The following is a 72,089-nucleotide window of genomic DNA, read 5'->3' as shown; positions in this document are numbered from 1 at the left end:
CTCATCCTTGGGGCATGCCTTGTTAAGATCTCTGTAATCCACGCACATCCTCACTTTGCCATCCTTTTTCGCAATGGGCACTACATTTGCGACCCAAGGGGGATAGTCGATCACTTCGATGAATCCTGCTTCTAACTGCTGCTTCACCTCCTCTCTGATCTTATCTGCCCATTCGGGTCTCATACGTCGGAGCTTCTGCTTTACGGGCCTCGCCTCGGGATATGTTGGAATACGGTGAGTTACGATTGATTGATCGATTCCAGGCATGTCTTCGTATGTCCACGCGAATACAATTTCGTATTTTTTAATTATTCTCTCAAATTCTTTTCTCTCTTCAATAGTTAGTTCTTGAGCAATTTGTATAAGTTTAGGATTTTCATCCGTACCAAGATTGAAAGTTGACATTTCTATTGTATTGATTTCAAATGTAGGCATGTTATATGAATGAGAATGCATGGAATGATCATGATCAACATCAAGCAAGTAAGCAAAATCAGAATTCATTTCATTGATAGCGTGGGTGATTACATCATCGGACTCAAACAAAGCAGTAATACAATTTTCATCCTCAATATCTTCGGACTTCTCATATACTCTCGAGGTACTAGGCTCAATTTCAGCTCCTGTAGTCGCTTCAATGGTAATGACCTGCTCCTCAGCATTTGAATCCAGCATCATGATCTCCTCGACAAAGCAGCTTGCCTTTCCTTTGCCCCAGTCGGCGACATCATTGAAGATTTCAAACCCTGGCAGAATCTTTCCTTCCGTGCTAGTCCACGACTCGGAGGTTCCCGAATATGGCTTTCCATGCCCCTCGCTTACAAAATGCTTCCTCAAGCCTATTTTTCCTTCTGCACTCATGTTGGATGGACTCCCCTGCTCATATCCCAAACCCCTCCGGGTTTTCTGACTTTTAAAATCCGGAAACTCCGACAACCCTTGATGGTGTGCTCCTAATCCCATTCCCGGGATGAAACCTCCCTTCATCATCTTCACCACATCGGTGGTCATGCTCGACTCGTAAATCCCAGAGACTTGGAATCCGGAGAAAAGTTGAGGCTCAATTCCCAATGCTGCCACCGAGCTCAGTTTCTCAGCTCTAATTGTAACTATCTCCTCCCCGAAGGGGAACTTAATCATTTGGTGGAGCGTGGAGGGTACACCTCCCAGCTTGTGGAACCAAGGGCGTCCCAACAACACAGCAAAAGTTACCGGGATGTCCAATACTGTGAACTCAGTCTCCTCCTCATGCGGCCCTACCTTCAATTTGGCCTTGAAAACTCATTCAATATGCCTACGGCTGTCATCGTATGCTCTGATCACTGTTTCAGAAGCTGTCAAATCTCCTCTCTCCACTCCCAACTTGGACAAGAGCTTCAAAGGACAAACATTAATGGCCGATCCATCATCGACCATAACACAGCTAGTCTTCTTCCCATTGATTTCCGCTCGGATATACAATGGCTTATTGTGAGCCTTCCCCTCTTCTGGGAGATCCTCGTCGGTAAATGTGATCTCAGTCCTCTTTCGGGCCATAATTGCCCCTACTAGCGCTGTCGGCTCGGTATCGGTGGAAATAACCAAATTCTGCAACTCTTTCATCAGATTTTCACGATGGTACCTAAAATGGCATAAAACTTCCCAGACCGTAGACTTAGCTTGCGTCTTCTTCAACTGTTCAAGAACTTGGTCATCGGTCTTAGGAGCTGACCCTTCTCCAATCTCAGTCTCTGCCATTGGTGCCTTTCCTTCGGCCACACGACCTGATCTCGTCATTACCGCAATTTCCGGCTCATCATCCGACTCGTCCCAAATGTTGATAGGGATCTTCCGATTGGCATCCTCCTCGTCCGAGGAACTCGCCCAAATGTCTACGACCATCAAATCCATGACGTGAGGAACACTCGGATTCAGGAAAAAGGGATCCGCTTATCCATACAAGGCCCAACCTATCAACTCGTCATAGTCACGGAGGGACACCCGGCTCATCCTCCTTGCGGCCAACGGAATAGCGCCTCGTTGTATGCACATAAGCTGCACCTTATCGCTCATTGTCTCATTACACTGCTCATAACGGTGCCTCCACCTCCTAGCATAATCCACAAAATGTTCCTCGGGGAATTGCCTAATCCTGTCCAAATCATCCAGGGATCCCATCCACGGAATGTACATTTCGTATCTCGCCACAAAGGCATTTCTGAGTGGTACCCAATGACACATCTCTTCCTCCGACAGACCCTGATGCCAGAATAAGGCTTCTCCCATCAAGGTTTCCGGAAAATGTTCATGCAACTCACACTGTGGGAATCCAGCGTTATATATATGATCGCGGAATATCCTCGCATGCTCTACAGGATCCCGGTATCCACCATACCTAGGCATTGCTAACACCACATCAGGTGTTTGGTAAGACGGGGAATCAGGAGTTTGCTCTGCTAGCATCCATACCGTATGTTCCTTGATAAATCTCTTCGTCATAGCTGCCCAATCGGTCTTAACATACATCGGCAGCGACATGTACCACATCAGCGGTTCACCCATCAATGAATTACAAAACAAGCTAGTGATCTCTTCCTCTTTGAAACCCAAGGCTGTCATAGCCGACAAATAGAAGTGAAGGTGCTCCATAGGGTCCTTATTGCCGTTATACTTGCTCACCCTTGGCAATGGATGCTTGATGGGTCCAATCTGCATTGCAAAGTGCTCCGCGGTTCTATCCTCAGCTCTCTGATACTTTTCAAGAAACAAATCCGACAACTGATCCCAATCGTGCTTGCAAGAGTCGGGCAATGAATGGAACCATTGCAAAGGCTCACCTACCAGTGAATGGTGGAACCACTGAGCAATTTCATCTACCCCGAAGGATTCAATAAACATGTCGTGCATATACTCACGCAAGTGCACTTCGGGATCCCTTCCTCCACTGAACAAACCCAAATTTGGCACGATAGTCCGAGACGACCCTTCTCCGGTCTCTTCGGCACTATCCTCGTCATATGGTGCTCCACCATCTGATCCCTCCTCCATTGGTTCTTCCTCTTGTTCCTCACCCAAGAAGGACACATACAAACCATTTCCCACATTGCTTCTTTCGACGGAGTCCAACAACTCCTCTACATCTTCCTCAAAAGATTCCATCACTACAGTTTCCATCAAACCAACTCCGATCACGCTCACCCTATGATTAGGCAATGGATTGCGCCTAACGGAAGGGTTTGCTGACGAAGGATCAGCTATCTTCTTCTCCTCAATCAAATCTTGGATTTCGTGTTTCAGCCTCTCGCAATTCTCAATCGTATGTCCATAACTGCTGTGGAATTCACAATACCCTCTAGCCTGAATCTGCGGAGTAGGTTGAGCTTTGTTATACGGGGTAAGGGCTTTCAACAACCCCTTCTTCTGTAGACGTTCAAAAACTTTCGCATAGGTCTGATCGAACTTGGCGAACCGCCTCTTTTCGATAGCATTAAGATCAACCACTTTCACTGTCGCAGATTCCGTACTCGCGCTAGGCCCTCCGGCACTATATCCAGACTTCGTCCACTTGGTATAAGCTTTCTTCGGCTCCCCATCGCCTTCGACAGTCAAGGCACAACTATACATCTGATTGAAATCTTTGAACGGCATATATCTCAACTCATTCTTAATATACGGCAACATATTGCCAATCACCATTCGGATCTGATCTTGCTCAAGCGGCTTCTGTTTCATGACCGCGGCCTTAGCCCTCCATCTCTTCACGAAGTCTGAAAGGGATTCCCCAGCCTGCTGCTTAGTGCTCTCTAACTCTTTCAAAGTGACTTCCAACATGGTGTTAAAACTATACTGCGCGATGAATGACTTCGCTAACTCCTTCCAATCCTTCTTTGTCACCATTGGCAGCGCATGGAACCATGTGAGGGCAGCCCCCTCCAGGTAAGTGTTAAACAACCCCAAGACTTGATCCTCGGTCAGGATCGTGTGCTTCATTACCGCAACGTACTGATTCATGTGAGCGGTGGGATCTCCAGTTCCATCGAACTTTTTCATGTCGGGGAGATGAAATTTCAGAGGCAAAGCTGTTGCTGTCAAGCAATTCTTCAAGTTATAGAAATCCTGACTTCCGGAGCTTCCTCCGTGCAAGTCCTGCACTTCCTGTGTGATGTGTTGCCTCCACTCCTCTTCCTTAGCTTTCTCCTTCTCTAACTGTTTTCGGACATAATCCTGATAATCCTCCTCATTCCCAAAGCGAGGGCCATCGTTCACCTCATTCTCAGCACGCTTACTACCACTCTTGTTGTCCTTCAGTGCTAACTCAGCTAGCTGGGCCAAGATTGCGGCCAGCTGGTCGTTGATATTGTTCACAGAATTCTCCAATTCAGCCACCTTCTCGTCGGTTGCAGACATACTGACGGAAGACTGAGTATACTCGGATGAAGATGATTCAGGAGCCACAACTACTGATTCGGAACTGTCTACTCGCAACTGATCAAACTGTCTGACAAGCCGATTACTCTCGCGAAACCACAACCGCTTAATGATGACGTCTGCGCGAACGGTATCCATTAGTATGTATGCATGATTTCATATGCATGATTCGTGGTGTGTGCGTTTATTTATTTACGATTATAAGATAAGAAGAACAAACGTTAGTTCTATTTACATGTATCACAAAATCTCTCTTCCACCCTTATTCCTCCACACACTCGTTGGTCCAGGTCTCTTTCCTAGGATTTTGGTTTTTTGGCTCACATTGCGGTCCAGGGGACGCGTGATGCCGTCGATTATTGCGGGAAAATAAATCATTCACCAGACAATACAGTTCGTTTTGACGTATCAACGTTCAGTGACTAAGAAATCGACCAAGTTGGATTGTTCTTTCAGAATAACTCGTCTGTCGTCCTTTCGTGAGACGCATTAATTCGGGTTTTGACTCCCTTTGAGCGCATCTCAGTTTTTAGACGTGGTTCAAGTTATTCTTCTAGTCCAATCATTCGTTATTGTCAATGACTCGTTCCCTTTTGTTCGCGTGGGTTCGTGTCTCGATTTTTGGATTACAGCGGGACCTTTTGGATCTATCGAGAGACGTAACCCCGTGTTTATTTAGTGATGGAATCACTTTTGGATTTTATTTTAGGGAACGGACTCATCGCGTAACGCGTTTGTTCTTAGCGTCGAGGATCCGTTTGCTCATTTTGCTACGTGAAAAGACGGCGAGTCTTATTTTGAGCGCACGATAATCTTTCGGCTAATTACAACTCTTTGTTCCTCCCACTCCACGGGATATATCATCTCAGTGTGGTTATAGAAAATAAACGTTTCGTTGAATCGCGTGTTTATTCGAAGCGAGGATATCACCGTTTTCCTTCCTTTAGGCACGATTTAAGCAAACACGTACATCGGGCCATATTTCTTGCAGTTTTGGTAACGGTCGAAATGATCGAGTCGTTAGTCAAAACCCGCAGTCTCGTCCATATGGCGTAATTATATGGTTTGGCTTGATTCGGCTTCGAGATTTTAAACGGGGTATACACTCGTTCGAGGCACGTATTCAACGGTATTGGTTTATTTTCTTTAACTACTCTCGGGATTGACATATATCGCAGATTCGGAATGATTTTAGTCTTTTAGTTCATTTTTCTTTTCTTAGTCACCTTTTGCGGACACGTCCATTTCTCTTAAGAATGACGCAAGGCATAACGTAAAAGCTCGTCTTTTATTCGGAAGGGACGGGCTACTTGTGCGAAACTTTTCATGTTACAACAAGGTCGTTCGAAATAGAAATGTTCTTCATTTTCGTTTCGTCGTGATCTCGTTTTATCCTAATTTATTTAAAGAATGTGAATAACGGCTACCATTAATATAGTCTCTTGTATCGAAATGTAACTATCCTTAACACCGAACCGATTCATACTAATACGTGCTTACGTCATAACGTATTTCCTGAACACGTGCCTTCGTCGGGACACTGAAAGGGACAAGGCGGGTCGCACATGTTCATTCATATGAGATGACTAAGTCGTCTTTAGTTCAAATCGTTTCGATGTTTTAGGGTAACTAGTATGTCGATTCATGAGTATATATTAACGCATCGTCTCATTTTCTTTACATAGTTTAGGATTAGACACGTATCATGGCGGTTTGAAAACACGAACTGATTCATTCATCACATCAAAAATAGTAACGGGTAGTCCTATGGAAACTTCTAAGGCTATAGATTCGCGGGACCTCACAGGACCGCACAGATTCGCCCCTAACGAATGGATGGGGACCCTCTGGCGCCTTACTGTAAGGGGGAACTTACGCTATCCTCTTTCGAGCGACGAATGGACTCTCGCTAGAGGTTTCACGGAAATTACCCAAAGGGTTTGCAATAATGCTCGTGAATGCATACGAAAAGAAGTAAAACGATCCGTCCCCGTTAAGGGCTTAGTGCATGCCTTCCGGAATCAAATTTCTCGCTTCCCCAGCGGAGTCGCCACTTGTTAGACGAGGTGCCGCGGCCTAATCTCCCGGGCGGACCGGGGGGTGGACAAACTCATGGCGACGTAAGCGGTGATTGGCGCCGAAAGCAACCAATCGTGGAATCAAGCTGCTCGGCAGGACCGGAGCTCGGAGATATGGAAGAGTCGCCACCCACGAATGGGAAAATGAACACCGATCCCTTGCGGGAGACCGGTGTGGGTTTGGGAAACTTAGGTACGAGCCGAGAAGGCTAGCTCCTTTCCGGAGAAAGGCTACTAGGCACCCCGACATCGCCCGGTTATGAACCACCGGCCTCCTACTCAGCATGTTAGGCGATAACGGACTAATCGTATACTTCTTTAAGTTTAAAATTCATTTGAAACCCTTTTCTTTCTCTTTTTGGAAACCATTTTGAGCATATGATATTGAAAAGCCACATCAGTAAAGAATCACCCATTTATGTTTATACATACACAGAGAGGGGGAAGAAAGAAGTGATTTATTTACAACCGTATTTTAATGTTATGTTGTGTGTCTATCCTACATTAACTTATTTCCCCAAAACGATGTTTATTACATGGTTCGCACCTTAATCGCCGTTGGAACGATTTAGGTACGTTTTAAAACCCCGTTTGATGAAGCTTACCCGAGTCGCCGTTGGAACGACTCGAGTAATTGAAAACGTTAAAGTAAAAGCCTTTTAATAAGAAAACGTGGTTAAACATACAAGTCAATTTTATTTTGTACAAATTCATTAAGAAAGCGATTCAAAATCTCCATTATTAACAAAGAAAACGATTTTGATTACAATGTTCGCTTAATCCGTCGTTGGAACGGACTAAGGTTTTAAAACGTGGTGTTTAGAAAACGATTTGAAATATCAACCAAAATGACTCTATTTATCTATATTAGAGATTTAAGAAAGCTCATTAGCTTAAATAATTTAATTGAAAACTCTCTTTTTGTGACTTATTTTCCCCAATTATTTAATGGACTCTCTAACTATTATAATTACATCAATAAACACATTTAGGCCCAAAATTTAATTTTTCCAAGTGAAGCCCATTTGAAACGTGGACTTATAAATGACCAAAAGAAATAAAGAAAATAATATAGATATATATTTACACATTTTAGCCCAAAAGACATAAAATAAGAGTAAAAGAAAATATATTATTTAATACATATATATAAGAAAGAATAATGAAAATAATATATTTATACTTTAAACATAAGAAAATAGTGAATGAAATTCATAAATAGGAAAATAGCCTTTATCACCCAAAATGATTTTATTTAACAATAATTAAGATAACCCAAATATACCCCAAAATTATATATATATATACATAACTAATATAATCCTAATGTCAAAAAAACTATATGTTCATCCCCCAATATCTACTAATTATCTCCCAAAATGCCCAAGTAAATAACATTTAAAATAGAATTTAATGTAATTTAAATGAATAATAATAAAAAGAAAGTAATATGTACATATACAAAAACTAGAATAAAAAATGGAATACCAATCTCTTAAAATAATTATATATGTTGAAGTTTTAAAACAATTTGAAAAGAATATATTACATTATTATATATTTATATACTAAGGATTAAAAGTCTAAAAGTTAAGAAAAAGGGACCGAAATGGCATTTTTTACATTTTGGCAGATTTACCGACGGAAAATCCGTCGGTAAACAGCATTTAGTGACAGAATTGGCAAATTACAGCAGCACTCCAATATTTTCCAGATTTATTCAAAAGCTTTAAATTAAATCTAATTCAATCGTTTTGGACTTCCGAACTACCAAAGATGGATCATAGTCGAAAACAGAAATTCCTAAAACGATGTTTTTATTTTAAAACGTTATTTGAAAACCTCTTTTAAATTAAAAACTTATAATTACAACATTTTCGATACCCAAACTACCTTTTTATCGGATCACGTTTCGTATTGGGATATCCAAAACGAGGTTTTTATTTTAAAACAAAACCCGAGTTTTATTTAACACGAAACGAAAATTAAATAAATACGTTAATTAAATAAAACGTGACAAAATAAATAAATAACTAAAGGAATAAAAACTATAGCATAAAAAAATAAATAGGAGAGAATAAGTTAAATAAAATAAAGAGTCTAGTCCTCGGATAATACCTTTGATTCGGTATCTGACAGTCGAAGCCGATTGATTCCACGAACCGCGAGCTCTCGATTTTAATAAAAATTTAGTAAAAATTGAACTTAGGAAATTTGGAATTTTTGAGAAAAAAAATATTTTTCTCAAAAAAATCCACTCTCTCTCTCTAAAAATGTTTAGAGTGAGAAAGTTTTTCCCCCCAAAAAGGCCTCCTCTTCACCTTGGGATCCGTGCCCTTATATAGGGAAACGGATCCCGGAACAATGGGCGACGCCCAAAAAAAATTGGGCGTCACCCATTGTGGTTGGGCGGCCGCCCAACATGAGTTGGGCGGCCGCCCAACAATGTTGGGCGATCGCCCAACGGCGTTGGGCGAGCGCCCAACGGCGTTGGGCGAGCGCCCAACGCGAGGTTGGGCGCCCGCGCCCAACCCTCGTCGGGCATCCGCCCGACGCGTTGGGCGTTCGCCCGACGTGGTTGGGTGCCCGCCCGGCGACCCCCGGGGCGTGTCCCGCACCGTCGGACGCGTGCACTCCGTGGCCGCCGAGCGCGCGTTCCGCGCAGCTAGACGCTCGCGCGTCGCGGTCGCCGAACGCGCGCCTCGCGCCACTAGGCACGTGTGCTCAACGGCCCACGAGGGCGGGCACCGCCAGCGGTCCCAGGCATTGCCCCGGGCGTCGAGAGCGTGCCACTCGTGATGCGTCCGACGGACGCCGCGCGCATGTCTCGAGCCGTCAAGCGGGCGTTCGACCATTGTCGTCCGCGTGCGGGATGCCGTTGCGTGTCCGCGCCGTGCCGTTAATTTTCCTCAGCTTATTATTCTTTATATATTTTTCAAAACTTCCGGAATCAATCGCTTCGACCGTCTTGTTTCAGGTTTTCGTCACAGGTCCTCCGACTCGGTGTCTACAGCAGGGCCGGAGCTCGGAGTATGGAAGAGTCGCCACCCACGAATGGGAAAATGAACACCGATCCCTTGCGGGAGACCGGTGAGGGTTCGGGAAACTTAGGTACGAGCCGAGAAGGCTAGCTCCTTTCCGGAGCAAGGCTACTAGGCATCCCGACATTGCCCGGTTATGAACCATCGGCCTCCTACTCAGCGTGTTAGGTGATAACGGACTAATCGCATATTTCTTTAAGTTTAAAATTCATTTGAAACCTTTTCTTTCTCGCTTTGAAAACCGTTTTGAGCATGTCTTTGAAACCCACTTTAGTAAAGAATCACTCATTTTGCATAAATTTAAAATACATAGGAGAGAGAGGGGGAGAAGAAAGAATTGGTTTATTCACAGTGTGATTTTATGCTTTATATCGTATATTACATCTATGCTAATCTCACTCCCAAAAAAACGAGTTTATTTACATGTTTCGTACCTTAATCGCCGTTGGAACGATTTAGGTACGTTTCAAAGCCCTGTTAATGATGATCACTCGAATCGCCGTTGGAACGACTTGAGCGTTTGAAAACGTTGAGCAAACAGTTTTAATCTAAAAACGTGATTAAGCATACAAATCAATTTATTTTGTACAAAACCATTTAGTTAGGAAAGCAATTCAAAACTTCATTATTTACAACGAAACAATTTACAATGTTCGCTTAATCCGTCGTTGGAACGGATTAAGGTTTCATCACGTGATGTTTTGGAAACGGTTTAAAAATGACCAAAAAAAATTATTTACACTTTAGGAATATCTAGAAAAACTCTTAATTTACACAAACAACTTGAAATCTCTATTTGTCTTTTATTTTCCCCTTTTCACTCAATTAACCTTCACTTGAACATAATTACAACAATTAATGAACTAAATCTCAAATTCACCCAACTCAAATACATTTGAAAGAGTATATATATATAAGTATGAAAATAGAGTAAATATACATAGATATACGTATGTACAAAAATGAGTAATAATGCCCACTAAAACAAAATAGAGAAAATAATACACATTAATAAGTAAAAATAGTGATGAAAATACTACTAGGTATAATATGTTTTTATTCTAATTAAAAACATGTAAAAAAATGAATAAGATTCATAAATAAGAAAATAGTATTTAACCCCCCCCAAAATGGTTTATGATAAGTATATATAGAAAATAACCCCTAATAACCCCAAAATAACAAATATATATATATAGTTTAAATGAATTAAATGGAAAATCAATAAATGTACATATAATCTTATCAAATCAAATTAACAAAAAATAATATCTAAACATGTTAAATAAATATATCCCAAAAAAATTAAAAATAATTTGAATACATATATTACATAATTATACATATATATATATATATCAAGAACCAAAAGTCTAAAAGTTGAGAAAAAAGGACTAAAACAGCATTTTTTACATTTCAGCAGCTTTTCCGATGGAAATTCCGTCGGTAAACAGCCTTTTGTGACAGAAAATGGAAAATAACAGAAACAGTACCTAACATTCTAGATTTGTTCAAACACTTTAAATTAGATCTATTCTATCGTTTTGGACCTCCGAACTACCCAAATAGGATCATAGTCTATAACGGAGACTCCTAAAACGATGTTTTACTTTTAAAACGTTATCTAGAAATATCTTCAAAACTTATAATTACAACGTTTCTTAATCCCGAACTACCTTTGAATCGGATCACGGTTCATATTGGGATGTTAAAACGAGGTTTTTTATTTCAAAACAAAACTGAACGTTTATTTAATACGAGACAAAAATTAAATAAATACGGAAGATTAAATAAAACGTGATAATACCTCAAGATCGGTATTGACAGTTGAAGTCGGTTGATTCCACGAATCGTGATTTTCCGGTGTTTTTTGTGTTTTTGGTAAAATATTTAACTTTTAGGAATTTCCAAATTTTAAGGAAAAAAAATATTTTTTCCCAAAAAAATCACTTTCTCTCTCTAAAAAATGTTTTAGAGTGAGAAGCTCTCAAAATTCCTCCTCCTAAAATGCATGGGGATCCATGCCTTTTTATAGGTACGGATCCCAAAAAATTTTGGGCGTAGCCCGAAGGGCGTCGGGCTACGCCCAAAAATTTTGGACCTACGCACAAAATGGTTGGGCGGACGCCCAACTAGTGTTGGGCGAACGCCCAAACAGCGTTGGGCGAACGCCCAACCAACGTTGGGCGCGCGCCCAACAGACGCTGGGCGTTCGCCCAACAAACGTTGGGCGTTCGCCCAACGTTGTTTGGGCGTTCGCCCAACGATGTCGGGCGTTCGCCCAACGGACGTCGGGCGTTCACCCGATGGGTGTTGGGCGCACGCCCAACGTAGATTGGACGTGCGCACCCCGCGCTACCGGGCGCGCGTCCAACTGCCATCGGGCGCGCGCCGGCTGCCGCTAGGCGCTCGCCCAACGCCGCTGAGCACCCGCGAGCCGTCCACTCGACGACCGCAACCCCTACAGACCCTCTCGTGATTCTTATTATTATTTTGCTTTAAATTATCGGAACCGACCGCTTCAACCGTCTTGTTATGGGTTTTCGTCACACGTCCTCCGACTCGGTGTCTACAGTTGCCCCTACTTTCCTATGTTGACAGTGATGTGTGTGTTTTGAAAACGTTTTTTGCCAACGCAACACATGCAATGTAAATATATTAAAGTAAAAGACACGTATAGAGTAGGAGGAACAATACCTGATCTCCATGCCGCATGCTCCGGCTTCGTCTTCAATCTTTGCCTTGTCCGTCCCGTTTTTGCCTTTAAATCGACCGCAGATGGACGTTCTTTCTGGGGAACCCAGTCTCTAAATCGACTGCTGGTATACCGGCTCAATAGCAACCCCGGTCTCTAGACCGACCGTAAAATGGCTTAAAAGCAACCCTGGTCCACGACCGCGGGTAAAACGGCTCAAAAGTAACCCTAGTCTCTAAATCGACCGCAGGCAAAATGGCTCAAAAGCAACCCTGGTCTCTAAATCGACCGCAGGCAAAATGGCTCAAAAGCAGCCCTGGTCTCTAAATCGACCGCAGGCAAAATGACTCAAAAGCAACCCTGGTCTTTACATCGACCGCAGACAAAATGGCTCAAAAGCAACCCTGGTCTCTAAATCGACCGCAGGCAAAATGGCTCAAAAGCAACCCTGGTCTCTACATCGACCGCAGGCAAAATGGCTCAAAAGCAACCCTGATCTCTAAATCGACCGCAGGCAAAATGCCTCAAAAGCAACCCTGGTCTCTAAATCGACCGCAGGCAAAATGGCTCAAAAGCAACCCTGGTCTCTAAATCGACCGCAGGCAAAATGGCTCAAAAGCAACCCCGGTCTCTACATCGACCGCAGGCAAAATGGCTCAAAAGCAACCCTGATCTCTAAATCGACCGCAGGCAAAATGGCTCAAAAGCAACCCTGGTCTCTAAATCGACCGCATGCAAAGTGGCTCAAAAACAACCCTGGTCTCTAAATCGACCGCACGCAAAATGGCTCAAAAGCAACCCTGGTCTCTAAATCGACCGCAGGAAAAATGGCTCAAAAGCAACCCTGGTCTCTACATCGACCGCAGGCAAAATGGCTCAAAAGCAACCCTGATCTCTAAATCGACCGCAGGCAAAATGGCTCAAAAGCAACCCTGGTCTCTACATCGACCGCAGGCAAAATGGCTCAAAAGCAACCCTGATCTCTAAATCGACCGCAGGCAAAATGGCTCAAAAGTAACCCTGGTCTCTAAATCGACCGCATGTAAAATGGCTCAAAAGCAACCCTGGTCTCTAAATCGACCGCAGGCAAAATGCCTCAATAGCAATTCTGAATTTTTAAAACACTATCGTCTGTGTTTTGCTAGGGTTATCGTCTCGGGTATTTATTGATAGGAACGTGATTATCCTTTTATCTGGAACGCTTTTGACTAAAAATCATTTTTCTGCTGACTGTTGTCTGTATTTTGACTGGCGCCACTGTTCTGTAAAATTCTGACTGTTGTCTAGAATTATGTCCTTAAGGTACTGGTCGCCGCCTGGCAGAAACGCAGGCTGAAACGGACTGCGAATCGGAGGTCTGTGCACCTGGTAATTAATTATTTACTTTTCACCTTTATGTCACGTCGTACCATTTTCACTATTTACGGGAATGTCATTCCCTTCTCCTATATAAGGTGGTGGGGTTTCATTTCAACCCCACACCTTCTCTCTCTTCTCTCTCTCTCTAGCACTAAACTTAGAGCATTCTCGATGGATTCGGATAGGCACGATGGCACGAAGGGCATGGATGCGGGTTTTGAGAACTTGACTAGAGTGGTTCCTTTTCAGCACCCTGCTTCTCATCTGAGCCGGACCAACATCAATCCGGTAAGTACCCCCTTGATCTTTATCTTTTGACAAGACTTCTAGGCCTTAGCAGCCCCATTTTGAACGTCATTTGCATGCCAACATTTAGACTGCTTAGAAGACTTTTAATTAGAAAACGCGAATTTTTATGCACGTGAACAATGCTTTATGCTTTTTGTTTGTTGAAAGAATGTGAACTATATACATGAGAATAGTAAAAATACGGACAATGCATGCCAACCGTAAAAATGCAAATAATGCACGTGAATAGTAAAAACATGAATAATGCATGTGAATAATAAAGACATGAATAATGCATGCTAACCGCAAAAAAACATGAATAGTGCACGTGAATAGTAAAAACATGAATAATGCATGTTAACCGCAAAAACGTGAATAGTGCACGTGAATAGTAAAAACGTGAATAGTAAAAACGTGAATAGTGCACATGAATAGTAAAAATGTGAATAGTGCATGTGAATAGTAAAAACGTAAACAACTAAATTAAACGCTTTTGACTCAAGTTAGAATTAGGTTAAGCTCTTCGCAAGCACGCGGGAGAGTGGAACACCAAAGAATAAAGGATTAACCAAATCTTATACAAATGATTCCACGAACGAAATCTCACAGAGTAACGATCTTAACTGACAGGAACTTCTAGGTTAGATTTAAACATAACCGAAAGAATAGCTAGGTTAACAAACTTTTATTAGACGTATGCATAGAAGCGAGGTTCTCGAGGAGTAATGACTTTAGTTTGGCCCTTTGCCTTACCCGTTCCGTTCCTTCCAGGTCATTGGTATTTCAGGGAACACCGAGGGCATTCACATCTGGCATGCCATGCTTAGCCCGACGGCTAAAGCCCGGGTACGAGAGTTGGGCTTTGAGCCTTTCATCCTAGCGCTGCCTCGTGCCAATGGGGTGTGCGATCGGTTCGGCCTGCGCGCCTTATGCGAGAGATGGGTAGACTCGACCCACACCTTTCACTTTTCTTTTGGGGAGATGACGATCTCGCCCCGCGACTTCTCATTGCTGACTGGATTGCGGGGTAGCAGCATCCCGGTCCCGCTTTCCTTCGACATGGTGCGTCCTCGGGTTGACCGTGCCGAGATATCTGCTTTGATCGGACCTGGAGTCTATACCGGCGTCAAGTCTACCCCGGTGAAGTTTGTCACCACCTACGGATTATTGAGTCGCGGGGACTTCTGTGACCGAGATGACACGAATCAGGCCACTCACAGCTTCCTTCTGTATGCTTTGGGCGAGACGATCTTCCGCACTAAGAGCGGGACCATACATACGGGTCTCATCTAGGCTTTCCATGATTTGGATGCGGTGTCGTCCTACGATTGGTCAGGAGCCGGCTTGGCCTTTCTGACTTGCCGGAAGCGCAAGGATTTCGGCGGTTACACCTTTGCCCTCCTGGTACGCCTTCTATCATCGGCTTGTCCCTTTATTCTTTTTGCGATTTCTGTTTCTGACATCCGTTTCTACGAGCAGGTTTGGGCCTATGAGAGGCGGATTCTGACGTGCACTCGCAGGAGTAGACCACGTACGGTCAGGCTTCCACTTATGGCGAGGTGGAGTGACTTTGATTTGCGTACTGAGAGGAGGCGGACGGTGGCCCGACTCCTATCATGGATCGACACGCGGAGCTTGGGACAGGTGAGCATCTCTTAACCATGATGGATTTTGTTTGATCTTGTCTGACCTTTCTTTTGTTTTTTCAGATTTCCTTTAGATGGGACGACCTCGACTTCGGTCCCGATTATACCTACGTTACCCGCATTCAGGGGCAGCAGTGTGTGCTCACCGGCCCGTGCGTGCGAGCCTGGTATTTGGGGGACCGGGGTTTTACCGGGGTTAGTGCCACACATTGGACGCCAGGTGAGATTCCCATGTCCATGTTTGCAGTGAGGGTCATGCCCTTGTCGGACATCCGTCGCGATTTGACCCGTCGATTTGCCCCTCAGGATGTGTGGGATCACGCAGGGGGTCGTGCCCTCTATTTATCGACTCTGTTGACCCCGTTGGATCCTCCCGAGGTCGCGATAGATGTGGACCCTGCAGATGATGTGTTTTCGGCGGAGGCTGTTGCCGCGGTTTTTGGTCAGGAGGAGATTCCGGTGAGTTCTTTGACCTATTTATTCTTTATTTACGAGGTGGTTATGGGTATTTATTGTGTCTTTATGTGCAGGAGGGTTCCTTGAGGAGCGCTCAGACATCTGACTTTTTCGATGGTGCTCGGGCCCGAACCTCTGCGAGCGAGCCTTCCTATTATGCAGGCGAGTCCTCCGGCGTTGCTCAACCCGAGCGGCTTCGCCTCGGCACACCCTTCCCGATCCCAGGGAAAGATTTTCCGGTGATTCATTATGGTGAGGCGGGTGTGGCCTATTCCGGCATCGAGACAGCCCCTTCGGTTTTTACCTCGAGGATGCCGTTCGATCCCCCTGATGCTCTCCATACTTCGAGGGAGACGTGTACTTATTATATGGGATTGTCCGGTTATTTCAGAGAGCAGCTCACTCTACGCTGCGCCGGCCACCTGGTGAGTATTCTTATTCTGTATTAGTGTAGTGAAATGTATGCGTGTGATGCACATATGTATGTATGATATATTTTTTTCTTTCTTTTTTATTTGCAGAGCGATCTTCATGCAAACGAGCAGCGGTTCAGTGAGTCACAACGGGATGCCGATGCTAGAGTCGGGCATGTCTATCGCGAGAGAGATGCTCATTGGTCGGAGATGGTGCGAGTGGAGACCGAGGGGCGTCTTGCCGCAGAGGAGATGACGCGAGTGGAGACCGCGGGGCGCCTTGCCGCCGAGGAGGGTCGTCGGGTTGCCGAGGAGGCCTTATCTGCGGAGCGGGCTTCTCATCTGAGGGACTTTGAGGACTTCTGGGATCTTCCTCCTCATTAGGCTCATTATTTGCAATTTTCTCATTAGTATTACCCCGATGTATAGCTTGTATATAGGGAGAGGGGTGGATATGACGTAGACTTTTTATGTGAGAGAGGTAGGAAATGTATAACTCATGATTCATAATACAATGCATTTAGTAGATTATAATGATTCCAATCATCCTCTTCAAATATATTCATGCCTTTATTTATTTACAAACAATAGAAATACTTAGCCGCTTATACATTATTTTCATAATTGCTCAAGATATAACCACTGTTACCAGGACCTGCCTTTTTTCGGTTTTCAGATCCCAGCGATTTTTCATCTCTCCTTTTATTATCCCGGAATTTTCAAATGAGTGCCCTTTCGAGTTTTCACCCATTGGGATGTCCCTTATTGTTGCATAGGTCGCCCTTTGCGGATTTTCAACCTATCGGGAATTTTCATTTCTTTCTCTTTTTTTTTACGAAAAGTATTTCTTAAGCCTATCCAGATCGGTAGGTTCGGAGAACTCCATGCCGTCCATAGTAGTTAGCTTCACCGCCCCTTTGCTTAGGATTTTCTTCACGAGGAATGGTCCTTCCCAGTTTGGCCTGAACTTGCCCCTAGGGTCGGTGTGCGTCATTCGGATCTGCTTCAGCACCAGGTCCCCTTCTTTGATAGGGCTGGCCTTGACCTTTTTGTTGAAGTCTCGGGCCATCCTTCTCTGATATAACTGCACGTGGTAAAGGGCCTCCATCCTTTTCTCGTCCACCAATGCTAACTGTTCATATCGCTTCTTCACCCATTCCGTCTCGGGAATCTCTGCTTCTACTGCGATTCTTAACGATCGCTTTTCAATCTCAATTGGGAGGACGACTTTGGCCCCATATACCAAGGAGAATGGCGTTGCCCCAGTCGACGTTCTAACCATCGTGCGATAAGCCCATAAAGCGAGCGGAAGCTGCTCGTGCCAATTCCGGTGCGATTCTACTGTCTTTACGAGAATCCTTTTAAGGTTCTTATTAGCCGCCTCTATTGCGCCATTAGCTTGTGGGCGATACGGAGAAGACCTATGATGCTCAATACCGTACTCTTGGAAGAGACTTCTCACCTCTCCCTGAAACTGGACCCCATTATCTGTGATCATGTGATGAGGCACTCCGAACCTGGTGATCAAGTGCTTTTCAATGAACTTCCTCATCTGCTTAGACCCCAACTTGCTAAATGATTCTGCCTCTACCCACTTAGTGAAGTAATCGATGGCGACTGCAATGAATTTGTGTCCGTTTGACGCATTAGGCCTCACCTCCCCGATGATATCAATGCCCCAAGCTGCAAACGGCCAAATGGGTGCTAGCACGTGTAGTTCCATAGCTGGTAAGTGACTATAATCTCCGTGGATTTGACAATCATGGAATTTCTTCGCATATTCGTTACAATCTCTTTCCATGGTGAGCCAATAGAGGCCTTACCTTACGATTTTCTTTGCCAATACTGCTCCTCCCATATGGGCTCCACAAATTCCCGAGTGTACTGACTCCATTGCCTCACGGGCTTCTGCCTCATCTAAGCACCTCAATTGTAAACCATCGGCGTGTCTTTTGTAAAGCAAGTCATTGTGGATGACAAATTGCTGAGCTAACCTTCTGATCACAGCCTGATCCCTAAGTTCTGATTCTGCCAGGTATGTTCCACTTTTCATGAAGTTTACGATATCGAAATACCAAGGCTTTTCATCTGCCCCTAACAGCATTACATCTTCGTAGCATAGTTTATGAGACCTCCTCAATACCAAAGGCTTTGAGGCAAGGTTCCGGGGATTATCCCATACAGACACCAAAGTGGCCAAAGCATCCGCTGCCTGATTCTGTGCTCGAGGAATGTGATAAAAACGACACTCGCTGAATCTCTGCGCCAGTCCCTCCAATTGGTCTAGGTATGGGCGCAACCTTTCTTCCCTTACTTCCCAGTTTCCCTGTGCTTGTTCGATAATCAGTTTTGAGTCGCCCCAGATTTCAACATATGATGCTCCCAGTGTTGCTAACGACTCTAACCCGTAGATGCACGCTTCATACTCGGCCATATTATTGGTTAGAGGGAAGGATAACTTCTTTGCCATTGGGACCCTTTCTCCTTCTGGTGAGATAAGTAGCACTCCTACCCCGGCTCCATTCGAGTTAACCGCTCCATCGAAGAACATTTTCCACAGTATAACTTCGATTGCGTTCAAGTGCTCATCGGGGAAATCATAATTTATCTCTTCCTCTTCTACACTTAGAGGCTGATTGGCCAGAAATTCCGCTACGGCTCTCCCCTTAATAACCTTTTTCGTTACATATTCGATGTCAAATTCGGACAAGAGCAACAACCATCGGGCTAGCTTCCCTGTTAGAGACGGAGTTCGGTACAGATACTTCACGGGATCCATCTGGGAAATAATGATCACTTTGTAAGATTGAAAATAGTGCCGCAGTTTCTTTGTTAGCCATACTACTGCCACACACGTCTTTTCGATCATGTTATACTTAAGCTCGTATTCCAAGAACTTCTTACTCAGATAATACACCGCGTGCTCCACACCGGTGTCCCCTTCTTGGGCCAGCATTGCCCCAATAGATCGCTCCTCGATTGCTACATAGAGGAGAAGCGGTTTTCCGAGTTTAGGCGGTCTTAAAATCGGTGGATTAGACAAATAGTTCCGGACACTCTCCAACGCTTGCTGGCACTTATCATTCCAAACAGTGGGTTGATCTTTCCGTAGCAGCTTAAAGATAGGCTCGCAGATCGCAGTGAGTCATGCTATGAACCGACTGATATACTGAACCTGCCCCAGAAATCCTCTCACTTTTTTCTCATTCTTGGGTGCTGGCATTTCCTGTATGGCCTTTACCTTGTCGAAATCCACCTCAATCCCCTTGTTACTGATCACATAGCCTAAGATCTTCCCCGATGAAACGCCAAAGAAGCACTTCTTCGGGTTCAACCTTAGCTTGAATTCTGCAATTCGGTCTAAAAACTTCTCAAGTGCAGCGAAATGCCCCTCTCTCATCTCTGTCTTGACCATCATGTCGTCCACGTAGACTTCCACCTCTTTGTGTATCATATCATGGAACAGTGCCGTAGCCATTCGTTGATAAGTTTCCCCGGCATTTTTCAAACCAAACGGCATTACCCTATAGCAGTACGTTCCCCACTCAGTTGTGAATGAGGTCTTTGCCTTATGCTTTTCTGCCATCTGAACTTGCATGTAGCCCATAAAGCCGTCAACATTTGTGTGCAAGACGCTCGATGCTGCACTGTCGATTAATACGTCGATGTGAGGCAATGCGAATTCGTCTTTGGGGCAAGCCTTGTTGAGATCTCTATAATCGACGCACATTCTCACTTTACCATCCTTCTTCGCGATTGGTACTACATTTGCGACCCAAGGGGGATAGTCAATTACTTCGATGAACCCTGCTTCTAACTATTTCTTCACTTCCTCTCTGATCTTATCCACCCATTCCGGCCTCATGCGTTGGAGTTTCTGTTTCACGGGCTTAGCATCGGGGTATGTTGGAATACGGTGAGTTACGATTGATTGATCGATTCCTGGCATGTCTTCGTATGTCCAAGCAAACACTATTTCGTATTTTTTAATTATTCTCTCAAATTCTTTCCTCTCTTCAGTAGTTAATTCTTGAGCAATTTGTATAAGTTTAGGATTTTCATCCGTGCCAAGATTGAAAGTTGACATTTCTATTGTATTGATTTCAAATGTAGGCATGTTATATGAATGAGAATGCATGGAATGATCAGAATCAACATCAAGCAAGTAAGCAAAATCAGAATTCATTTCATTGATAGTATTGGCGAGTACATCATCGGATTCAAATAAAGCTGTAGTACAATTTTCATCATCGGGGTTCTCGGGTTTCTCATAAGCCTTGGAGGTACCGGGCTCGTCCACCGCTCCCACAGTTGCTTCCATCGTGATGACCTGTTCCTCGGCATTCAGATCTAACATCATGATCTCCTCGATGAAGCAGCTTACCTCTCCTTTGCCCCAGCTGGTGACATCATTGAAGATCTCAAAGCCTGGCACCTTTTCCTTCGGTGCCTACAGCCATTTCCAACTCATCGTCAGACTCATCCCAGATGTTGATCGGAACTCTCTGATTGATACTTTCCTCGTCGGAGGAACTTCCCCAAATGTCCACGACCATCAGATCCATTATGTGAGGGACGTTCGGATTTATGTAGGAAGGGTCCGATGATCCATACCGAGCCCAGCCTATCAGTTCTTCATAGTCCTTGAGGAACACTCCGTTCATTCTTCTAGCCATGAGTGGAATAGCACCCTTTCGGATGCACATGAGTTGCTCCTAATCGCTCAAGGTGACCCGACATGAGGCATACTTGAACCTCCATCTTCTAGCATAATCCACGAATGCTTCCTTGGGAAATTGCTTGATCCTTTCTAAATCTTCCAACGACCTTGTCCACGGAATGTACATCGCATACCTATGCACAAAGGCCTCCATGAGGGATCCCCAGTCCCCTTTTATCTTTGCCGAGAGCATTCGGTGCCACATCAAAGCTTCTCCTGTGAGTGTCTTTGGAAAATGCTGGACCAACTCACTTCGGTAGAGTCCCGCATCAAACATGTAGGCACAGAAACAGTTTATGTGATCAATGGGGTTCTCATCTCCCTTGTACTTAGACATGGTTACTACTGCCTCAGGTGTCTCCTCTTCGGGTAACGCAGGCATTTCCTCTAGACATTCCCATGCGGCGTATTTCTTGATGAATCTCTTAGTCATTTTTGCCCAATCTGCTTTAATGTGCATTGGGAGAGACATGTACCACACCAGTGACTCTCCTGCCAATGAGTTGCAAAACAAGCTCGTAATCTCCTCCTCTTTGAAACCTAGAGGACCCATAGCTGACAGATAAAAATGCAGGTGCTCCATGGGGTCCTTCCCTTCATTATACTTGCTGACAGTCGGAAACGGATGTTTGATAGGCCCAATTTGCATCGCGCTATGTTCCCCTGCTTGTGTTTTGTCTCTTCGATACTTCATCAAAAACAAGCTTGACATCAGTGACCAATCATGCTTAGTCGAGTCAGGTAGCGATTGAAACCACTTCAAAGGTTCGCCTACCAGCGAAAGATAAAACCATGGAGCGACTTCTTCCACTTTGTATGGCTCCCCAAACATAGCACACATGTATCTACACAAATGAGCTTCGGGGTCTTCTACCCCACTAAACAATTTCAACATAGGCATGATCCTCCGAGATGATACTTCCTCGGTTTCCTCAGTTTTAGTTCTATCGTCCATCACATCTTCTGTTGGCTTTTCCTCCAAAACAGACACGTATAAACCATTTTCCACATTCCTTTTCTCATCGGAGTCCAACAGCTCCTCCTTAAATTCGTAGAACGACCCTACCCCCAAGTTTTCCTCCAACTTAGATCCGATTGCGCTTACCCCATGGCTAGTTTTCTCGATGGCATTGAGTTCAAGCACTCCTACTATGATGGGTTCCACATGAGCACTCGGCCCTCCGGCACCATTCTCCAACTTCCTCCGTTTAGAATGAGCCATTTTCGGCTCTCCCTCAACTGTCAAGGCATAGCTGTACACTTGATTAAAATTGGTGAAAGGCATACCCCGCAGCTCCTCCTTAATGTATGGCAAAGTGTTATCGATTACTACGTGGATCTGATCATGCTCAAGCAGTTTCTGTTTCATAACTGCTGCCTTAGCTCTCCATCCGCTCACAAAGTCAAACAAGGACTCCCCAGCCTGCTGCCTGGTGCTCCCTAGCTCCTTCAAAGTAACCTCAAACATAGTGTTGAAGCTATATCGGGTAATGAATTCCCTCTCCAACTCCTTCCAATCTCTTTTCGTCACAAGCGGCAACGCATGAAACCACACGAGGGCAGTCCCCTCCAGGTAAGTATCGAACAATCCAAGAACTTGTTCCTCAGTCAAGATCGTGTGCTTCATCACAGCAACATACCGATTCATGTGAGCGGTAGGATCCCTTGTTCCATCGAACTTCTCTATGTCCGGGATCCGGAATTTCAAAGGCAAAGCAGTTGCCGATAAACAGTTCTTCAAATTATAAAAATCCTGGCTCCCGGAGCTTCCTCCATGCAAATCCTGCACCTCCTGAGTGATGTGCTGCTTCCATTCATCTTCTTTAACTTTCTCCTTCTCAAGATGTTTCTGGATGTAATCCTGATAGTCATCCTCATTCCCAAAGCGGGGACCAGTGTTCACATCATTCTGAGTACGCCTACTCCCACTCTTGTTATCATTCAGTGCCAGCCCAGTTAGCTGGTCTAAAATTGTAGTCAACTGATCGCTGATATTGTTTACGACTCTTTCTAACCCAGCAATCCTCTCATCTGGTGTAGACATACTGACAGAATACCGAGCTGACTTGAACGAAGGTGATTCAGAAGCCACTACTCTCGATTCGAAATTGTCAATCTGTAGCTGATCAAACTGCCCGACTAGCCGGTTACTCTTGCGAAACCACAACCGCTTAATAATGAAGTCTGCGCGAATGGCATCCATTAATATGTATGCGTGATTTTATATGCATGATTCGTGGTGTGTGCGTTTATTTATTTACGGATATATAAGATAAGAAGAACAAACGTCAGTCTAATTACATGTATCACAACATCTCTCTTCCACCCTTATTCCTCCACACACTCGACGGTCCAAGTCTCTTTCCTAGGATTTTGGTTTGGGGCTCACATTGCGGTCCAGGGGACGCGTGATGCCGTCGATTATTGCGGAAAAATTAAATCATCCATCAGACAATACAGTTCGTTTTGACGTATCAACGTTCAGTGACTAAGATATCGACCAAATGGATTGTCCTTTCGAATAACTCGCCTTTTGTCATTTTGCGAGATGCATTAGTTCGGGTTTTGATTCCCTTTTGAGCGTATCTCGGATTTAGACGCGGTACGAGTTATTCTTCTGGTTCAATCGTTCGTTATTGACAATGACTCGTTCCCTTTTATTCGCGTGGGTTCGTGTCTCAATTTTTGGATTACAACGGGATCTTTTTGGATCTATCGAGAGACGTAACCACGTGTTATTTAGTGATGAAAGCACTTTTAAGGAACAGACTCATCGCGTAACGTGTTTGTTTTTAGCGTTAAGAATCCGTTTGCTCGTTTTTGCTATGTGAAAAGACGGCGAGTCTTATTTGAGCGCATGGTAATCTTTCGGCTAGCAACAACTCTTTATTTCTTCCCACCTACGGGATATATCACCCTAACGTGGTTATAGAAAATCAACGTTTCGTTGAATCACATGCTTATTCGAAGCAGGGATATTACCGTCCTTTTTTCATTTAGGCACGAGTCGAGCAAACACGCAGATCGGGCCATACTTCTTGTAGTTTTGGTAACGGTCGAAATGATCGAGCCATTAGTCAAACCCACAGTCTCGTCCATATGGCGCAATTATGCAGTTTAGCTTAATTCGGCTTTATGATTTTAAACGGCGTACATACCGGCTCGAGGCACGTATTTAACGGCATTGGTTCATTTTCTTTAACTACCCTCGGGATGGATATACATCGTAGATACAGAATGATTTTGGTCGTTTCATTTTCTTTTATTTTCTTTAGTCACTTTTGCGGATACATCCATTTCTCTTAAGAACAACACAAGGCGTAACGCAACAGCTTGTTTTTCATTCGGAAGGGACGGGCCACGTTTATGAATCTCTTTACGTTACAACGGGGTCGTTCGAAACAGAAATGTTCTTTGTTTTCATTTTGTCATGATTTCGCTTTATCCCAACGTATTTAAAGAATGTGAATAACAGCTATCGTTAATATATTCTTTTGAATCGAGATATAATTATCCTTAATATCAAAATGATTTGTACTAATACGTGCTTACGTTATAACCCATTTCCTGAACATGTGCCTTCTTCGGGACACGGAAAGGGACCAGACGGGTCGCACAAGTCCATTCATACGAGATGACTAAGTCGTCTTTAATTCGCATTGTTTTGATGTTTTGGGGTAGTTTGTATATCGGTTTACGAGTATATATTAACGTATCGTTTCATTTTCTTTACATATTTTAGGATTAGACACGTATCATGGCAATTTGAAAACACGAACTGATTCATTTATCAAATCAAAAATAGTAACGAGTAATCCTAAGGCAACTTCTAAGGCTACTATATGCTGACACGGCTGATCGCGGGACCTCACAGGACCACACAAATTCTCCCCTAACGAATGGATGGGGACCCTTTGGCGCCTTACTGTAAGGGGGAACTTACACTAGCCTCTTTCGAGCGACGAATGGACTCTCGCTAGAGGTTTCGCGGAAATTACCCAAAAGGTTTGCAATAATGCGTATGAATGCATACGAAAAGAAATAATACGATCCGTCCCCGTTAAGGGCTTAATACACGCCTTCCGGAATCAAATTTCTCGCTTCCCCAGCAGAGTCGCCACTTGTTAGACAAGGTGCCGAACGGCCTCGCCCGGGCGGACCGGGGGGTGGACACCTCATGGTGACGTAAGCGGTGATTGGTGCCGAAAGCAACCAATCGTGGAATCAAGCTGCTCGGTAGGGCCGGAGCTCGGAGTATGGAAGAGTCGCCACCCACGAATGGGAAAATGAACACCGATTCCTTGCGGGACACGGTGAGGGTTTGGGAAACTTAGGTACGAGCCGAGAAGGCTAGCTCCTTTCCAGACAAAGGCTACTAGGCACCCCGACATCGCCCGGTTATGAACCATCGGCCTCCTACTCAGCGTGTTAGGCGATAACGGACTAATCGCATATTTCTTTAAGTTTAAAATTCACTTGAAACCTTTTCTTTCTCGCTTTGAAAACCGTTTTGAGCATGTCTTTGAAAGCCACTTTAGTAAAGAATCACCAATTTTGCATAAATTTAAAATACATAGGAGAGAGAGGGGGAGAAGAAAGAATTGGTTTATTCACAGTGTGATTTTATGCTTTATATTGTATATTACATCTATGCTAATCTCACTCCAAAAAAAAAACGGGTTTATTTACATGGTTCGTACCTTAATCGCCGTTGGAACGATTTAGGTACGTTTCAAAGCCCTGTTAATGATGATCACTCGAATCGCCGTTGGAACGACTTGAGCGTTTGAAAACATTGAGCAAACAGTTTTAATCTAAAAACGTGATTAAGCATACAAATCAATTTATTTTGTACAAAACCATTTAGTTAGGAAAGCAATTCAAAACTTCATTATTTACAACGAAACAATTTACAATGTTCGCTTAATCCGTCGTTGGAACGGATTAAGGTTTCAACACGTTATGTTTTGGAAACGGTTTAAAAATGACCAAAAAAAGTTATTTACACTTTAGGAATATCTAGAAAAACTCTTAATTTACACAAACAACTTGAAATCTCTTTTTGTCTTTTATTTTCCCCTTTTCACTCAATTAACCTTCACTTGAACATAATTACAACAATTAATGAACTAAATCTCAAATTCACCCAACTCAAATACATTTGAAAGAGTATATATATAAGTATGAAAATAGAGTAAATATACATAGATATACGTATGTACAAAAATGAGTAATAATGCCCACTAAAATAAAATAGAGAAAATAATACACATTAATAAGTAAAAATAGTGATGAAAATACTACTAGGTATAATATGTTTTTATTCTAATTAAAAACATGTAAAAAAAATGAATAAGATTCATAAATAAGAAAATAGTATTTAACCCCCCCCCCAAAATGGTTTATGATAAGTATATATAGAAAATAACCCCTAATAACCCCAAAATAACAAATATATATAGTTTAAATGAATTAAATGAAAAATCAATAAATGTACATATAATCTTATCAAATCAAATTAACAAAAAATAATATCTAAACATGTTAAATAAATATATCCCAAAAAATTAAAAATAATTTGAATACATATATTACATAATTATACATATATATATATCAAGAACCAAAAGTTTAAAAGTTGAGAAAGAAGGACCAAAACAGTATTTTTTACATTTAAGCAGCTTTTCCGACGGAAATTCCTTCGGTAAACTGCCTTTTGTGACAGAAAATGGAAAATAACAGAAACAGTACCTAACATTCCAGATTTGTTCAAACACTTTAAATTAGATCTATTCTATCGTTTTGGACCTCCGAACTACCCAAATAGGATCATAGTCTATAACGGAGACTCCTAAAACGATGTTTTACTTTTAAAACGTTATCTAGAAATATCTTCAAAACTTATAATTACAACGTTTCTTAATCCCGAACTACATTTGAATCGGATCACGGTTCATATTGGGATGTTAAAACGAGGTTTTTTATTTCAAAACAAAACCGAACGTTTATTTAATACGAGACAAAAATTAAATAAATACGGAAGATTAAATAAAACGTGATAAATAAATAATTAACTAAACAAATAAAATTATAACGTAAAAATAAATAAACAAAGAAAATAAATTAAATAAAATAAAACGAGTCTAGTCCTCGGATAATACCTCAAGATCGGTATTGACAGTTGAAGTCGGTTGATTCCACGAATCGTGATTTTTCGGTGTTTTTTGTGTTTTCGGTAAAATATTTAACTTTTAGGAATTTCCAAATTTTTAGGAAAAAAAATGTTTTTCCCCAAAAAAATCACTTTCTCTCTCTAAAAAATGTTTTAGAGTGAGAAGCTCTCAAAATTCCTCCCCCTCAAATGCATGGGGATTCGTGCCTTTTATAGGCACGGATCCCAAAAAATTTTGGGCGTAGCCCGAAGGGCGTCGGGCTACGCCCAAAAATTTTGGGGCTACGCCCAAAAATTTTGGGCCTACGCCCAAAATGGTTGGGCGGACGCCCAACCTCTGTTGGGCGAACGCCCAACCAACGTCCGGCGTGCGCCCAACAGACGTTGGGCGTTCACCCAACGATGTCGGGCATTCGCCCAACGGACGTCGGGCGTTCACCCGACGGGTGTTGGGCGCACGTCCAACGTAGGTTGGGCGCGCGTCCAACTGCCGTCGGGCGCGCGCCGGCTGCCGCTAGGCGCTCGCCCAGCGCCGCTGAGCACCCGCGAGCCGTCCACTCGACGACCGTAACCCCTACAGACCCTCTCGTGATTCTTATTATTATTTTGCTTTAAATTATCAGAACCGACTGCTTCAACCGTCTTGTTATGGGTTTTCGTCACAGGTCCTCTGACTCGATGTCTACAGCTGAGTTGCCATATATATTGAGTGATTAGTAAATGCTGAGTTACATCACATGATATGAATCCCTTCTACAATAACCAACGCACTCAGAACTCTAAACGTTTGGTATCTTAGATGCTGAGTAGAACAACTTGCGTAATTAATGCTTGCACGCGTATTTAAGTAGCCACCTAGGATGACGTAAGCGTAATGATTAGAAAACCATATGCCGAATGTGTCATTAATGCTAGAGATAACTATCGTCGATCTATTGGAGAACGAACCGACATTCCGACCTATCAGATCGACACGCACCGGCTATAAATAGTGGATGATTTCCCACTAACTCTTCTTTACGCTTGAAAATATCGCACCAGATCTCTCTCTCTCTCAAATCGCAAAATCTTCTGCATTTCTCAAATCCTCAAGAACACCATGTCGAGCGATTCCCAAAATAACTCCAGCGAGCAATACGATGACGACCGCTCGGATATTAATCCTTCCTCTCATGCTGAGCAGGAATATCACGAGACTTCTTCTGAGTCTCAGGAATAGACCCATGGTCAGCATGACTAATCAAAAGGTGAGGTCAGCCCCCACGACAAAAACCCATGTTCTGACCAAATCAACTTCATCGAAGAAGAGGAATGAGAACGTTAAAAATCTCAAAGTTTTCCCCACGACAAAAACCCATGTTCTGACCAAACCCTAAGGTAAGGACGTTCTCCCCAGTTCTCAAGAACGTTAAAAATCTCAAAGTTTTCCATTCTCTCTGGTTCTCCAAGAGCTTCGTGGAAGCTGAGCAACCCTTCTTCGAATGGATCACAAAAAACGGATGGACCGACCTCTTCTCTCTCCCTGGAACCACTTATCCGCAATTAGTGAAGGAATTCTACACGAATCCAAGGGTCGCCGACGAGAACGACGACTATATGGTCACTAAGGTCAAGAACAAAGAAATCAACATCACTCCTTCCTATCTCGCTACACTGCTAAAATTGAAATAAGAAGGATCAGAACTCAGGTGCACAAACGACTACATGCACGTTCAGTATGAAGCTGAGTTCTGCAAACCCAAAAATCACAAAAGGTGAACTCGAGTACCAGTATGGGTCAGCCTAAAAAACAAGCACATTATATCCTGACCAACTTCCTATTTCCCAAGGTCAACTCCTCCTCCTCAGCCTCAAACTTTGAGCAGTGCTTCATCTGGCACATGCTAAACTACAAGCCGCTCAACATGCCCGTCTTTCTCATTGGGGATTTTCAACGCAGCACTGGGATCCTCAAGATGGGTTCTCATTGGGTTCTCTCATCATAAGGTCAGCCTAAAAGAGGAAATAGACATAGAAGGGACTGAGATCACCTCAGCAATTCTGTTTGGCTTAGCTCACAGCCTTCCTATCAAACCCAAGAAAGGAAAGGGGGCTATGGTTGAAGAAGCACCTGCTGAGGGTGATATGGTTGAAGAAGCACCGGCTGAGTTATCCCAGAAAGGAAAGGGAGTTATGGTTGAAGAAGCACCGACTGAGCGAACCAGAAATGAAAGAAAGAGGAAAGTTGACCAATCCTCAACCCCACTAGCCAGAGATATTAACAAAACTGTGAAGAAGATCAAGCTAGCGGTAAGGGAGAAGAAAGCTGCTCTTGCTGAGCCAGCTCAAGGGAAACTAGAGTCGGCTGATAAACAGAAAAAGCGAGCTGGCCTTGAGGAAGAAAGTGAGGAGACATTTGAACAGCCTCTAAAGAGGAAGAAAACCTCTGGGATGACGCTGTTAGATGCTAACCCACTTGACTTTGTGATTTCAAAGGACTCACATTTTGTGCGAAGTCAGGAAATTGACTTGGAAAAGACTCATTGTGATCAGGAGGAAGAACAAGGTTGTACTGAGGAACAGGCTCAAGCTGATAAGGTGGGTTCTGCTGAGCCAAGTAACATAGCTACTGCTGAGCCAGTGAAGGACAAGGTTGTGCAAAACCTTTATGCTGACTTTGGACTCAACTCCTCCTCTGAGTCACCAGACTTTATTGCTGCTGACCCTTGTCCTCAGACTAAATCTCAAAAGGGAAGTACTGAAAAGCGGTTCAAACGCAAAGCCCAAAAGCCCAACATCATAGACTTGTTGGATGAATCTCCACTGAGGGACCCTATCACGGACTTAACTGTGCTCCAATTCCAATTCTTCACTGACATCACCGAACCCACTCCTGATCAAGTGAAGGAAAAGCAAGCCTCTATTTCTCAAGCTGAGGAACAAGCTGACCCAAAAGTCTCTAAGGGTCAAGCTTCTGCCGACACCTCTGCTCCACCTTCCACTGAGCAAGTGCTCGAAGTTCCTGCTGCTCAACACAATGAGTTAGCAAAGGAAAATCCTCCTGCTAAAGACAGCTCTGAGTTGCCTCAACCTAAGTTTCCACTCAACTCCAGACTGACCCTGAGCAGGTAATCAACACTGTTGAGCAACCACTTCCATCTTCTACTGAGCAGTTAACAAACCAGTCAGCTCCTAGTGCTGGTCTCCATAACAAAAGTGCAGCCACTGATCAAGCTGGAACTTCCACTTCCGGGAAGCACCAACATCCTTCAACATCTGGTGCTGATAAAGAAACGGCCCCTGAGACTATGCAACACCAATCTGAAGATGATTCTTACACTTTTCTCAACGCCTCTGAGTCAGGTTGGCGAATCATCAACTCATCTCATATGCTTCTCCAAGCAATAGATCAGTCTCACGCCGATGCTGCTGGGTCCATTCCTGCTGAGCCAACTCAATTTTCCTCCGTCACGCAACTTTTGACCGAACTCAAAGGTCTTAAGGAGCTGATGAGTGTTATGACTTCTCTAGTCTCTCAGCAGCCCAAGCAAGAATTCGTGGTCAAGTTGGCCGAACTTCAGCTAATGATGGTAAATCATATGAACTCAATCGAAGGGAAAATCAACGCCCTATCTGCTGCGAACTCATCATCCGCAACTTCTGCTGAGGTCACTCAGCATTTTTCCCAGCTGATCGTCGAGCTAACCGGAGCTCGTGAACTTATCTCCTCCACTTCTCAATGCTCCATAGAACAAATTGGTGAGGCTATATGCCTACTCAACTTGAGCAAAGAAGAGATGGACACTGACCAAGTAAAGACCAATGACATACTTCAATGCACACGGTCAACACTTGCGCATGTTAGGCACATCAATGCTCAGCGTCATTCGTATGATTCTTCGATGCTCAGGATGTACTATCAATCCTATGCACTGATGACGGACTCTATTACTTGGATTGGGAAGTCTCTTGAGTTTTTACTCAGTATGCTCAGCGCCCACATCAAAATCCCCGCTTCAAGTATGGCCGATGGCATGCAGGTCTTTAAGGGTGTCAAAGAAAGTACGAGTCAAATGCAACACTATTCCACCATCCTAACTCGTGTTGTTCAACAGGGGAAATTCTTTGTTCCTTCTCTTCAGCCTGGTGATGCTGGCAAAATGGGGGAGAAAGATAAGCCAGCTGACGGAACTCAACGTCAAACTCAGCAGAAGCCTCCTGGCTCAACCTCTGCTGTCCCGGGCAACCAAACTCAGTAACAAAGAACAGCCAAGCCCAAAGCCAAAACTAAACAAGTTCAAGCCAATATCAAGAAGTAGAACTAGAACTAGACTTAGCTTGAAACTTGTATTTTGTATCTGGTATGTTTTCTATGTTAAGCTGACTATCAATACATAAGCATCTTTACTACAAACTGTCTTTATTTATACTATGCTTAATTGTTGTGTTTATATGCTAATCTGTCTCATATAACTACTCATTGAACAACATTTAATTAATGCTTGTGAACTTAGAAATTGAACAAGTTAAAGTACTCAGCACACCTCAACTCTGAACTTAATCAAGTCTCAAAACTGAGTATAAGAAAAATGTTCCAAGTATTGACCTCTTCTGAAAACTGACCTTAGGCTCATTTCGATTAAATCTTAGAAGGTTTAGAATTGAACTAAGTCAGTGGATTCAAGCGTCAGTTTCACTCGATTAGATCTTAGAAGGTTTAGAGTTGAACTAAGACAGCGGATACAACCCTTACGGGGGAGCAATCTCAGAAGATTAGAGAAGGTCAACTATCATGGTGAGCTTAACACTGAGTTCCTCACTAAATACTTTTGCCAACATCAAAATGGGGGAGTTTGTTGAAACACCTCTCCACATGATTTTGATTTGACAAAATTATTTAAGTTAATCCTCTGATTAAACAATTAAATTTAAGTACTTTGATTTAATTGTACTAATGTGTTTGTTCAATGTTGAGTAAGTTGACTAACGAGAACAGGAACTGAGATTCCATAAAAAGAAAGACAGAACAAAGTCAGCATAAGCAACTCACACTGCAGAAGCTGAGTGGAATACAACTCAGCGTTGCAAAAGAAATGTCTTCTTCAGGAAAGCTTGAAGGCGAAGCCGCTAAGACAAGCTGAGTAATAATCAAGTCGCCGCTAAGTCAAGCTGAGCAATAATTAAGTCAACGTCAATGATCCTTCAACTTGGCAGACAAGGTCTGACACAAATCAGAAGTCTTGGAAATCCGTTTTAAGGACCTTTTCGAGACGCATGGATCATCTGACTTTTGGCAAGAAGACAAACCTGGCGCAAGAAGACGAATCTGGCAAACCTGGCTCCTGCTAAAATCAGAAGACAAGATTGGCCTACGGTTCTGGAAGCTGACCACGTGATGATGAAGAAGACCGTTTCTCCACAACGGCTATGTCGGATTTTCAAATCATTTGAAGCCAGAAGATTGCTATAAATAGGCCAAATCATCACTTAGATCATACAACATACAACAATATACAGATAGAAAGTGAAAATCTTCATGAAGTGAAAATCCAAAATAGAAGCTGTCTGAAAAGAAAAAGCAAGCTCTTACACCAAACTCCAATCATTGTGTAAAAGTCTAGAGTGAATTGTATTCATCTAAAGTGTTCTTCGTTTAAGTGAGAACAATTCTTGTATCAATTGTAAAGGTTAGAAGAGTGAAGCTCAGTACTCGGTTATAGTTCTCAGTGGTAGAGAAAATTTGAATACTCGGTTATAGTGTTCAGTGGTAGATAGGATTGAGTAGACGAATAGAGGACGATACTCTTGCATAATCAGTTGCTATTATAAACAGTTTGTGCTCTACCTTTAAAGAGCTCAGTAGTGGATTGAAAAAGCCCGGAGGGATTCTGGGGACTGGACGTAGGCGGAGAGGCTGAACTAGGATAAGTCTACTGAGTAATCTCTAACCCTTTCTCTTGATATATATTTGTATGTGTTGCTTGCTTAAAATTACTTAGTAAATAATCTGTACAAGCTGACGCTGAGTAATCTGAGTGCTGAGTTGGAAACTAACCTAAGTGTTACTTCCCAACTCACAACTGAAACAGCTCTAGTCAGTATCTGATTAAAGCTGTCTCACACCACACTCAGCCCTGCTGACCTAAAACTGAGTTAAATTATCAAACATTTAATTAAGTCAGCATTATTAAGCGAGAAAGTTATATTAGTTCCTAACCCCCCCCCATTGGAACTAATCCTATCATGTTACACGGGACCAACACACCAGAGATATACCACGCCATATGGCATGGGGTAGGATACGCCATCTTAAGACATGCACCAGAAGGAGTTGAATGGGAAGGCCCCTCCATCCATTCTCCTCCTACATACATCCGCCCTCACATCCCTTCTGAAATAGTCTTAAGGGAACTCAAGGGTTATTACCATTAATATCCTTAAAGATAGAAGCAGACGAACTTAAGAAGCAATCAATAGCCGTTAAGAAGCATTAATAGCTTGACTGTTCGAGTAGAGCATCATCAATGCTCAAAGGTCATGAAAAATCCATATAAATACCCCAATCTCGAGGTATTCTAAGTATGCTTACTAATTCCTAAAAGAGCTCTTGTCATTATTCTTATTATTTTCTAATACTATACTAATTTTGGCATCAGAGTGTTCTCCGCCGATCCCAACAACACCTCACAGGGAAGGATTTCGATCATGAATATTTTACACAAGTATCAAATATTATCTTTCATCAATTATATCCAAACGAATCTTGACTATAAAAAATCCAAGTCACATATACAGAGACGTTTGTTCACTTGCTCAGGTTGAATTAACTTAGATTATATAAGTTAAGCGAAATCTTCATTCCACATCTTAATCTATCACCTTGCAAGAGTTTAGAGTAATTCTTCCGCAAGAGGCCTATGATATACCCTTCATCCATCGAGAGTGATGAATTCTCAATCTATCATTAAACTAACTTGTAATTACTTCATGTGATACCCAATCACTATCCAAGGCACATCCTAATGAATCATGCTAGATAACAGTGTTAAAGCATTACACTAACATAATCCAGAATAACCTCGATTATTGTTTGAGTATGAGGATTAGTATACCTACTATCATAAATGAGTTAAAACAGGTGACATTAGACATATTTATCCATCTGATTACCTTATACTGGATCCCAATGCACATGAACTCATTCATACACATCCATCTAAGTGTTTTATATATCTACTTATATATAGCTTGTGAGATTATCTTCCTATTAAGAAACAAAAGACATTATTACATGCAAGTCTCAATAACATTATATCAGTCTTTTAATATAATGCTTGACTTCAGTTCTTTAAGTTTATTATCATTTAATTAGAAACATAAAGTATAATCTCACGGAATTTTATATGAACACTTTATGTTTATGAATATAAACAGAGGATTACTTTTATCTTATTAATTATGTGATGAAAGATAAAAAAAAATACCTTTTAATAGTTAACAATTATATTCAATGAATCAAATAATTCAAAATAAACAATTCATTTATTAATAAAAGCATCCTAGAACTATTGTCTTTAGGACATAACACTAATAACTTCTCAATCAATCGGTGCAAATACATTGATGAATTATTGACAAAGGCAAAAATGAGTACTTGCAAAGGTATCTCCACTTCTATGTGTAATAAAAAAAGTTTCAACTTAGTCTTAGAGATCTTTTTTCGGATCCTACTCTATTTGGCATCATGGATAGTCTTTAGTACTTATATAGACCTGACATCGTTTTTTCGGATCCTACATCTTATTTGTTGTAAACAAACTGGCTCAGTTCATGCATGCTCCAATAGTTACACATTGGCAAGGTGTCAAGCGAACCCTTCGCTACCTCCAACGCATTAAAACTTATGGCATCTTTCTTCACTAAAATTCTCCAGTTTTTCTTTATGATTTCACTGATGCAGATTGGACGGACAATCTTGATGACAGAAAATCTACTATTGGTTATGCTATTTATTTGGGTAAATCCCTAATTTCGTGAACATCTAAAAAGCAACGTTTCATTGCTCGTTCTTCTACGGGAGTATGTGAAATTGGTTGGCTTCAAATCATTCTTCAAGAACTCAGTGTTTCTCTATCTCGGTCTCCCCGGTTACTTTGTGACAATATTTCGACAACATATCTCACTATTAATCTTATTTTTCATCATCGCAGAAACACATTACGGTGCATTTCTAAACAATTGTTACAAGTTCAGTACATTTTTATATTAGATCAAGTTGCTGACATTTTGACCAAGTCTCGGAAACTTCGTTCCAAGTTGAGCATTTATGGCATCCCTACTCAACTTTTGGGACGGTGATAGAATTATAAATACGGACTATAATTGTAATTACTTAGAGTTTGGTCATTCTAAGGTTAATTCGCATGTATATATACTCTATGTTAATATCAATATACTAAGGGGGCGTTTGGTCCGGGATCTTTAGGAATGAGAATGGGAATGGAAGAGTTTCATTCCCTTTGTTCTTGTTTGTTTTTTTTTTAAAATAAAAACTCATTCCCTTTACCTATTTTAGATTATGAGTTTATCCCACTTTTGGTTAAGCCCATTACCCCAGGCCCTGTAGGGAATTTGATTCCCTTTACCTCATTCCTTTTCCTAAACATATTCAAACACATAAAGAAATTAATGCTTATTTATTTCCTTTCTTTTATTTTTATTTTCTTGATTCCGCTTGTAAATCAAACTCCGTCTAAGTTGCTCACATTTTACAATGTATTGGCTTTCCCAAAGAAATGTATGTCACTATAATACAAAAAAACCCATATACTCCCACTTTTAAATTAGTTGACAAAAAAAAAAGTTTGTGATCAAATCAAAATCTAATGTTTATTTTAAGTCAAATTGATCATATACAAAGTAAGTTCCAAGAGAATAAATTATATCCTATTTTTTTTTTTTAACTTTAGTATTTGAACCCAATAACCTAATTTAGTTAGGAAAAGCAATCAAGATTTAGTTGTTGAATATTTAGGTGATATAACAAAGAAGTTCAAATGGAGAAAAACTTCTATAAGAATGAAAAAAAAAACACATTTAGTGTCAATTGTTGACCCTTGTATAAACAAGTTAGCTAAATATACATATATAGTCAGTATATGTGACAGAAGCCATCAATATATTGGGACCCTTCACGAAATTGCTATGAACTTTCCTTTCCAGACCATCATCTACGTTAGCCTCCATTATTTTAATTTTTTCTCACTTGTGCAACTTCCTAGCAACATCTCAAAACTCTTTATCTTTAACAAAAAGCATCCTGTATCCTTCATCTTTTTTACTTTTACTCTGTCAACCATCAATTAATTATAATTTCACATGTTGAGACACTGCTTAATGTCAAGAATTAATAGTCATGTGTGGTAAATAACTGTTAGCGGTAAAACTTAGCTGATTGTTAATACTTGTTTTTTTTATTTATAAAATAGTAAATAAAAACATGGTAAATTTTTTTTTTGGGGTTAGATGGTAATAAAGATAAAAATGTTTTTCAAAAGAGATGGAGCAATAAACTAATTGAAAAAATCTCCTAAAACGAGGCTTTTCAAAATTAGCTTTTTAGGCAAAATAAGCTCTTTCAAATCTCTCTCCACCAAACACCACTATTAGATATTTAACTAGTCAAAATCTCAAAAATAGCTCAAACCTCTAATTTTACCACAAAAAACTCTTTACCGAACATAGCCAATATAAGATCTACGATTGAGTCTTAATTATAAGTTCGAGCTTTTAGTTCAATCGGTTCCGTGACTATTAATAGAATAGTTAGCTATCAGAGGTTGCTAAATCAAGTGGTAGAGGGTTTAAATTATAACAACTTTATTTATTAATAAAAAATCAACATATAACAACTTCATTTTAAAATTATAACAACTTTTTCTTATTTTACCCTTATTAACGACTTTAATATTAATTACATTTTTATCATTTTGAGTTTTTAATGTATAAAAATTATCAAATTTAATGAGTTGTACAAAAAATAGAATTATTAATAAAGATAGATAAATTGTATTATTATAGTTTATGTTTCATAAATTTAATACAATTCATTCATTTCCTTAATATTTATGATTTGCTCAAATGTGACAATTATTTTGAAATCAATAAAGTAATATATAAGTTCGGTTAGGATTGAAGAGCACTTGCTAATAGCTATTTCCAAAATTAAAAACAACTAATGATAATAAATGCGAAGAATTAAACCAAATATTTTCTAAAGGTCCTTTTGGTTCACTAATAAGGTTGTTAGAATTCGAACCCTCGATCATTTCTTATATCATGTTATGGAATCAATTGAACTAAAAATTTAATAGTTAAAGCTCAATAATAGTTTTTTTAAACTAATCTCTGACACCTGTTTACTATTTGATGTTGATTTTTTTTATACCATGTCAGTAGATATTAGTTGATTTTTTTTTTTTGTTAAAAATAGTTATTTTGGAATTTTATCAAACACTTTTTTATGTTCTCCTTTAAAGTAAAAAAGTATTTCCGAAAAATGAAACCAAACCGACATTAAATAACACAATACCCAACATAAATAAAAATAGATGAAATGTTTTTAACAGAATTTAATATTTATGCCGTTAACCACGCTTAATATACACAATCATTAAAAAAGAAAAAATGAATGTAATAATGATAAATTGAAAAATCAGAAAACACCTTGGTGCTTTTTTTTCTTTTCTCTTTAGTTCCTATTCTTTTTTTCTCTCTATTTAAGCTGAGCATTTGTTAGAATCTTTCAACATAGTATAGTACAACATATATTGTCTGAATCTTCCATAGATTATGGCAAAAGACAAAAGCCCTAAAGCTTCTTCCAACTGGTTTCTGAACAGAAATGTTAGCCTAAGTTTCAAGTGCACCCGATCCATCTCAACCTCATCATCATCCGCAGTAACTTCACCATCTCCAATTTCCAGCCCAAGAACACCCCCCAACAAGCCGTCCAGAGAGAGTGAACTCAAGGAGGTTTTTCGCCGTTTCGATGGGGACGGGGACGAGAAGATCTCGGCGATTGAGCTGAGATCATTCTTCGGGTCAATTGGGGAGTATTTATCACATGAAGATGCTGAATCAGTGATTGAAGAACTTGATTCAGATGGAGATAAATTGTTAGATTTTAGTGATTTTATGAAGCTGATGAAAAGGGAATTTAGGGCTGAATATGAGAAAGAAGAAGAAGAAGATTTAAGAAGAGCTTTTGAAATGTTTGAAATGGAGAAAGGATCAGGTTGTATTACACCTAAAGGTTTGCAGAGGATGTTTCATCGTTTAGGAGATGTGAAATCCTACGATGAATGTGTTGCTATGATCAATGTTTTTGATATTGATGGTAATGGTGTTCTTGACTTTCATGAATTTTATCAAATGATGGCTTAGGGTCCGTGTAGCCGCTGTTTGTTGTTGCGGTTGCTGTTTGTCGTTGGAAAAAGTTGCTTTAAAAAAACATGGATTCATTCTTTTCATAAAAAAAAAACTAGTTTTCATGTATAAAAGGTAAATAAAAGGTTTATAAAGTGAAATGTTAAATATGAGATGAAATGTTACGATAGGGGAATGTATATTATTAGAATGTTTTATATGATAAGATAAAATTGACGTTTCTAAATAATTTTGGGGTTCAAAAGTGAACACATGAATATGACTATGTATTTTTTTTTATGGGTGTGTATATATATGTGGAGATCAAATAAATTTCAAAATTTGTAATTTTTACACAAAAAGAATGAGAAAGTGTAATGTTATGTGTATTCCTCATAGAGAAGAGTAAAAATTTATATAGAAAGAGAATGAGAAAATTACACTACTTGAATGGAATATAAAGTGTTGTTTGGTTGTCAAACCATAACTTTACTCGAGTATACTCAGAGTAGTGATCTTGAATCCAAGTTCAGACAAGAGATTACGAATCCACGTAACTTCACAAACTGCCCGACACATTGCTTGATACTCACATTCTATATTAGAGTGAGATATAACATGTTGCTTCTTTCTCTTCTAAAAAACTAAATTTCCTCCACCAAAAACACAATAGACAGTAGTAGTTCTCCTATCAACCTTGGATCCTACCCGAACTACATTAGAGAAACATTTAAGCTCAGTGAACAAATTAAAAAATGAACAAATTAAAAAAAACATTAAATCTATGTATGACCATGATTTTTATGCAGTATTTCTTGTCGAGGAGTTTATTTTAAGTAACATAGGATATGCTCAAGCGCAGTCCACTGATCAATGGTATGAGAAGATATAAACTAGGTAACCACATTAACAAAATAAGCTATATCAAATCTAGTTATTATAAGATAGTTTAGTTTTCCAACCAAATGCATATATCTTTAAGAATCTTCAAATAACTCTACTTCTAATGGAAGATGCAAATTTAGAGTCATAGTCACGCTGTATAGATTAGCACATATTGTTAGAACTTTTGTTCAATGAATAAACTTGTAACAATTTAGATTAAAAGCTAGAGTTACATAAGTTATCTAGAAGTTATTGTATAGTTAAGTTACTAGTTGATTTGTGTACTTCATATGGCTACTTCGAGTTCATCATCATGAGCATTTTGGATGGAACAACTGTGGGATGGGAAACCCACGACCAGTCGTCGTTCTTAGAGACATTGTTCGAAATCCCGAACCTGATCTTATGTTTCTCTTCGAAAAAAAATGGACATTCTAGATTAGATGCCTTAAGAAGTTTGGGCTTTTATGGTTCTTTTAGTGTAGATTTTTTTTTCAAATTTGCGCAATGCGCTTACATTAAAGAAGAAAGAAAAATCCCCACCAGACCCGGATGTGATTCGAACCCATGACCTCCCAAGGTATAGGTAAGCTCTCAACCACTAGTGTAGATAATATTGGTAGAATTGGTGGGTAAGGCCTCCTATGGTGATCCAATATTAATGTTCAAATCCTAAAAAATGATCGTAATTTTATCGATGTTAGGATTCAGTATTTGTTGAAGAATAGTCGAGATTTATTGGGTTTTACGGGCCTCATGATCGCAATCTTAGACATGAGCCTTGGAATCTTCTTAAGACTCTTGCTAGAGACTCGAATCTTCCTTGGTATATTATGGGAAATTTCAATGATATTTTATCGGGTTCTGAGAACATGGGAAGTATTCAATATACCAATGGCTTCTAAATGGCTTTCAACAACCGGTTGGGGATAGTAACTTTGTTGACCCGTCTTTTGATTTTATTCTACGACGTCCGATCAAGAAGGACTCATTCAAATCTGATTGTCTAATCACATCAGCATGCATTTCGATCCGTGATTTACATCATCTTTTCTAGTAGATTTAATTTTATTCCAAAAATACCACTTAACCTAGAAAAAAATCGAATTTTACGTATTTGAGCATTTATACGCCTATTTATGCTTATTGGAATATAAACTTACCGAAATTGGAAATTACATACTCAATCCGACAAAACAGATGAAAGACAGAAATTCCGCATTTCTGCCACTATAGTCGATCGGCCACATGGTGTAACCGATCGGCCACCTGCTATAGAAATGTAGAATTCTTCTTTCTTATGGAAAACTACAGCAAACAAATACGAATTCAAAAAAGGTCAAAGGGAGTATTTTAAACCCTTCAGAGAGTTATCTTCGAAGATTTAATTCAGTTTTGCGAAGAGGTAGACTCACGAACGCAAACGAACAAAATTTGCAACCGAAACCCGAGTATAGTGACTGGAAATGGTGGATTTGAACCCGAATAAGATTGAAATGGCTTTAAATATTTGATTTGAACCAATTCTTGGCTTCTTAGAATGATTATAATGCTTGATTTGATGATTACCCGAAGAATCAGTGAGGAAAATCAAGGATTTCACTCACTTTCAGTGACTTTCACTTACTTTTAGAAGCTTTCTCCCTCTAGAAACTCTTCAAAGACCTTAGATTCACTCAATTCTGATATGTTAATCACTTTTAGAATGGTTAAGATCCTTGGATTTGGTGTTTTGGTTGAGAAAAGAGATGGATTCTTTACTTTCTCTGCCTAACTTCTCTCTCTAATTCTTTGTGTTTTTCTTTCTCTTCTCAAAAAGTTTTCCGCGTGAAAACTGGCCTTTTTTGTGTTTTATTCATGTCACAGTCGTTACTTTCAATTGCCCGAGTAGTGGGCATCAATATAGGAGATCATGGGGAAAAGTGTTGTAAACTGATGTAGTCGATTGGCTACGTGATGAGAATCAGATCCATGCCAAGAACGAGATTATATTTACGAATTTTAGTCCTTTATTCGACAATTCTATGAAGCGTGCGAAGTTCAAAATGAAATAATTTAATCCCTTTCAAGTTACACGAATATCAAATTGAAAACGGATCAATTAGAGTTAATTCATTTTGAATTTGGATTTTGAGGGAATTGAATTTGGATTTTAAGGAAATCTAATTAAGTTGGATAATAAGTTTTGAATGGTGGAAAATTATTGCAATTTAAAGAATTGCACAATTTTTCTTTGGTATGAAGCTACATGATGAATTATGAGGAAGACTTTTACTTTGACTTTCTACATAATAATTTTGACTTGCTTAGTTACTTTTTTTACCCTTATATTTATTATGTTTATTTTAGTTATGTAAGGGCAAAATATGTCCAACATAATTTAGTTTTAGTCTTTAAATATTTCCAATTTTCTAAGTTTGTAACAAGTGGGGTTTCAATAAAAAATATTACTCTTAAGAGTTTGTGAGTGGTTTCTCTTGTGTTCTTTGGGGCACTACTTTGAACAGTTCGGGATTAAATCCTTAATTGTTGGAGACTGGGATTGGGTCTTTACAACCTAGTTTTGTAAGGGTTCTTTTCTGTCCGACCCTGATTCGTTAGCTTTCCTAGGGATCAAATCTAGTTGTCGGGTTTTCGAGACACTATTCCTCGTGGGTTCGCATCAGTTTGGTATCAGAGCTGAGCGCTAACTTTTCAGGTTTTATCTATCAGTGTTTTCTTTTTTTCTGTTATTTTTTTTGTTTTTTTTTTGTCAAACATTAGAATTTGTAGTTTTGAAATCATTGGGTTTAGTTCATGTTTCCAATTAAAACTCATAAAATTGAAAAAAAAAAGTTCAAACAGTGTCTTTTAAGTTTTGTTTTATTTGTGATTTAAAAAAAATATCAACAAAAAAAACGAAGTGCAAAAAAACAAAAACAAATTGGCACAAAAAAAGGGTTGTGAACTTATAAAAAAAAATAGAAAATTCATAATTAAAAAAAAAAAAGTTGGATTAAGTTTCAGAAACTTATATTTTGAATTTTAGTTTCAATTTTGTTGAGTATTCATTTTGTGTCTTTTTCTTATCTAAACAAAAGAAAAAAAAATTTCCAATCGTCGACAATAGACTTTGGTTATCGAGTTGTCTATCCCCGTTCCGTTCATTGTTTAACGTCTTGCTTCTTAGGTTGTACGATTAAAATTTGGTTTTTGACTGTTGAGTTTTTAAAACTGAATTTGTTCTACTGAGTTCTTTAAAGAACACTGTAAGAGAAATCGAGCGGTAAAAGGCACAGAGTGGTGAGCATATAAGAGAGAATAGCCAAAAAAAAATTGAGCGAAACACCGAGTGAATCGTGAGTTTTTATTATTATTTGATCTATTTGAATTTCTTTTGCACAATAATATGGCAGACGATCAAGTTTTAACAATGTTGAACCGCTTGATGGAACGTATGGACCTCATGGAAGAAAATCAACGAGTTGTTCTAGAAGCAAACCAAGACAATGTAATGTATCATTATGATGATAGTGAAAGATCGACTAGAAATCAGGGTGACCATGATAGAGAAGAAATAGGTCTTGGGAATGTAAAATTCAAAATATCATCGTTTGGTGGAAGAGACGATCCCGAAGCTTATTTGAAGTGGGAGAAAAAAATGGAAATGATTTTCGGCTATAACAATTTTTCAGAAAAGAAGAAGGTACGAAAAGCTATTACAGGATTTTCAGATTATGCCTTAATCTGGTGGGATCAATTTGTGACAACTAGAGAGAGGTGTAGAGAGCCACCAATTGATTCTTGGAAAGAGCTAAAAGCCGTTATGAGAAAACGATTTGTTCCTAACCATTTCTATGTGGGTTTGTACAAACACATGCCGAGTCTAATGCAAGATTTCAATCGAGTCGAGAACTACTACAACAAACAAGACTTCATATCTCGATATGAGATTATTGGTAACAACGATAAATGTACATATGTAAGTGAAGAAATAAAGGGTGAAAAGACTGGAAAAGTTGTTGATGCGTCAGGCAGAGTGAAGGAAGAGTCTGAGAGCACTGCATGCAATGATGAGGATGATGCTCTTGAAATTGAAGAACTAACAAAGAAAGATGAAACGCCGCCGAATAAAAAAATTGAAACAAGATCTCAAGTTGAGAATGATGTAGACAAGGTTGAGATTCAATATGTATCTGCATCTGACCAATATTATGTTTCAGAGATACTGGTTGCAAGAGAAGATGAGGTGAAAATTGATGAACAACTGTGTGGAGTTGAAAAGACAAATTTTGTTAATTTCGTGGGTGTTGAAAAGATACGTGCTCATACTAACAAACTTGACATTTGTTTGTTTAGTGTTTTAGATTCTAAATTGCAGGTGTTCAAGTCTATCCACGAACAACATTGCGATTCGAGGACGAATCGTCTTGAAGAGAGGGGGAATGATGAGAATCAGATCCATGCCAAGAACGAGATTATATTTACGAATTTTAGTCCTTTATTCGACAATCCTATGAAGCGTGCGAAGTTCAAAATGAAATAATTTAATCCCTTTCGAGTTACACGAATATCAAATTGAAAACGGATCAATTAGAGTTAATTCATTTTGAATTTGGATTTTGAGGGAATTGAATTTGGATTTTAAGGAAATCTAATTAAGTTGGATAATAAGTTTTGAATGGTGGAAAATTATTGCAATTTAAAGAATTGCACAATTTTTCTTTGGTATGGGGCTACATGATGAATTATGAGGAAGACTTTTACTTTGACTTTTTACATAATAATTTTGACTTGCTTAGTTACTTTTTTACCCTTATGTTTATTTTAGTTATGTAAGGGCAAAATATGTCCAACATAATTTAGTTTTAGTCTTTAAATATTTCCAATTTTCTAAGTTTGTAACAAGTGGGGTTTCAATAAAAATATTACTCTTAAGAGTTTGTGAGTGGTTTCTCTTGCGTTCTTTGGGGCACTACTTTGAACAGTTCGGGATTAAATCCTTAATTGTTGGTGACTGGGATTGAGTCTTTACAACCTAGTTTTGTAAGGGTTCTTTTCTGTCCGACCCTGATTCGTTAGCTTTCCTAGGGATCAAATCTAGTTGTCGGGTTTTCGAGGCACTGTTCCTCGTGGGTTCGCATCACTACGTCTGTGGCCGATCGGCAACAACCTGGTTAGGGGGAAAATGCCCCTTTCCTAGACAAGGCTCTCGCAATTTTCAGGCCCGAAAACACCCTTTTCGAATTCCGATTTCGATGATTCTTATACCGTTGGATTCGTCTTGACGAGATGGACATTTTCTGTTTGAATGTCCATGACTAAAAATGGCCCGACTTAAGGTTATCGCTTTAACATCATCCCGGTTTCCATTCGGAAGGCTTCTAGTTGTCATAACTTCTTTGTTTGACCTTCGAATTGAGCCCGAAAACGTGCATAATGACTCTCTTGAGGGACAGAATACAGTAAGACCTCTTGAAACTTGATTTGGTTAAGGAGTCTATGTTCTAATGAATAAACAGTTGATTTTGGCTCTAAAGTTCATAAAGGAGATTTGAGTTTCAGTCCGCGATTCCGCACGATGCGATGTGGATCCCAACTACAACATACTGAGCACAGGTAATTATAATTTCATCATTAGGGTCGGAAAAGCCCGTGCTCACAGTGGCACACCCTCCAATCATTCTACGTTACTCATTTTTAACAATTCTCTTCAAAACATCCTCTACCAAAAATCATCTCTAGTGGTTAATCACTATCAACATTATTCAATGGGTCTCACACGTTATATAATATTTTATTTTTTTTTATTTTTAATTAATAAATTTATTTTCTAATAATAATAAAATTGATAATAAATTAATATTAATTGAATAAAAATTATCTATATTTATTTTTGGCTCAATTTTGAGTTTTTCTTAGTTTCATAATATTTTTTATTTTTTCTCAATTTTGAGGTTTCTCTCCAAAACTAAAAATTTATGTTGGGCGTTAGAATTCATGAGGAAGTGTTACTGATAGAATTTCAGAATTAGGAAAAGAGAGAAGAATTAGGAGAATCTTAGAGAGAGAGAAAGCAATCTTGCTAAATTCATTCATGCCTCACAACTTTTCCACAATGTTACATATAGAATCGTTTGTTGGACCAGCACACAACACGTGTCTAAAAGCAATAACTACAGTGCCTAAATGCAATTGATTGTGAACAAAACGTATAAAATGAAAAACAGAATTTTAACACATAATAGGAAGGTCGCCATAGACCTTCCAGTTTTGAAAAACTTCCAAAATTATCTATGTAATGGTTGATTATTGTTTGAAAAATATAAATTAGCCTTTTTTTTTTCTTTTTTGATATAACTTTTTTTTCTTGCTTCTCTATGTTTATTAGAGTAGTTTTACCTCTTATGTCATAAAGGATATAATTATTCCTCAGTTTTATAATTTTATAGATAATGTTTTAAAATAGTTCTAACTTGTAAATGGTACGAGTAAAAATTTAAATGTTAACAAAGTATTATATCATATATGATGTTTTAGAATAAATTTTTTATTTACATACAAATTCACTTCTAAAAAAAACTATATATAATTATATTAAATCATAATTTTGAATTAGGTTAAATTAATAAAATTATTATTTTTAATATATATTAGAAATTAAAATTTATAATATATAACTGTTTGCATCAAAAAAAAGTTTTTTTATTGCATACTCTGGTTTACTCTTTTTCATGGGATAAACTTTTCTTTTTAGGAAACTTTTTCTTAAAAGAACACTTTAGGAAACTTTTTCTTAAAAGGCCTGTTTAGGAAACTTTTCATTTCGGGAAACTTTTCATATTTTCCTAGTACATCGTTCACTTAGGATTTCCTAGACGGTGTACCTTAGGGGAAACCATGGTCTACCTTAGAGGAAACCATGTAGTGTACCTCATGAGAAATCATAGTGTACCTCGTGGGAAACCAACTTCCTATAGCGGACATCAGGGGGGACTTAAAGTAAACATATGGGAAATCATGTAGTGTACCTCATGGGAAATCATAGTGTACCTCATGGGAAATCAACTTCCTATAGTGGACATCAGGGGGGACTTAAAGTAAACATATGGGACATCATGTAGTGTACCTCATGGGAAATCATAGTGTACCTCATGGGAAATCAACTTCCTATAGTGGACATCAGGGGGACCTTAAAGTAAACATAGGGGAACCAAGTTCCAGCTAATATTTTAACGTGTTTTCGTGAGCCAATTAAAAAGCAGGAACAATCAGAAAGTGTACGTATCAATCCATCATGGAAGTTAAAGTGGAGGTTACTCAATGTGGTGGAGAACGTGAATTAGTGGAAGCAAGCAGGAAGTTACCTCCAACATTTATAAATGGAAGGAATCACGATGAAATAGCCCCAACCAATCACCCAACTCAACAACCAACACAACTACCCAAAACTCTAGCAAATTATCTCTAGACTTTAGTATTTTTACAATTCTCGATTGTTTCCTTAGATTTAATTTTCAAGTGCAAAGTTCATTCAAGCTTTCACCACATTTTTATTTTATTTGTTGTTCAACCATTTTCTGTAAGGTCGGTATCGTTTTGATAATCGAATCTTAGGAATTTTACGGTCTCTTTATTCCTTACAATCGTTTTGATAATTAGAAGTTAGCAAGCGCACTCAATTCCACTTCATAGTTTGATAATACTATAATTATCTGACACGCCCGCAATTTTCCACAAAAGAGCCAAACAATAACTAATATATTTTATTTGTTTTCTATGAAAAAAAATATATTTTATTTATTATATATATAAAATAAAAATAATAATATATTAAAAATTAAATTTAATTACTAATTTTGTAATTATTTACAATATTGATGTTCCTTTCTTGTAATTTGTCCCTGAAAACAATAATAAACGAATAGGCCAATAAGTACACGACTAGAATTGACGAGGAGGAGAGTAAAGTTGAGGGGAAGCGATAGGTCAAGATCGCAACATGGAAGAAGAATGAATTACCATAGAAATTTAACCAAAATCGAAGATGGAGAAGCTGGTCGATATGGGGTCAACTGCAAATCTTATGTTCAATACAACATCAGCTACAGAGATGAAATCCCTAACTGCATTCCAATGGGAAGGAACCCTTTCTGCTATGTAAGTAAGCCTTCCTATCTTTCCGTTAGTTTTGCTGGTGTCTTTAAGTTTGATTTTTCATAGGCCCTCCTTAAATTAAAGGATTGTCCTTCCAAGGAGAGGACATAGTTGGCTCTTTTGTCTGCTTATTGGGTCAGACTCACTCACTTTGTTTTAGTGTGAATTATAGGGTTACGGTTAGTATGTACATGTCCTATCAATTATGGGGCAGGCGCGGAGATAAGGGGCCTAGAGGGCCAGACCCCGATAGTTTTCGGCCCTCTCAGCCATTGGAACTACCCTCGAACAAATTAAGTTCAGAGATTGGTTAATTAACTTATTGAGATAGTATTCGGTTATAAAATCTAACTTGATTAATACATGATAGATAATAATTTCTTCAAAACGAATCAATCTTACTTGTTTAGTCCAAATCTGTGATAACACATATATATAAATAGCAAGTTCAACAACAACAACAACGCCTAGTCTCGAAACGATTCGGGGTTGGCTAACATGAACCGAAACCGTAAAATCAAGACGCATCAGCACATAAATTCTCTCGTTCCACTTCTATTGATTTTATGAGAAGTAAAAAGAACTGAAGCTCTGCAATTCTTATTAATGAAAAATGACCGTACAAGCAGCTATATATATAGCTGAATACAAAAGATACAAAAGTGACGTGGATGGCTCTCCTCCACATCTTAATAACAACTTTTCCCGCCTATAACACATGCCACAAACACATGACACGTGTAAAGTAATAATACTTCAACAGCCTCCCCTAAAACTCATACTCTTCTATCTTTAACAGCCTCCCCGCAAGATGAAGAGCAATTTACAACTTTCATCTTGTCTAAGAACCCAGATATTTGTGAACCAGTTAATGCTTTTGTAAGCAAATCTGCAACTTGATGTGATGAAGCTATATATGGAGTACTGATGAAACCAGTTTCTAAATGCTCACGCACGATGTGGCAATCAATCTCAACATGTTTCATTTTTTCATGAAACACAGGGTTTGCAGCAATGTGAATTGCTGCCTGGTTATCACATCTTAAAGGAATTGGTAAAATGGGGTTAATATCAAACTCTTTCAACAAGAATGACAACCACTTTAACTCACATGATGCAGTAGCCATAGCTCTATACTCGGCTTCAGCTGAACTCTTGCTCACTGTCCCTTGCTTCTTTGATTTCCAAGAAACTAAACATTCCCCTATGGAGACACAATACCCTGTTACTGATTTTCTTGTGATTTTGCACCTCCCCCAGTCTGAATCGCAAAACCCCTCCATGGAATTTAATTCAGATTGAGAGCTGTAAAATAACCCCATTGAACTAGTGCCTTTCAAATATCTCACTACATGTTTTGCTGCCTCCATCTGCAATTGAGTTGGCTTGCTCATATATTGACTCAATTGTTGAGTTACAAACGCAATATCTGGCCGAGTAAAACCTAAATACAGCAATTTTCCAACCAATTTTCGGAATCTTTCTGGTTTTTCATACTCAACTGATTCCACATCCAACTTGGTTCCAGCAGCAAAAGGACTGGTGGTTGAATGAGCATTGTCCAAACCTGCATCACTAATCAGGTCTCTGATATATTTAGACTGAGTAATCATCAATCCCCTTTCTGATCTGGCTAATTCAATGCCTAGAAAATATTTTGCTTCTCCTAGGTTCTTGATTGTAAAGCTTGCATCAAGAGCTTGTTTGACTTCTTCTGTCAACTTCATAGATGTTCCTGTGATGAGGACATCATCTACATAAACTATTAAAGCAAGAAAATCACCCTGAATTGTCTTTTTAGTAAATAGACAATAATCATGGATAGACTTCTTGAAGCCTAACTTCAGTAATTGCTCAGTAAATGCCTTATTCCACTGCCTTCCCGCTTGCTTAAGACCATATAATGATTTCTTAAGCCTACATACCATACCATCCTTTGTTTTAGAGTATCCTGCTGGGGGATCCATATACAATTCCTCCTCAATGGTGCCATGCAAATAAGCATTATTAATATCTATTTGTTGTATCGGCCATTGATTGGTGATGGCAACAGCTAAGAAACCACTACCATAAACTCATATTACTCTCGATCACCCTCTTCCAAGTTTGCCTAGGCCTTTCCCTACCCCTCCATTGCATCCCTTTGCCACTCTTCAACCCTTCTAACCGGCATATCAAACGTTCTTCGTCTTACATGGCCAAACCATTTTAGTCGGTTTCCCTCATTTTATTGTCAATTGATGTAACCCTGCTTTTATCCTAATTATTCCATTACTCACCCGATCATCGCAACATACGTTTCTCTGCCACCGACATCGTATGAATTTGACAGTGTTTCATTGTCCAACACTCCATACATACCATATAACAATGTATGTCTAACTGCCGTGCGGTAGGAATTGGGAATTTTGAGATGTGTAGCAGAGCAGTAGCAGAACACTGCTGTTTATCTTGTTGTGAATGCTTCATGCTAATTTAAAGAGGTTCATTTTATGTCATTGCCAAAGGATGATTTTGTCTCTTTTATACCATTTTTGCTGTGTATTTTCTAGATCCCTCGTTGATATCATCTTGATTACTCTTGGTATTAGATATAGTTTAGCAAGTCTAGTAAGTAATAACTATGTTGTATAGACACTCCTCTTTAGTAGTCTATTTGCATTTCGTGTCCGTGATCCGTTACCAGAAATAATGTTTTCCGGTTTCCGTTTCTGTGTTTGTGCAACATAGGTAATTGGTAATTCAAGGGGTACTATGTGAGACTGAATGTCACGAGGACGACATTTGGTCCTTACACGGCGTCAATGACCTGTCAAAGCACTCCGATGCTCAAGTCAAAGACAGAATAAGAGAACTAAGTATTGAACTTTTGATTTTGAGTCTAATGTCATATTTGGCTGTCTTAAAATAATGACCATTGCCTTCCAGACTAGGATGTAAATGAATCGAGCCGCTTGTTCGGCTCAATAAAAGTTCTACCGTATTCGGCTTGATTTGTAAACGAGCCGAGTTTGAGTATGGAGAAACTCGGCTCGAAAGCTCGTGAGCAGGCTCGATTACAGATTCATGGATAAACTCAATTATAATGTTCATGAATACGCTCATGAGCAAACTTGGTTCGATTTTTTTTTAATAATAGTATTTCTATAAAGGGGAAATGTAAAACAACGTAGTTTTGTAGGTTTCAAAACTATGTAGTTTTGTATCAAAGAAATTTCAAAAGGACATAATTAATGAGCTGTTCATGGGTGAAGTTTAGAATTAATGAGCTGCTCGCAAGCAGCTCACGAGTTGAGCTTGACCTCTGGCTGGTCAATTTTCTAACAAGCTGAACATGAGCAAGTCAAAGCTCGGCCTGACTCCGCTCGATCACAACACTATTTCAGACAAATTCCTAGGCAGTGTTGTCTTTGAGTCTTGTTAGGATTCTAACACTAATCAATATTCACATATTATCTATTTTAATACAATTAGAGCTTCTATGTAGCTAATCACACTTAGCTACCAACTAATTAACAGAATGTAACTAATTGGGTTTATTCAACTCCTTGGATCCTGATATTACTCAGAGAACTATGTTTTTCAATGCTTTAAAACTCAATTTTCATTGTAAAGACTCAATATCTATGAAGATAGTTTAGCAATCACTTTCACTGCAACTGTTCATATGAAGATGGTTTTGAATGCTTAAGACTCAATTTTTATTGCAAAGACTCAATTTATATTGCAAAGATTCAATTTTTATTGCTTTACTCTGCAGATTCTTGTTGATAGTGAATTGGGCAGGGCGGAGATCAGCTTTACGAACTAGCCTTCTAGTTTTGTATCTTCTTACAAGTTTTCCAGAATCCTTGTTCAAAATTTTAAGGTGCTGATGCTGAGCTTTACTAAATAACTTCTATGACATGTTTTTGTGAGTTGTTTTAGATAATAACATTGCTAATGTTTTTGTTCAGAGGAGAATTTGGTTGTTGGATTGCCTTTCTTGCTGTTGCAGCAAATCTATACTTTCCTCAAACCTTTCCAGGTTCATCCATTTACTTGATTTCCCTTGGTTAATGAATATATTATTTCGATATGCTCGACTAATTATTTCATTTAGGGTTGTCATGGAATCAATAAATGAGATTGTCTGGAATCGAACCCTCAACCACTTTCATAAGACTAATATTATGTCATGAAACCGATTGAACTAAAAGGTTAATCCAATTCATGTTAATAACTTACAGGGCTAAAATACATCCATATCCTACGAACTATAGTGTTACTAACATTATCATCTCTAAACTTGATTTCGTGATATAAGCTTAATACCTTCCAAGCCCCTTCAAGTTGTCCCAATATTGCAACTGACCCTCAAACTTAGACTTGTGACAACTAACCCCTTCAACTTGTTTATTTGAAACAAATAACCCCTTAAATAGGTTATTTCGGGAGTTTTTTTTAACCCTCTAGTTAATGTATCAGTAGATTAGTTAGATGTACCAACCAATATTTTGAAGTCTTTTATTTCTAATGTAATATTATGTTGAATGTTTTTTTTGGGTTTAGGAGTTATTTGTTCTAAATAAGCAACTTGAGGAGTTATTTGTTCCAATTGAGCAATTTGAGGGCTTATTTGTTCCAAATAAGCAAGTTGAGGGGGTTAGTTGTCACAAGTCTAAATTCGAGGGGTCAGTAGCAGTATTGGGACAACTTGAGGGGTCTAGGAAGATATTAGGCCAACTTTATATATATACTAATATTAAAATCTCAATAAAAAAAAAATAGTTTGAAACAACTTTGACTACATCATTGAGGTTTTTTAAATGATTATATTAATTCATTTCAGTAGCATTCAATTCAGTTCAGTTTTTTGAGTCAAAATGAACATAGCCTAAATATCTTTTCAGGAGAATGCATAAGAATTAAAAAATATAATTAATTTTAACTAAAAGACTTCTAATTACATTTAGGCCTGTTTATGGGTTGGATCGGACTGAATCTAAACAGATTTTACACTAAACTACCTTGTTCAAGTCTTAATCCAGCTCGCATTATATTTAGATCTCTCGGACTGCATTTTATTTGTTTGATATAGTAAGCTTTGATAACTGGGAGTTGGTTGCAGAGATTAAAGCTTGTGAATCTAAAAAATGTGCAGTATCTCGGTTCATACTATTTGTGGTGACACCAGAGTGGGTGGCTAATGGACTTCGCAATGGCATAGGTGGTGTTATTTTTGGTCTGGTATTGGCTGTTTTGCTTCTCTTGGCTGAGCTTCTACAAATTGGTGTATTCAGGAATTTTGAATGTGGTTTTTCTTGTTTTTTCTACTTTCTTGGTATATCTTTCTTGTTCTTTTTTACAATATTACATCTCTCTAATTAGACTACTTTGTGCGAACATTAATTTCCATTACAACTGAGTGTTAACTAGCAAGTTCTAAAATTCATCGTTTTCATGAAAATGGATTTTCTTGGTGATGCATAAAAAACAAATTCTGAAGGCAAATTTTAGGTGGAGTTTGTTTCTGTTATTGTGCTATAAAAACAAACACAGCCTATCATTAATATTCATATGGACCTTAATGACTAAGTGAATTTCATCATTCACTGTAAAATTTAGGTTTATTAAATCTAAGACCGCAGGATGCTTTGAATCTCCACCTTAGAATTTTAATAAGCCTAAATCTAATGGTGAATGACCAAATACTGTATAGTCATTGAGGACCATGTGATCAAAACTGCATGAAGATGAAGATTTATGTTTTTAGATTGTAATTTTTTAATTCCTTATATTGAGATGTATGAAAATTTATTTAAAAAAAGAAAGTTATATATCTTAATTGAAAGAAGGGTGATTTGAAAAAGTAGAACACATCGGATTTGTCTTTTCAAAGGGTAAATTACATCCATGGCCATTGAACTTTACTCATTTTAAAATTACTGAACTTCAATTTTTAGTGTTATGACTATTGAATTTTATTCTTTTTAATATCCGTAGCCATTGAATTTTAACTGATTCCTCAAAATAACCGGTAACGACCTCAAAATGAAAATATTCAAGAATTAAATTTGTTCAGAACGATGTTTACTATGAAACCATATTTTTTATTTTTCAAAATCACATTTTTTTGGAGCTTTCTCTCTTAACAAATTCACTCTCTCTTCTAACCAAAAAATGCATTAATAAATTCAAAACAAAAAATTTCAAAAATTAAAGTTCATCAGAATATAATCACAATGTTAAATGGGGGTTTAATTTACTTACTGGAAGGATATTCAGTAATGGACTTGAACTAGTTAGGCCTAGTGGTTGATTTTTAAGAATTCTGGTAAATGAGCATAATGTTTATTTTAGGGTAAAGTTCAAATAAAACCCCTGTGGTTTGACTAATTTTCAGATAAAGAACTGTAGTTTACTTTTTGTCAAAACGGGACTGAGGTTTTCAACTTTAGCAAAATAAGGACTTTTTCGATTGATACTATTAAAATCACCCTTAACAACTTCAAAAATGACATATTTTAAGAACTACTAATATTCTAAGCAACTTTAATTCTTCAACTTTTTTATTTCGAGATTATTTAGATGATGTTTGGTAAAGAGAGAGAAAGTTAATGTTTAGAGAGAGAAAGTTCCAAAAAAGATGATTTTCTAAAATCGAAAATGTAGTTCTATAGAAAATATGACATTGAACAACTTTAATTCTTGAAAAATTTCATTTTCAGGTCGTTAAAGATAGTTTTAATAGCATTATTAAAAGTGTGAAACCTCAATCCTCGTTTTGACAAAAAGTAAACCACAGTCCTTTATCTGAAAATTAGTGAAACCACGGGGGTTTTGAAACGTTTATTTTATCTCTTAAATTCATTCTAATTTATATATATTTAAAGAGAATGTTTGCCATCTAACTACATCCTGCTGCTTGGTAAAATACAATCTCTCTTTTATAGGAGTGATTTAATACAGAGATAATATCTAAATTCAACCCTAATGTTTTCGTTGAAGTGTAAATGTAAATTTAGCTTTAACGTATAAATAGTCCAAATTCATCTCTAATGTTTTCAAGTAAGATTAATTTTAGTTCTATTTTATCAAAATTTTGAAAAAAAGCCAGTTTTATTGTTATCTATCAGTCACATCGTTTCTTCAAAAAAAAAAAAAAAGGTCACGTCGGACTTTCCAAATACTAATTACAAATCACGTCTAAGATATGTAATGTTTATTAACATAGTTACAAAAAAAACTTATTAAAATGCTAATGACTAAATATGCCACATGCTTAAAAAAAAAATCTGCCACATATAAGTTAATCACAATTGTTTTTAAATGTGTAAAAAAATATTTACTGTGTTGTTAATATAGTTACAAATATCCAACAAAACATGTACCAACTTACTCCAATTTCTCTATAAATTTGTTTGGAATGTTTGATGTGACAATTAAATAACATTTAAATATGTTTTTTTCAAAATTTTTGTAAAATTAGGCTAAAATTGATATTGCTTAATTATCATCTTCATAAACTTCGCTAAACCTTCAAATTGCAAGCCATATATAAGCATGTACTTCCAATCACTAAATCTCAATTGAACTCCTCTAATAGAAAACCATATTTCTCAATGGAGGGATACAATATGCTCAATCTCTCTAGTTAACAATATATCAATAAAGGCAACGAAGAAGGCGAGATTATCCAAATCCATAAATGTCTGAAACATTTGCTTTTGAAACACTTTATCCGTGAAGGCATCAATATATTTTGCAACTTAATCATTGCTTCAATTTCACCTCTTATAATTATTGCGCCTTTTGAACCCAAGCTCTAATGGTATCTAAATTTTACACCACTATCCACTTTTACCATTTTTATCTTGACAACTATAGCATGTAAAAATGAAAACATTTTGCATTTCAGTGAATATAATTGCATTTTAAACAATGTCATTGAATTTCAGACAATAAAACATAACTATTCGCATTTAACAAATGACGTCGCATTTCACTAAATGCGAAAGATATCTTTCCTCATTTACATAAAAATGCGATACAGAAATCGAGATGTGAATCGCATTCGATGTATTGGGTATCACATTGGAGATGTGCGACTACATTGTTGATGACAATCCGTTTCTATTGGGTATCTTAAGGAAGTGATCCAACTTTTCTTGGGCCACTAGCTTCTATAGTTCGACAATAAGCTGTCTACAATCTTCCGCGTCATTCCCTTCACTTTTGTAGAAGTTGTAGTATGCTCCATTTCTGTGCGAGGGATATTTCTTCATTTTTGGAGGGTAGGTGATGTGTATCACGTTCTTCTCTATAGTACATGACTTACTCTTTGGGAGCATTCAAGAAGATCATTGAGCTCTCCGAGTACTCTCATGGATTTCGGTCCCTGTCATTTCTGGGCTACCTATATGCACTGGTGGAGGTGGCCTTATCTTTCAACAGAGGATTTAGCCTGTGGGCCTCCCATCTACAGAAATTCACTGCTTGAGCCATCATGTCCTTGAAGGTTCGTAACCATTATGCCAACCGTTCCTTCCACATTTAGTACCTTGACCTGAATGGCTTCTTACTAGAATCTTTCCATGTAGTCTTTGAGGGGTTCATTTTTATACTGGACTAGATAGTTGAGATCCTACATGATTTTTCGCTCGGGGATAGACGTTATGAAGTGGTCAGCGAAGAGTCTTGACATCTTCTTGAAGCATGTGATCGTTTTCGTGCGGAGGTGCTCGTACTAGTAGGAGGCAGCACCTTTTAAGGTAGTGGGGAATAAGAGGAACATCACAACGTCAATTGTTGTGGTAGTATCTATACCCACTTGAAGTTTTTGATGTGAGTAGTAGGGTCCCCTGACCATCATACTCTTTTAGTAGTGGATATTTGAACCCTCTTAGCATGGGCCCGGTCTGATCCTTTTACATAACGATATTTTAATCACTGTGATGTCGGGATGCTTCGCGTTGATCCATGCTTCAATGATTGTGTTTTTTAGTTTATCCAATTCTTTTTCGATTACATCAAACTTGGCCTCAGAATTCTTGCCTTTTACCGAGAGCCCTTTCCTTGGGAGCCCTTCAATCTCGAGTGTTGGATTCTACTATCCTTTCCTAGCTAAAAAATCAGGACTCGACAAATTTGTGCCTAGTTCTTCTATGGTTTGAGTCTGGGGTCCTCTTGTTCGGGGATGGTCGTTTTTCTTCTCTTACCGGGTCAATCTTTTGGGGGACTGTTCGTTGGCATTATTTTCGTTCTATGTATAGGGAGCTCTGGATCTGCGACGTCTTATTGGGGAGTCTTTATCCCCTTGACTGGGCGTCAGAATCCCTTAGTCGATCTCTTGGTGATTCGTCCCGCTAACGATGGCAGCTTGGGACATTGTGGTGTCCGGTTGAGCAGTTGTATTCTCAGGTTTACTCATGTACCCTAATATTCTATTATGCTATCTCCAACTTTTATTTAACTTCTGTCATTTGGATGGTGTGTTCTTGTCGTATAATGCTAACGACGTTATGGACATATCCTAGGTTTTCTGCCAGTCGTCGAGAGATTATGCTTAAGAGCCTTTGCTGCTGGGCGTCTAGGGCTTCAATATCCTCCACCATTTCCAGAGCTAGGTCATGGTTAGTAGTGTGAAACTGTCATCGTGCTTCTTCTTCCGCCGCAATCTGAACTCCAAACATAGGGAGCGCACTAGAGGATGGGAGTTGAATGAGACTACTTAAGTAAGTCATTGATGTGTTTGTTCCACACTCATTGCACCAATTTGATGTGGTTGAATAATGTAAGTCCACTTGAAAACCTACAATTGGAAAGAAGCAAGCTCAAGAGGGGGGAACGTTGTTCGACTAACCGCTCTGATGCTTAATCCAGTTTGAGGTGAGACTTGATGATGAACACAACAATACATCAAAGTTAAGATGTAAGCTTAATGAATGAATGAAGTCTGATACCTTGAGTCATGCTTGCTCTATTTATATTGTGATTGAACTGTAGAAGACGATTATAAGTTTAGGAGCGGGATGTGCTACGTGTCACCTGTTGATAGGTGAACGTGCGCTCCAATACCGGGACTTGATATCCCTTTAGCTCATTAGGCCCATGATTCACGGGATCAGACGTGATTGCTGTAACAGGTGGAAATTTGACTAGGTGTTTTGAGACGAACCAAGATCTCGAACACGGTGTTGTATTGACCAGTCTTATTATAACTTTTATTATAATTTCTGGATCTTATCATTTAAATTTCAAAATGGTAGTAAGAAAACATGATCTCTAATTACCTAAAGATTTTATAAGATTTTTTGAACCATATAGGATAAAAAAAATTGGATACTAGTACTTTTTTTTTCTTGGCAGACAAAAGGAGCAAGTTGAGGCACATTAGCGTGTTGAATTTGCGGACTTGTCTGCATATTGGCGCATTGACCTGGCTTTGCGACTTCGTCTTCTTGTAGGCTAATGTCAAATCTGGTGGCTGCTTTATGGGTCCTTCTGTTTCATCTGACAGCAACACTAATTTCTATTATAATTTTAAGCACCAAGATTATTCATAAACCTTATTTTAATGTAATAAACTCGACCAATTCAATATTTTAACAATAACATGTTTCATGTCCTTTGTTGATTAGCTTTATCTTTATGTATTCAATTCTGGAATTTCATTACAATTCCCGAATCTTTTTTTGTTTGGAATGTTTACTTGCAATGAAAATTACAACCCCGAACTAAGCTCTAATCCTAGCCATTAAGAGTATATTAACAGATTCAAATCCACTAAAATTGTGTACATTGATTGTGACAAATGTGATTTAGTCAACTAAGAAACTTCTCTTTCACAAATCAAACATCTTAGGTAGATATATGTATTAGGAACACAGAGTTTTACATCTCAACTTTTCCCAAATTCAGTATGAGATTCATAATTCCTCATATCTCCATTTTTATCATATCTCTTCTCAGTTTCTGCTCATTGATTCATGGCCAGCAGCTCTATGCAGCAAAAGCTACAACAGATTGTTCCAACAAAAACAACTCTGTTCTTGGCTACTCCTGCAATGGCCTCAACACAACTTGCCAAGCTTTTCTCATCTTCAGATCACAACCTCCATACACAACAGTTTCTTCCATCTCTACCCTCTTGAACTCCGACCCGTCTCAGCTTTCTGCAATCAATTCAGTTCCTGAGACTGCATCGTTTGACACAAATAAACTGGTCATAGTTCCTGTCAACTGTTCTTGTTCAGGTACTTACTCCCAAGCAAACACAACTTATGTTGTTAAGGCTGGAGATACACCTTTCTCCATTGCTAACAACACCTTTCAAGGTCTTTCGACATGTCAGGCGGTTCAGGATCAGAATAGAAGGTCAACTGTTGATATTTTTCCTGGTGATAAACTTCATATTCCAATTAGATGTGCTTGCCCTTCAAAGAATCAAACTGATTTAGGAATCAAGTATCTTCTAAGTTATCTGATTACTTGGGGAGATACTGCTGACTCCATCAGTTTGAAATTCGGTGCTGAAACTGGCCAGATTCTTGAAGCTAATCAGATTGATGAGCAGGCCACGGTTTATCCTTTCACAACACTGCTGGTTCCTCTGCAAAACCCACCTTCAAGTAATCAAACGATCGAGCCACCTCCACCTCCAGCTCCATCTCCGCCTCCACCGTCTCCTCCTACTAGTCCTGGCAAAAGCTCAAGTAAAACATGGATTTATGTCGTTGTTGGTATGCTTGGAGGAATTGCACTCACAGCATTCATTGGCATCATTATCTTCCTTGCAGTTTTTCGTAAAGGTAGGAAAAGATCAGACCCAGTCATTGTCTCCGAAATCTTTGAGGCTAAGGAGAAGCCGCTCAACAAGAAGTTGGATGAAGAATCTCAAGATTTCTTAGACGACATTTCTGGGATAACTCATTCACTTAAAGTGTACAAGTTCAAAGAATTAGAAGCTGCAACTGATAACTTTAGCACCAGTTGTTGGATTAAAGGATCTGTTCATCGGGGCTTGATCAATGGCGATTATGCTGCTATTAAGAAAATAAACGGAGATGTATCGAAAGAGATAGATTTGTTGAACAAGGTCAACCATTTTAATCTCATTCGCCTCTCCGGTGTTTGTTTCAGTGATGGACAGTGGTATCTTGTGTATGAGTATGCTGACAATGGAGCTTTAAGTGATTGGGTCTATAGCAGCAACAATGATGGGAAATTGTTGAATTGGATACAGAGAATGCAGATTGCTTCTGATGTGGCCACAGGGCTTAACTATCTTCACAGTTTCACTAGTCCGCCTCATGTGCACAAGGATATAACGAGCAGTAACATTCTTCTTGATAGTGATTTTCGGGCTAAGATTGCAAATCTTGCAATGGCAAGGGCAGCAGAAGGTGAATTCGCCTTGACAAGGCACATCATTGGAACGAAAGGATACATGGCTCCTGAGTACTTGGAGAACGGAGTTATCTCCACAAAGCTCGATGTCTACGCTTTCGGGGTTCTCATTTTGGAGATAGTTACTGGAAAAGAAGTTGCTGCTTTATATACAGAAGAAAACTTGAACTTATCAGATATGGTAAGCAATGTTCTTTCTCAGGCAGATATAGAGGAAAGTACAAGGCAATTCATTGATCCTTCCCTGGAAGGAAATTATTCCTCGGAACTTGCTGTTTACGTGATGAGATTGATTGATAGTTGCTTGAATAAAAACCCTGCTGATCGTCCAGACATGGACGAAATCGTTCAATCTCTCTCAAGAATCTTGACACTATCTCTCAACTGGGAATCATCAAATGTCTCAGGGTACCAGAGTTTCAGCAGAAGCACTTGATTAGTAAGGTAGATGAACTGAGATCTTTCGACTATAGTCATATTACTGCCTTGCTGCTAATTGATAGATAGGTAATCTGCAAAGTTGTTTCTGTCAGCTTGTTCAGAAATATAGTGAAGTTATAGAAACTTGTAAATTTTTATTTTCAAATCATATTAGAAGATCTATTATCTTATACTGAACAATTTTCAAGTTCCGTCTACTTCTTTAAATTCTAATGCAATCAAGAATATGCTAATTGAATATGTGAATTCTTCATTGACAATGGCTACGGGAGAAAAAGGTTACATGGCACCAGAATATATAGAATCTGGCTTAGTGATCCCTGCAATTGATACATATGCTTTCGGTGTAGTTCTGCTGGAATTAGTGACACAAAACGAGTCAGTCTTGATGCAGGTTGGAAAAGAAATGCAATTATCAGAAACGATCATTTCAAATATGGAAAAAGAAGATGCAGAAGCTCACCTTTGCAGCCATATAGATCCTAGGCTGGACATGCAGAAGCAGCCTATGGAAGTTCTCCTACGAATGGCCAAGTTGAGTTTAGGCGCCTGGTTGGCCCAGGAATCAGAACGTAGATCAAACATGGGTGAATTAGTTTCTTCTCTGTTGAAGATTCAGTTGAATGCTCAATGATAAGAATCCATGTGTTTGCAATAGTATATATTTATAATGTTTAGAGTGATTATAAACTATATATCGACTTGCAACTCTCTGAGGTTTAACTTGTTGCTATTCACAGAAGAAAGAAATCATTTTCATAATCAAAGCAAAATGTTTACACTGTACATGCATTTACCACGATTCGTTATTATAAAATTTCAAAGTTTTTACATGAACTTTAAGCATAACTTGTTGGAATTGTAAATTGAGTTAATTTGATTACTAAATCACCGAGCAGCGAGAGGACTGTTTATCTGAATAACTTCTTCTTGTAGCCCAGAAGTCCATGAGCTATCCAAAACCTCTGAAGATGACTGGGTAAAAACTGTGAGGTGGAAAACAATTTCGGCCATGCTTGGCCGTGCTGAAGTCTTCTCTGATGTGCATGCCTGTGCCAAGTTTGCCAGGCTCAAGGCACTATCAATTGGATAAAAGTTCTCCAAGTTCGGATCTATCCACTTCTTTAACCTCTCAACCTTATGATCTGCAATCTCCAGGATAACTTTCACTTCCTTCCACAACAAGACAATCTCACCATTGTCTTTTGTTACCATAGCTTTCTTACCACAAAGCAACTCCAACAGAACAACCCCAAAAGCGAAAACATCGACTTTCGGCAGCATCGAGTCTGTGGCAAGTTTAGCCACTGAGAAATTTGCTATCTTTGCCTTAAATCTGGAATCAAGCAGTATATTACTTGTTCGTATATCCATGTGAACAATGCTTGGCTGAATATGTTCGTGCATGTATTGCAACCCACTCGCCACATCTAGTGCTATATGTAACCTTTGACTCCAAGAAAGGAAGGGTACTGAACTTGAGGATGAAGCTGACTTGGGATGCAACCACTTGTCGAGTGATCCATTTTCTGCATATTCATACACCAAGAAGCAAACCCGATCTGCATCTGATGAAATTCCCATTAATTTTACTAAGTTTGCATGACTCACTTTCTGGAGAATCTTTAGTTGCTCTGTGACATCTTCCTTCGCTTTCTTTACTGCCAAAATCTGTCCATCGATGTTGGCTCTATATACTGATCCTCCAATTCTGTAGTGCTCATGCAAGTCCCTTGTTGTTTTCATAATCTCTTTAACCTCATACACGATTGGCTTGCATAAATAGCTTGAAACCCCGGAAAATAGCTTATCATGGATGATCTTAGGCTCAAAGCTTTCATGTTTCTTTAGTTCTTTGGTTCGAAGAAGATTTGCCTTCTCCAAACAGGAAATTTCACGATGTAAAGTTTTCTTCTTCTTACGTGAACGATAAACATAAACAAGCCCATACACTAGAAGTATTACCAAGATAGCTCCTCCTACGCTTGAGACTATAACGATGATAGGATGACGATCCCTTGTTTGAGGTGGAAGTAAAGAGGGTTGAGAGAGAATTGGAAACTGAGACACTGGGATCACGACTGGATGATGCACTGCAGCAGTAAAGTTCGAGTAGCTGTTTTCCATCACTATATTAAGCGCAGATGCATTTAGCTTAGCAGCCACTTTAAAGACATCATCATCAGGTTGCCACACATAGGTTATAAGATGTTGAATTCCATTCTGCTTATTAGTGTTAGAAGCGCACATACAGAACAAAGGAAAATTCACTTGGTCACCAGCGTGCAACAGGGTTGGATCCAAGCTGGGATTCATATTCTGCACTACTTGCCAAGTAGTAAGATTCTGAAACAAAGCGGTCGAAACAGTGTAGAAGCTATCACCATGCTTGATCCGGTAAATGATACTAGCAAAAGAGCCATTCCCTGTGCAGCCACAAGTTATAGGTACAAGTAAGAGCTGGTTTGGAATTAATGGGGCATCCTCAGAGTGCAGGTTACTCGCACTTGCTATTAACAGGCGACTGACTCCAAAAAGATCAGATATGTTACCCAAGTTCATCATGATCGGTGGTTGGGCAAAATAAGAAACATAAGTTTGGCAAGGGTATAGTGCATTTGTAGAGCATGAATAATTTGTGCCTTCTGGTGATTGTGATGTGACATATGTGGTGGAAATGGAGAGAAGCAAGAGAAAAAGAAGTTCCAAAAGAGAAATTGCCATTGCTAAGAGCTTGAATGTAGGCTCATATGTTACTATAAGCTAAATAAAAACATTATTTTCAGTCTCAATTCTGGTAGTTGAAAAAGCTGAAAGAGAACTGTTCATGTGGAGCTATCAATAAGAATTAAATATACCTTGATTTGTTGAATATCTGAGAGGTCTTGTCTCTTCCTTTGATTTGAATGATTCTCTTGATGATCTCCATCCTGATATAAAGAACAAATAGAAATAGACCGACTACATATATAATAATTGTTACATACAAAAGGGGATCAAATGCGACAAACTCTTTAACTATTAATTTTTTGGAAAACAATTCTGCTTCAGTAAAGAATCTTTGATAGGAATCAAACTTTTTTAATCCAATAACCAAGCTGGGACGGCAAGCAGTTGTCTTTACTACTAATTTTATATTACAAAGTCAGCGGGCCAATCTCTAGCAAACAACTAAATGGGTGCACTTCAGGATTGTCTTTAGAGAAAAGAAGTTTCTGATTGTTTCTGCAATAATTTCACAGAACAAGGATGTGTGATGTGCTAGTATAATTTCTTAAATCAATAACTCAAGTTGCGCCAAAAGACAAAAATCAAGTTGGTTTTCTCTTGCAACAAGATAAACCAGAACAGACAACTCAGGAAACAAACAGCCAAATGAATAAAACAGCTTCCATGCCTAATTGATTTAGGACCCAATCAAAAGGATCAAAGGTGTCAATTTACATCCCAATTTTGAATGGCTGCAAAAAGGGAAGAAAGAGACAAGAAGAGAACATAACCAGGCTGCCAAAAACAAAAATTATCACTGTAACTATCACGTTCAAATTGAAGTTAATATACAACCATTAAAGAAGCTTTTAAAGAATAATCAGTTATAGGTAGTTCACTAATATGCAGCTGAAAACAAAATTTCGAAGCTAAGTGCCTCAAATCGCTTAAACTAGACATCTTGAGTTCAAGTCCTAGTATACGAAGAAAACATTATAAGCCTCAGATCAGAGTAATCAGATAATCTAAAAAAAAGTCTTGAAGCTAAGTATTAACTGTCACATGCACAGGGACGGATCTAGGGGGTCAGAAGGGGGTTTTGATCACACATTGGTCGCCGGAAAACTCCGTTGAACCTGTGTATGAAGCGTTGATTATTTTAGGTTAAGGCACCCAAAAGATTTCAGTTAAGCAACCATAGATATTGGAGCACCTTTGTCGTGAATCCTAAATCTGTCCATCACTACAGACGTAGATGTTGTGTCAAACCTGCTCTGTCTCATTGCCACCACTGCTGTCCAATATATAAATGAGTGACAAGAATGGATGATGGACTAAGAAATTCAAGGGGAAACAGTATTTCTTTTAACTAGTGATATGAGAGATCAAACATGTATGGACAAGATGAAGACCATTGCCCTTTGCCCAAGCGCAAAGAAAATTTTAACTAGTGGTTGTGAAATTGTTGGAATATATATTATACACTCTTGTGAGATCAGCTGAGCTCACAGTCCACATATGACCTCGTAAAACTAGAGGAAGGGAATTATTGTTATCTTCACAGCTCTCTTCTACAATGGCAGCCTCTTTTCTCTTTCCTTCTTTCCAAAGACTGTTTACAAGAAGATCTTTTGTAGCTGCATCAGGCATCAAATTTGCATTCTTCATATCTTCGAAAATCCTCCAAGCAAGAGCAGCTCTCTCACGTTTGCAATAAGCCTGGATTAGTACTTTGAACATATAAGCATCGGGTTCCACATCACTCTGCCTAACCATAGTAAATAGTTTCTGCACAGTTTTGATATCTCCCTGCAATGCAAAATGATGCATCAACCCAGTAAATGTCTGGATATCAGGGCATATGCCATCCAAAATCATGTCTTCAAGCACATTAATAGCATCAGAATTTCGATTACATTTGGTCAATGTTCGCAACAGTGATGAATACAAAAGCATCAGGTTAAATTTTGTTATGGAACCACATAGTTGCCTATCATCATGGAAGACCTTTAATGCAGCATCAGCATTCTTTGAAAGACCGTAGAAGTGGATGATCAACCTAAGGGTACTAAAAGGCAATCTCATTCCCTCACTTCTTACTTTGCTAATGAGTTCATCAACTAATTCAACCTTCCCTTGCCTTGCTAAAAGTGTCATCATCCTTTCAACTGTGTAAACATCATGAGTGAATCCTGGCTGATAAGCAACCCAACAAAAGAAATTCCAAGCTGTTTCAGGCGACCTGAAGCTCCTAAGAATCTTGCAAGCCAACCGAGTAGTCCAAACAAAATTTGCACCTTCCAGTGTGGACACCACTTCAGGGGTCCATTTATTTAAAGCATTAGCCAAAGCTTTTGGGTCTAACCATGGTTTTAACCTAACTTCATCAGTTTGAACCTCTTCATTGATAGAGTCCTCATAATCATCATTGTCATCATCGTCACTCTCTGTGCATAATCCTATACTCTTAATTCTCTCATCAGGAAACATTTCTTGAAGAAACTCCTGTGTCTCTTGTGCAAATCCTGCCTCCCGCATTTGCTGCAAAGCAGAAAGCATAGCACGACCTGGAAACTTTCCATCATCTCGCATCTCATCAAGCAAGGTTTTAACCTCATCAAACCTCTTCACACCTACAAACGCATGAATCAAAACTGAGTATTGCTTTAAAGTCCGCTTAATCCTCATAAACGGCAAAACACAGAAAACATCCATTGCAGGATCCAATTTCCCAGAACTAATAAGATGTTCAATTATAACAGTATAAGTTCTAGAATTAGGAATTGCCCCTTCATCAATCATCCTATAGAAAACTTCTACAGCTTTCAAACTTTCCCCCTTTTGAACATACAGACTCATCACAATGTTATAAGACTCAGTACACACACGCTCAACACTGCTTCTATACTCATACCAGGTATCCAAAGCTGCGTCTACATCTCCAGAGACAGCATACCATTGCATAAGATTCATAAAGCTAACACGAGTACTATCATATCTACCGACATTAATCTCCCTAATCAGGGACCTAAGCTCCGAACCCCTGCCGGACTTAGCGAGAACCGTCGCCAGCGCATGAAGAGTAGACTGATCATGAACGAAATGAGGGATATTCTTAAGGGATTCAACAAGGAAGAGGGCCGAGTCTGCATTGGGTGCAGAGCGGATGGCGTGAGTGACCACAAAAGGGTCTACTAAGCGGGTGTTGAGGAGAGTAGGAAGCGAATTGAGTGAATTGGAACGGAGATGGAGTCGAATTGAATCGATTAGTTGAGCTCGGCGAAGATAATGGGTTAGCTTGTTGGGAAATGGTTCGCGAACAAAGTAGCGAATCTGCTGGAATAGGATGTTGAAGTTGTTTATAGAACGAGATAGGCGAGACAAATTCATTGCAACTGGTGGATTCCGCAACGGGAAAAAGGTTTTGGCGCCCACAGAGTTAAATTATCGAACACCTAGCGTGCACTAGGCTTCAATGGTAACGGTTACCTAGAGTAAACCAGCACTCAACCGGCAAATACAGAATTACTCTTTTGGGTGCCAATTTTCTACATGCCTTATTTTTTTTTTTTTTTTTGTAGGTAATTAATTTAGGGTATTACTATATACTGCATCCAAATTCTGGTCCACCGTCCCATTGGACAATTTTTCCCTTGTCATAAAAATTTTGTCAAAATTGAGGAAATTTTTTTTGAGAGAAAATTTAAAATTTAGCCTAAACGGATGCGGCATACCGTCCGACCCATGGTCGGAACGGATGCGGCATCCGTTCCCGCCATGGGTCGGGCGGTATGCTGCATCCGTTCCCGCCATGGTGGGAACGGATGCGGCATCCGTTCCGCCATGGGTCGGGTGGTACGCCGCATCCGTTCCCGCCATGGGTCGGGTGGTATGACGCATCCGTTTAGGCCAAATTTTGAAATATACAAAATCGTAAAAATTTTAGTGACGAAAATACTAAATCATTCAATTTTTTGTGACGAAAAATTAAAAATTCTCCTATTTTTTGTGACGAAAAATGCAAAATCGTCATGAAAAATATGTATTATTTTCATGAGTTCTTTGATAAAAAAAATATAAATCTTAATGTTTCCGACTCGTAATCATCCATTTTCGAGGTTCGGATTGTCACATATCAATTATTTTCATAATTTTAATTATTGTTGTTCAGGTTTATGATTTTAGAGAGAAAATGCAAAGAAGGTAGAGAGGATTTGAGAAAATTCCACTTTCTTGTTTCAAAAAGTGAGGAGGGCAAATATGTCACAAATGGGCGGTGGACCGGAATTTGGGTGGGGTATATAGCAGCTCACTTAATTTATTAGTCTCTGTACTTTGACAAAACACACTGTTTAGTTCCTGTATTTTAAAAAACACACGATAAGGTTCCTAACTTTTTTCTCGGTGAACTATTTAGTCATTCCGTCTGTTTGTTAGATTTTTTTATCGTTTATGAATTTGGAAATGACTAAATTACCCTTTACTATTTACCTTGAAATTTCAGAAGAGGAAATTCAATTTAGAAGAAGAAGCTATTTGTACGGAGAACAAGAAAGAGAACATATACCCAATGCTTACGAATTTGAACGATAAAGAAGAAAATCAAGAAGAATAACACTTAAAGTTGATTTCAGATGCAGTAGAGTCTAAAGGAAATGAAAATAAAGGAAAAGAATAACGCATAGATGAGAAACAATGAAGATAATGGTCTTATTTATTTGATTTTGTAGTAAAAGGTAGTTAAGACATTACATTTTTTATTTTAAATAGGTTTTGACTCAAATTCAAATTGACTAACAGAATCTTCATCAGAGTCTAACGGCATGGACTAAACAGTTCACTGAGAAAAATATTAGGGACTAAACAGTTCATTAAGAAGAAAATTAGAGACTTTACCATGTGTTTTTGAAAATATAGAAATTAAACAGTGTGTTTTGTCAAAATATAGAAATAATAAATTAATTACTTTTTTTTTTAACTAGTGTTGATACCATTATATCACCCCTTACAAAATTATAAATTTTTAAATTAGATTTTCTGAGAATATGGTCAGTATGTATATATATAACCACTTAACAATTTCTTATTTTTTTTTTAAGAATTTGTGTGAATTCTGTATGCGATTTCTATGTGCGATTTCAATGGCAAAATTTAGAAAGAAAATAAGTCTCCAAAGTTATTTCTGATGTACTTTTTCATTTTTGTTTTAGGGTGTTTGGGTTTTGTTTGGTTTCGTTGCGATTTATGTGTATATAATGTTGTGATTTTGTTTTAGGGTTTAGGATTTTGTTTGCATTTAATGTTTTTTTTTTTTGCGATTTTGGTTTGAGTTTGGGGTTTTGTTGCGTTTTTTGGTGTTATTTATGAGGTATCATTGCTTATTGAAACTAAGAAATGACCTTACTTCACCAGAATGACATCTCACAGTCATAAATTTCTTCCATAGTTGAAGCAAACTGTGAAACAAAATCATAGCAATTGGCGTCTGCTACGGAAGAGATTCATGACTGCTATGGTGATTTGTGCTTTCGCAGCTGCACAAACTGCGAAGAGATTGAATAAACTGTAGAGTCGCAATTTAACTCCTGTTTCGCAGTTACGCTCAACTGCGAACTATAATACGTAGACTTTAGTTTCGCAGTGTGAAATAGTTGTTTGATACTGCAAAACAGTTTTCTTTAATTGTTTCCCTTACACTTAATTCAATTTTTGTGAAGGTTCATGCTGTTAAGAAGGATTCCAAGAAGAGGAAGAGAGGAGTATCTTTTCATGATAGTGTTAAAGGCATCAAATTCAACTATCCCTTTAGCTTCAATACGAAAGCATCAATTACGCTGAGGGCTGACACCGAGGTGATGAAGAAGGTAAAGAGCAATGTCAAAAGACCAAATGTTGATGTTCATGCAGAGTTTTTTTGAGCATTTAGCGGATATGGAGGTGTGTAATTATCCACTCTCACATGCCATGGTGTAATTACTAGAGAGATTACTCCACCGAACTTGAAATTTAAAGAGATGTGGATCAACACCAAAGGAGTTGAACTCAAATTTGGTGATTGGGAGTTCCGCCTGATCACTGGGTTAAGATTTGGTGATCCGACACCAATTTTATAAAGGATGAGTAAGTTAAAGAAGAAAAACAAATTAAGAGATGTGTACTTTAGAGTAAGTCGGAGCTTAACACACAAGCAAATATACAAAGTTTTCGACAACATAAAATTGGCATGACGAAGAAGACAGTGATGCGGTCTTCATGGCGATGTTGTATGTTATACATAAGATCTTCTTCATTACCGATCCAGCTCATTCGGTGGATAACAACACCATCGGCCTAACTATTCCTACCCTTTTTATCTTATGATAAACTATCCATTCCTAAAAAGAACTTTTGTGGTGAACATTACATGTGTGGCTGAGACTCGCTCTTATGAACAGGCAGCTAAAGATTCCAAGTGGGAGCAAGCTATAGTAGAAGAATTACTGGCCTTAGAAACACATAACACATAGGAGTTAGTTCAACTACTAGAAGGGAAATGATTGGTTGGTTGTCGATGGGTATAGAGGATCAAATTCAAATTAGATGGGACTATTGATCGCTATAAAGCTAGGTTAGTGGCGAAAGGATTTACACAAATTGAAGAGTCAATTTCACTACAAATTTCGCCCCAATTGCAAAGTTCACCACAATCAAAGTTCTGTTAGCAACTGCTTCGAATCAAAATTGGATTGTTGAACAACTAGGCATCAATAACGCTTGTCTCCATGTCGATCTGAAAGAAGAGGTTTATATGAAAGTCCCATCGGGCTTGAAAGTACAAAATGGTCAATTGATTTGCAGTCTGAGAAAATTGATATATGGATTATGCCAAGTAGACATGCAATGGAATATGCCAAGGTTTTTTGATACTTTAAATGGGCACCTGGCCTTGGCCTATTTTTCCCTCAAACCAATCATCTACAATTAGAGGTCTTCTTTGACTCAAACTGGGTTGCTTGCTCATAAACTCGAAAGTCAGTTACAGGGTATGCAGTATTTTTAGAAACAACTCTTATCCCATGACGTTCTAAGAAACAAAGCACTGCCTCAAGATCATCCTCAGAGGCCGAATATAGGAACATGGCTTCCACCGGTTGTGAGCTACATTGGTTGCTTCACTTGTTGTAAACTCTTTCGCAATCTCGCAGATGTCGCTCTATTGCTTTTTTATAACACTTCAGCAAGGCACATTGCCCAAATCTTATTTTCCATGAGCTTACTAAACATATAGCAATTGATTGCCATATCATTTGAGAACGGGTTCAATGCAACCTTATTCGACTCATGCATATCTCATATGCTCTGCAAATTGCGGACATATTCACAAAAGCTCAAACTGCTCCTCAATTTGCTTATCTGCTTTCCAAACCTGGCTTTTCTGATCCTTATATGCAAAGTTTGAGGGGATAAAAACACTTTTAAGATTAATTGTTCTATTTTATTTTACTTTAGATTGATTACAAATTGATGCCAAATATTGATACTTTTGTTGTCTTTGAAAGACCATTAAAATGCAATTATTTTTTTGCTTAATTAAATTTCTAATCTTTTATTTGGATACTTTAACCTTCTGATCTTTTATTTTTTTTATCACATTAAAGTTTTATTTGCCAAATTAACTAGTTGTGAACATCTAATTCGATTAAAAGTTTGTTCGGACGAGATCTTATTAAAGTATTGATAATGTAAGATAAATCGAGTGAAGTATGTTAATGATCTATGAAATACCTTATTGTGTTTGGAAACAAGATAAGGTAAGTGATGGTTTGATAATGTTAGTACGAAATGGCATATCATACCAATAAAGTTTACGGGCAGTCGCTGTGAGGTGTTTGTTAAAATATTATTCCTTGTAAATTTAAACCAATATAATGTAAATGAACATAGGAAAATAGGTAGGCTTTGAACACCCTAAAATTAAATAAACAAAGGAGAGAGCTTCATTCTTCTTAAAATCTTCAATAGGCTCCTCAGATTTTACCTATAAAAAGGAAGAAAGAAAAGGAGAAACTTTTATGCCATATCTGGACCTCTAGGGAGAGGCTCATAGCCATCATGAGTCTTAGCAACTTCATCTCCTTTGCTTGATTGAATAGGAATGCATTTCAAAAGAATAGCAACAATTAAGCTTGCAGCTCCAATTAAGACACTATACAACCAAAATTCCCACCCTAGTGGAACTGTATCAGCAAATGTTCCCAACAATTCTACTATTGCTATTTGAAATGCTACTGTAGACAATATTACTCCCACGAATAGCCAGCTATTGAATATTCTTCCGAAAACATTTATGGCCTCCATATCTCGGCTGTTTATTTCGTTGAACACCTGTCAATTATAAAACATTTCGCTTGTAAATCAGGAATTTACACTTTAATCAAGGGCTCAGTCTGGATTTTCAATGAATCAATATGTATATGTCTATAAATGATCAAGGATTAAAGCTTAATACCTGGCAAAAGACGAAGGTATTAAAGATGAAAGTATTGAGGATGTCTGTGGCATCTGAACCTGAAATTTTGAAAAGCCTTTTCCCATCAAATTGGAGGATGACAAGGACAATTATTTGATAAATGCTTTGTCCAATAATATTCCTCCACATGATCTTGGTGATGAAATTCACATTCCTTCCAATGGGAGGTCTTTTCATGAGTCCATCACTTGGAGGTTCTGTAGCTAATGCCAATGCTCCAAGAGTGTCCATGATCATGTTCACCCAAAGTAATTGCACTGTGGTTAGTGGGGCATTCCCTGAATCAAAATATATGATTGTTCATTTTTCATTCTCCAATTATATAACTTTTGCTGCTA

At 38.8% G+C, this 72,089-nt stretch overlaps 6 protein-coding genes and 1 long non-coding RNA gene across 10 annotated transcripts in view; 4 read left to right on the top strand and 3 right to left on the bottom strand.

The window, feature by feature from the left end:
- The first annotated feature begins 38,004 nt into the window (after positions 1–38,004).
- Positions 38,005–38,854, top strand: LOC136228703 (probable calcium-binding protein CML41). Its single transcript, XM_066017155.1, has one exon. It carries the CDS (start codon positions 38,106–38,108, stop codon positions 38,697–38,699), a length of 594 nt encoding a protein of 197 aa, XP_065873227.1. The 5' UTR covers positions 38,005–38,105; the 3' UTR covers positions 38,700–38,854.
- An 8,616-nt stretch (positions 38,855–47,470) lies between these two features.
- On the top strand, positions 47,471–53,132 carry LOC136229414 (cold-regulated 413 plasma membrane protein 4-like). The gene is made up of 4 exons (XM_066018181.1): positions 47,471–47,705; positions 51,463–51,570; positions 51,659–51,729; positions 52,846–53,132. The coding sequence occupies exons 1-4, from the start codon at positions 47,593–47,595 to the stop codon at positions 53,070–53,072; spliced, it is 519 nt and encodes a 172-aa protein (XP_065874253.1). The 5' UTR covers positions 47,471–47,592; the 3' UTR covers positions 53,073–53,132.
- Positions 52,859–61,066, top strand: LOC136229411 (lysM domain receptor-like kinase 4). 4 transcript variants are annotated; one of them, XM_066018177.1, is made up of 3 exons: positions 52,859–52,998; positions 58,053–60,536; positions 60,928–61,066. In XM_066018177.1, the coding sequence occupies exon 2, from the start codon at positions 58,606–58,608 to the stop codon at positions 60,526–60,528; it is 1,923 nt and encodes a 640-aa protein (XP_065874249.1). In that variant the 5' UTR covers positions 52,859–52,998; positions 58,053–58,605; the 3' UTR covers positions 60,529–60,536; positions 60,928–61,066. The 4 variants fall into 4 exon arrangements, with proteins under 4 accessions (XP_065874249.1, XP_065874248.1, XP_065874250.1 ...); XM_066018176.1 differs by having other exon boundaries at positions 60,917–61,056; XM_066018178.1 differs by lacking the exon at positions 60,928–61,066 and adding an exon at positions 60,884–60,899.
- Positions 53,957–57,572, top strand: LOC136229415 (uncharacterized). The gene is made up of 2 exons (XR_010689102.1): positions 53,957–57,104; positions 57,221–57,572. It is a non-coding gene; the product is annotated as an uncharacterized lncRNA (long non-coding RNA).
- LOC136229413 (serine/threonine receptor-like kinase NFP) lies at positions 60,966–63,261 on the bottom strand. The gene has a single exon (XM_066018180.1). The coding sequence runs from the start codon at positions 63,255–63,257 to the stop codon at positions 61,422–61,424; it is 1,836 nt and encodes a 611-aa protein (XP_065874252.1). The 5' UTR covers positions 63,258–63,261; the 3' UTR covers positions 60,966–61,421.
- Positions 63,262–64,685: 1,424 nt separating this feature from the next.
- Positions 64,686–66,773, bottom strand: LOC136229410 (pentatricopeptide repeat-containing protein At5g66631). Its single transcript, XM_066018175.1, has one exon. It carries the CDS (start codon positions 66,630–66,632, stop codon positions 64,686–64,688), a length of 1,947 nt encoding a protein of 648 aa, XP_065874247.1. The 5' UTR covers positions 66,633–66,773.
- A 4,518-nt stretch (positions 66,774–71,291) lies between these two features.
- Positions 71,292–72,089, bottom strand: part of LOC136230550 (calcium-transporting ATPase 4, plasma membrane-type-like) — a 7,940-nt gene continuing 7,142 nt past the window's right edge. The window contains exons 6-7 of the mRNA XM_066019654.1: positions 71,731–72,029; positions 71,292–71,606 (exon numbers count right to left, since the gene is read on the bottom strand). Of these exons, the coding sequence (XP_065875726.1) occupies positions 71,292–71,606; positions 71,731–72,029 (614 nt within the window). The remainder of the gene's footprint in view (positions 71,607–71,730; positions 72,030–72,089) is intronic.

The sequence above is a fragment of the Euphorbia lathyris genome, chromosome 5, assembly GCF_963576675.1.
Source record: "Euphorbia lathyris chromosome 5, ddEupLath1.1, whole genome shotgun sequence".
Classification (NCBI taxonomy): domain Eukaryota; kingdom Viridiplantae; phylum Streptophyta; class Magnoliopsida; order Malpighiales; family Euphorbiaceae; genus Euphorbia; species Euphorbia lathyris.
The sequence above is the reverse complement of the archived record's forward strand: the minus strand, read 5'-3'. Positions and strand labels throughout refer to the sequence as shown.

What these genes read in the sequence shown, in the direction of transcription:
- LOC136228703 (XM_066017155.1), top strand. Translation starts at nt 38,106, where the DNA reads ATGGCAAAAGACAAAAGCCCTAAAGCTTCTTCCAACTGGTTTCTGAAC.
- LOC136229414 (XM_066018181.1), top strand. Translation starts at nt 47,593, where the DNA reads ATGGAGAAGCTGGTCGATATGGGGTCAACTGCAAATCTTATGTTCAAT. An exon ending in GAAGGAACCCTTTCTGCTAT is followed by an intron (nt 47,706 to 51,462) that starts GTAAGTAAGCCT and finishes TTTACTCTGCAG; the next exon opens with ATTCTTGTTGATAGTGAATT. An exon ending in CTTTCCTCAAACCTTTCCAG is followed by an intron (nt 51,730 to 52,845) that starts GTTCATCCATTT and finishes AAAAATGTGCAG; the next exon opens with TATCTCGGTTCATACTATTT.
- LOC136229411 (XM_066018177.1), top strand. Translation starts at nt 58,606, where the DNA reads ATGAGATTCATAATTCCTCATATCTCCATTTTTATCATATCTCTTCTC.
- LOC136229413 (XM_066018180.1), bottom strand. Translation starts at nt 63,257, where the DNA reads ATGGCAATTTCTCTTTTGGAACTTCTTTTTCTCTTGCTTCTCTCCATT.
- LOC136229410 (XM_066018175.1), bottom strand. Translation starts at nt 66,632, where the DNA reads ATGAATTTGTCTCGCCTATCTCGTTCTATAAACAACTTCAACATCCTA.